Source organism: Melospiza georgiana, chromosome 4 (assembly GCF_028018845.1).
Source record: "Melospiza georgiana isolate bMelGeo1 chromosome 4, bMelGeo1.pri, whole genome shotgun sequence".
In the NCBI taxonomy this organism is placed as follows: domain Eukaryota; kingdom Metazoa; phylum Chordata; class Aves; order Passeriformes; family Passerellidae; genus Melospiza; species Melospiza georgiana.
The window spans coordinates 54,993,918-55,066,006 of NC_080433.1; the positions used below are offsets into that span (position 1 = coordinate 54,993,918).

The 72,089-nt window shown below is 40.0% G+C and overlaps 2 protein-coding genes across 5 annotated transcripts; both read right to left on the reverse strand.

Moving 5' to 3' along the window:
• Positions 1-12,735: 12,735 nt before the first annotated feature.
• On the reverse strand, positions 12,736-17,278 carry GPR85 (G protein-coupled receptor 85). 3 transcript variants are annotated; one of them, XM_058023168.1, is made up of 2 exons: positions 17,206-17,278; positions 12,736-15,368 (listed from the first exon to the last, which is right to left on the reverse strand). In XM_058023168.1, the coding sequence occupies exon 2, from the start codon at positions 15,191-15,193 to the stop codon at positions 14,081-14,083; it is 1,113 nt and encodes a 370-aa protein (XP_057879151.1). In that variant the 5' UTR covers positions 15,194-15,368; positions 17,206-17,278; the 3' UTR covers positions 12,736-14,080. The 3 variants fall into 3 exon arrangements, with proteins under 3 accessions (XP_057879151.1, XP_057879149.1, XP_057879150.1); XM_058023166.1 differs by lacking the exon at positions 17,206-17,278 and adding an exon at positions 16,996-17,138; XM_058023167.1 differs by lacking the exon at positions 17,206-17,278 and adding an exon at positions 16,499-16,586.
• An 18,182-nt stretch (positions 17,279-35,460) lies between these two features.
• On the reverse strand, positions 35,461-38,797 carry SMIM30 (small integral membrane protein 30). 2 transcript variants are annotated; one of them, XM_058023114.1, is made up of 2 exons: positions 38,723-38,797; positions 35,461-37,942 (listed from the first exon to the last, which is right to left on the reverse strand). In XM_058023114.1, exon 2 carries the CDS (start codon positions 37,869-37,871, stop codon positions 37,686-37,688), a length of 186 nt encoding a protein of 61 aa, XP_057879097.1. In that variant the 5' UTR covers positions 37,872-37,942; positions 38,723-38,797; the 3' UTR covers positions 35,461-37,685. The 2 variants fall into 2 exon arrangements, with proteins under 2 accessions (XP_057879097.1, XP_057879098.1); XM_058023115.1 differs by lacking the exon at positions 38,723-38,797 and adding an exon at positions 38,172-38,340.
• Positions 38,798-72,089: the final 33,292 nt, after the last annotated feature.

The window sequence follows — 72,089 nt, forward strand, 5'->3', positions numbered from 1 at the left end:
ATGAGCAAACCCTCTCTCTGAGAGCTCCAGAGGGCAGTGTTGTGCTGAAAGCATCGGTTCTCTTGGCTCTGCCTGGATATTTTTTGGGAACCAGGAGGCTGAATGTTATTTAGTGAATGTTATTTACAGACTTGCTTGAATGGCTTAAGTCTCAATTCACAATTGCCTTGGATATACACACTTCATGGCTGGGGTCCTTGCAACAAACAAATTAGCTGAATTTGTGAACATACTATGATCTTCAAGGTTTTCCAAATGCTGTTAGATTAAATCAATTTAAAAAACAGAGGTAAAAATTAATATTAATTTCCCTCCTTGCATCACACTGCAAGGAAAGGAGGAAAGAAGGCATCCCCATGAGGGTGCAAGGCAATGCTGTTCCCCATCTCCCTCAGGAGCTCGGCAAAAGAGCAGTTTCCAGTTCCAGTTTAGGCCTCTCAGGAGCACACTGCAGTGAGAAAGCCTGCAGGGGAAGCATCAAACCACACACCTCCTTCGAGTATGAGTACGGCCTCTCACACCTCCTCTCTCACTTCTGCCTCAATGAGGTGTACACCAGAATTGCTACAGGCCTGGAACAAACAGGATCACCAGGTACAAGTGCCACCGCCCTCCAGACTCCTTGAAAATTTTCAGACTGCATTTTTTCTCATTTTTCAAGCATGTTTCACACGGACACTTAGTCTGTGTCTTAACTGACTGTGATGCACAGAATGGCTACTAACAAAGGGTTGCACCCAGCAGCCTTTCAAACCGCCTCACTCTCCCACTCGGATCCACATGTCTACCTCTCCAAGCATTTCTGCTACTCCATGTCCCTTTATCCCTGTGTCTCTTGTCATCTGTCACATCACCTCTCTTTTCTGACCACCCACACTGCTCCAGGTTCTCTGCCTCTGACACTCTAATTCCTGCCACCCCTATGTCCTCCTCTTTCAGATTAAAGTCCAATGTCCACCACCTTTCTCCTGCTGCAGTTCTTCCCTTTGCCCTCCTTGCAGGGACCATTCTTTCTTTGGTCCTCAGAGAGAACACTTGCTGCTTAGGGTGCTGCTTGGGTCAGAGGCCTGAGCAATAACAACAAAGCTAGGAGAATTCTAACCCATCAACCACTTGGTTAAGGACATCCTACGCCACCCCAGCTCTCAAGTATAGAAGCACTTGTTTACCCCCTCAGGCTGTAGAAATCACCTTGTGAGCTGTGTGTGGCTTACAGCCATAGCTTGAACAGTTTGGATGCAAGCCTGCATTCAGGAGGACACTCTCAAGAGCTGGCACACCACACCACCTTCCCCAAGCATGCCCTTCAAGCAGCAGCAATTGGACAGGCATAACCCCCATAGCACGGCCTGAGCCCACCAGACATCCCAGAATACCAGCCTGTTTGGGTGCTTTGCAGACAATATGTATAGGAAGGTACTATGGGATGGTGATTGGGAGCTGAAATGGGAACCTGTGACGAGGGGCATGGAACATAGAACAGGTTGCTCTTGAGCCTCTGTGCCACTGAACATTGAAGATAGACAAAAGATGGGTGCTGCAAATCTTTACAGATTTAAGTAGTCCTGGCAGGGTAAATCACTGGGAGTAAACCACATGACATATGGGGCATGAACTCTGTCTTCCCACAGTGAGACACCTGGCAGCAAGCATGGGGGCATCATGCAGAGAGAGCTCAGGATGTGAATTAGTTTTTTGTTGAATTTCTGTTGAATAGGGACAAATATGATTCAGTTCTTCAGTTGCTGTCCTCCAGAATATGCTGTCTTAAGGCTGTATCTAATGGAAAAGGAGGAAGGATAAAATAAAGAGTTGGCAATACTTGGGCAGGTCAAGTGCTGATAAGACAGTTGCCATAGAAATACTTCCACCCTGTATCTCCAGTAGCAAAATGTTCCAAGTCTGCTTTTATATTCTTTGTGTTGGATGCTGGCAGAAGTCTCTGCCCTGTGATGCTACTAAATAGTATTTGGATTTTAAGGATCTACTAGGAGGAGTCACATGCACCACACAGGTGACATGGGAGCCCTGTGGTTATCTACAATAGCCTCATTGACATGAACAGCAATTGACAAGGTGCTTGGAACTGCTCACAAGTGAAGCAGGTTTTCACCATCCTCATGAGACTGAGAAATATATCACTCTTTAGGGCTGCTCATACAGCAGAAGAAGGCTTTGCTATTAGCTCTGTCAATAAACATATCTCGGGATTTGTGACTTGAAGACAGTGATGCTCCATGCCGAGAAAAGGGAGTGCAAAAGAAAATGTTGCCATCTGTTTGTGTAGAAGTTTAAATTCATGCACCAGATCTCCTGCACTGTGAAAGATGAGTCTTCTCTTTTTCTTACAGTCTTGAGAGTTGAGGCAGTGTTCATATAGCAAGACCTGAAAATAGACTGAAAGGGTGTTCACCATCAAGCCTCAGCCTCTGATTCAGATGCCTACATTGAAAGCCCCCAGAAATCACAGAATCTCTCTCCAAAAATATCAATCATCCTGCTGAAGTTGCCCTGACACTCAAGGGAAGCTGGGTTGCTCGTGTGAACCCTCAAGGTTTCCAAAATCAAACCAAATCTCCACAGTGCTACTCTTTCCACAGGGTCATTATGGGTCACCCAGGTTTGGCAGGTGTGGGTTCTAACCTTCTATTGGTATGATACAATTTCAAATACAAAGGTTTTAAAATGACATTGCAAAAATTCACCTGAATGATGACAACATTGCTGCCTGACAGAGGTAAATTAAAAAAAACCTCAGGTATCAATACTTGTTTTTATTTACAATAGTTTGTGGTAACCCAGATATAGAATTGCCTAGACAACTGTGACTTAATCATGTGCAACTGCCAGCTTGCATTTTTGCAGGCACATCTACCCTGACAAAGGTTTTTAATATTTAAAATCATGCAGATTATCTATTCAGCCCTCAGAAAACTCATTGTGATTAATTCAGTATCTCAGTTTCAGGCACTTCAACTTCTGACACCTTTCTTCAGGCTACAGAGAGCTTTATTAATTGTACCAAAAATCCTGTGCAAATATTTTTAAAATATTATTTAGTACTCAGTTAATTTTTTTATATGAGTATGTTACCATCTATCAATGTTGTCACTAGTCTCTAGATCTCAGAAGAGTTCTTTTACTCTGCTTTTAAAACACAATTTTATTCTAAAAGTCTCTGTTTATGCACATTTATCAGTCATGTCTACTCAGAAATGCTTATATCATATCTGAGGTCAGGAATTCAGCTGCATTTAAATTATATGCCAGATGGATGGGCAATGCATACATTTCAGTCCTTTGACAGCTTAATGAACATATCTCTTGGCAAGATGAGGTTATCTGAACGTCCCAAATCATCTATCACATTTGTCTCCAAACTTTTGGGTTGTAGTCTACAGTCAGCAATGAAAGTTGACCCTCACACTGTCTCATTGGCTTTAACTGAAAAAAACAATTATTTGCTTCCTAGTGCAGCATCTTACCATGGCCTTGTCAAGTAAATGGGGTAAATCCTGATTTATAATGAATTTCAGAAACTTAGAAACTTTATGTAACTAAATCTCTCACCCTTCAAGTAAGTTATTTTGTTAGTCATCTATCTTAACTGGCAAACTATGCAGAAAAAAAAAAGGGTTTTAGCACATATTTTCAAGCTGATGACTAATCTGGTTACCTCATTTTTGAAAGGCTACCTGCAAGTACTATTTGCTCTAAAAGAGTGGTCAGGAAACAGACCTTTAAAGAATATTTTCAGTTTCTCAGGAAGGAAAAGTCTGAGACATGCAAGTTGAAATTTCTTACAGAACACCGAAAGTTGGTAAAACAAGTCAAATAGGACATTTCTGATCAATTTCACCACTTATACACCAACAACAATAAAAGAATCTTTACTTAAGGGTGCTGCATTCCCTTGAGAATGGATTCACTAGTGTCTTAAACTGGAGGCCCAGAATGTCGTTGAGTTTCTTAAAATTAGTGGATAGTTGAAAAGTTGGTTTATAGGAATCACCCAAGGTCACATATGCACTGATTTTAGTGACAAAGCTACAACGAGAACCTGGAAGTCACTGGCTTTCATCCTAATGGTCACTTCACCAAACCAAGACACCCCCATTATGGGAAACAATGATAATAAAACACAGCAGTGCTCTCAAATTGCACCAAAACCGCACTTTCACGGTTCTGAAAAGCTATCATTCAGTCTGAAAGTTAACAAAATTGCTGGACCAACATGCTCTAAATGTATAGTGTCACAAAGAACATAGTTTTTCTTAGTAGAGTAATATTGCAAAAGGAGCAAGAGAAAGAATATGGAAAGAAAGCATAAAATCCCGTTAAAATGTTAAAAAGGAAACAATACTAAGTAATGGAAACTATTCAGTCATTCTTCAAGTTCCCACTGAACTCAGGTGTAATACCAGCTGCAAGACATTGAGAACACTGAGATGAAAGTTCATAGAATCATAGAATAGCTGGGAATTGGAAGGGACTCTTTGAAGGTCATCTAGTCCAAACCTTCAGCTATGAGGGGTGAGTTGTCCAGACCTCAAAAGGGTTGGAATCCCTTGGTATCCCTTCCCTTCCTTTTGGCATGGGTTAGCACAACACCCTTGATAAGCAGAGCCTCTCACAGCCAGCCTGTTCCTGCCTGGTGACCCTCACTGCTGGCCCTTGCCATCCTCCTGGCAAGGCAGCTGCTCAGGGCTTCTTTGTGCCTCCCCTCCCCCGACTGACATCATTCCCATCTCTTGTTGTTGTCATCCTCTCCACCTTTCCCAGAGTCCTCCATCTTCTGGGATGTCAATCCACATCTTCCCACGCTACTCCAGGGACATTCATCCAAATTTGTTCTTTCTGCCAGCTTCCTGTCAGCTATTCTCACCCCCCATCACCCTTTCCAGTAACTAGCTCTGACTCTCAACACATCCTTTATGGTTTATCACCTTCTTCTGTCCTCTCTCTGCTCACCTAACCATTCTGACATCATGCAGTCTCTTCCTTAATTTTTAAAGAAAAAGAAAGAGAATGGTGCTCTCTACCCCCTTATTTTGGTAACCACTCAGCCATTTTATTCTACCTCTCCCTTTTAAGCTCACAGACTGCAATCACTACCTGGAGTCAATGTTCTTTGCTTCCACCAACTGTTTTCATTGAACCCTACTTTCAACATGACCTCTAATTACCTCTTTCTAACTAATGCTGTGAATCAGCAGTCATTTGTAGTCTCTTCTTCAGCTTCAATGTGACTTCATTCTGCTCTTCTTGGCCTATCATCTTTTTCTCTTTATCAAAAGATTCCAATCTGCTCATGTTGACAGACTACCACTGACAATTATCACTGACAATTACATTTTCAGGGAGCAGCCTTTGTACTTTCTCCCAAGCTGCTCTTCTCTTCTGAGAATCCACCCCCTTGTTGTTTTTCAATTCTTTTGAAACTTTACTTTTCAATCATCTCTCTTGCTCTTGAAAAAGAAAAAGAAACAGAAAAAGAAAAAGAAACAGGAAAAGAAAAAGGAAAAGGAAAAGAAAAAGGAAAAGAAAGCAGGAATATGCTAAGATTGCCTTGCTCATCATATTTACCAACACTGCCTCAAAACAAACTTAACAGCACTGCCTCATCATTTCTTCAAATCCCACTTGTCTATATCCTTCTTGTGTTATCTTTTAATTATTTACTTTCAGACAGAGGCTGCTTTTTCACAGAACCTAAGATAAAGGGGTAATTTCCTATAAAGAGGCGATCAAGCACCATGGTTATATAAATACAAATTACAACAGGACTTAACATTTCAGAGTAAGAGCAGAGTATGAAGACCTTGATATAAAGAAAACAGGACTACAAAGCTTAAGAACGTGAACTGGGCCTTAAAAACTCATTTCTCAGACATGCTGGCCATACATGAGTGTAATATATACATCAATTCTGTGGCATACCTCCATTGTCTTTAGAAATAGAGGTTTATACATAGAATCCTTTCTCCTCTGTTAGCTACAGACATTTTATCACTAATTTCAGTATGGTCAAGGGTTTTCCATCTGAATCTCATCATACACATATTTTAAATATTTGCAAAGGAAAAGGCAGGTAGAATATATATAACAATAAAATTTTGTAGTTATAGTCAGTGACTAGAAATTATCTTTACAGCTTGCTTTCTAATTCTGTATTAGGTTTGAATGCTAAGTTTGACAATACCCAGGTTCCAAAGCCAATATTTAAAGGATCACATGCATGACTAAAGAAAACATTGCTTTTTTTTTTGGTGGCAGCTAGTTTCACATGGTCTCTTCTGAAATTTAAGTGAATAAATTATTCATCAGCCAGCACTTGTCCTTAGATGGCATAACTTAGATGTCAAAACCACCCAAAACATCCACATTTGCCAAACCTGTCTTGCATGAAATGGAATGAAGGTGTTTACATAAGAAAAATGCCAAAGCTGAAAATTAACCCTTTCAGGGCTTTAGTATAATCAAATATTGCAGTAATTATTATCATATCAAATGTTTATTAACTGATAAAAAAGGATCATAATACTCCCACTGAAAGTGTTTTTACCAGTTGGACTGGTGGTCTTCCTGGTTTGGGGGGAACAATTGGCTTTTTTGTGATACTGCCTTTCAGTTAGTATGCCAAGAAGAAAATTCCACACAAAGTTTTAATACAAAACATACAAATTTGATTTGCTTCTTCTGATACAAAAGAAACTACTCACAGAAAACACTGGCAGAAAAGTTTCAAAAACCAAATCATCCATCTGGAGCAGATGTCTAGGCTGATGAGCTTAGTGCCTGTTAGTACCATGCAAGGTGGCTGGTGGAGAACCAGGCTATAATGTGCACCGATTCCAGTCCATCCCTATCTAAAATAGGTGGACATAAGGACTCAGCTGCAGCATTACACCCCACCTACTGCAGATGCCCCTACCACTACTTAGAACTTAGAAGGAGGTTTGCAAATTAGGCCAAAAGCATTATTTACAACTACTAACATGGGAAGTTATTACTAAATGCCCCTCGCCTTTGTTGCATCTGATTTTAAACTCACTTATCATACTCAAGTGTGATATCTCATGCCCTTCCAGGACTTGAGCTGTCCCTACTTGGTATCAAGTATAGTACATTGTTTTGGAGAGCCTGGGAAATATATCTGTGTGCATATAGGCTCCCTCTGAAAGATTGCTTTTGCATATACACTATGACAGAGATTACATTTACAGTCCTGCTGTGTCATGCTTGCACTGAGAACTAGTCTAGTAAAAAACATAAATATTGATATAAATTACCAAGATCTTGTAGTCTTTATTGAGATGAGTTTCCACAAAACAGAGATGGAAAATTTTCCTAGACTAGGGATTGTAGGAATCGAGCCAAACTTACAAGGATTAGGTTTTGAATGGTAAGATACTTTCTCTTTTTGTTTTTTTTGCTTTATGCCCATCTTGCTACAGCTATGACTGAATGTGTTAATCAAAATTCTATAGAACTGCACTCATTTGTGTGTGTGTTTACTTTTAATTTACATAATTATCTTACAAAAGGAGCATTTCTCCTTTGTGCTAGATGTCTTACGATGTAATTTAAAGCCACAGTTACCAAAATATCCTATTCCAGCAGTCCCATCACTATCGGTTCTATAGCCCAGTCATTACCATAAATTATTTTACAGGACCTAAATATACATTTCCAGTCTCATGATGTCCAGACAGTCCTTCAGTCAAAGAAATTAAATGTTCCCTGTGATGAGTCCTAAGAATCTGCATTTTGGCACAAACAGGAGAAATATCCAAAACTAAAAAGGCCTTCACAGAAAAATCAGGAAACAACTATAGAATGCCTTAACTTAAAAAATAGGATTTGAGTGTTTGAAACACAGGAAATGCTTATGGAAATGAGCAAGAACAAACAGTGATACATATCAGCATAATCAGTGCAAAGCTACAAATACATTGTACTATTAGATATGTATTTTAAAGAACATACAGACTTGATTAAGCATAACATCAAAAGTTCAGCTGGTAATAGGTGGGATGGAATAGAGCAACTCAGATAGCATGCATTTTCAAAACAAACAATCAAAACCCAAACAAAGTCAAGAATGAAACAGGTCTTCTCAGTCACCTCTGAGGGGGCCAAGGGGGCACAAAATCCCAAGCAGCTTACAACAAGCATTTCTCTCTTGGCCTCTGGTTATTCTGTGACTTCTGTTTTGAGGAGACAAGCAGCTATCACCAGTCTGTAGCCTATGAATATTGTCTAGGAATTTCTGACCTCAGTGCTCAGAGTATGTGCAACCACAGTCCTGTTTAAACCCAGCACAGAGTGGTTTGCAGGCCTGGGGTGGGCCAGTCCCACAGAAGATGGTCTCGCTATGGGACACCAAACAGCAGGATTTTAAACAGTTCCTAAACAGGGATGAACACTTTTTGCATCCTTCCACCTTCTGCCTAGACTAGTCATTGAATATCTGTGCCACCCTTTTATACTATCTCGAGAACCTGACTCACCAAGACTATTGTAGGGCAAAATTCACCAATATTGGTGAAGGCAAGACTCACAAAGATTATTGGTGAGAGCAAAACTTCCTATTTCTAGCAATTTCTTCAATTTGTATAAGGATGTGAGCATGCCTGAACTGGAGGGTTATAGAATGAAAATAAACACACATCTTTAACCAGACTGCTCTTTAACAAAGGTGAAGTAGAATTCTTGTGAAGTAGCACAGCATAGTTTTGAATAATCTCTGGAGACAGTAATATGCCAACCATTTGGAGAAGCTCTGTACCTAATGCAGAGTTTGAGGTTGATATCAGATAACTTCTGGTTTTATATCTCTTGTGCTTATTACATACAAAGCAAAGTAAAAACCTGTGATACAAAGAAGTCTCTCATTGGCCTGCAAAAGCCAACTCAGTATCTAAAGACATTGTTCTTTAAGTACATAAATCAGTAAGTACAGAAAATGTAAATAATTATTTTGTTACCTAAATTTTATAAAACATATTGATTACTGTAATTCCTTCATTTCAAATGTCTGAAGATTGTTGTTACTTATTTCCTTTCTAGACTCCTAAAAATCTAACTCATTTACTGTGACACTCCTCCGATCATCATATAGTTATATAATTACACAGTTCAACTGAACAAAAACACCACTGAAACTGTTTACTATTTCTAATGAGCAATTTTTAAAGTTCCTCTTCTTTTTCCACACTGGATAGTTAAAAGGCTTTATCCCTTTCAACGGATAGCTTCATCATACCTTTTTCTAAAAGAAAAACATAAACTATTTTCAGCCCACTCACACAAAGTCTTGGTGTATAATATCAAACTCTTTGATTTGTTGCATATGCATTGCAAAATGTCATCTTGTCCTTTTTCTAATGGCCACGGCCAGAGTACACTTATGATCATGGCTGATTTAAGTCACTGATTTCTTCACACTCAAAATCACTGAAGTATACAAAAGCAGAGTTCTATTGAATTTTAATTTTGAAGAGCAGTATCTCAGACTGAGCCTTCTTTTTTCTCTGAAAAGTCAATCAGATTAGTAGTGTGCACTCATGGAGCTCTCAATGAATATAAACTAGAAGGAAGTTGCCTATGTGCTATGCAGAATTGTACAGGCAACTCTCAGTTGTATGTGGGTGTGTAACCCAGGTTGCAGATTAGCAGTGCTGTGCTAAAACAAAGCAGAAAAAAAAGGAAAAACACCCACCATTCTTCTTTGGATTTCTGATCTCACTTTTACTTGAGTTTAACTCCATTCCTTGAGAAATGTAATACACATAGGAAGTTCTTATCTAATGTAGACATGCTTTGTATTACCTGGGTGTTAGCTTTATGTGGGTTAGTCTATTCCATTGCTAGTTTCAATAATTAAGAACTGACTCTGCAACTATGCAGGAGCCCAGCAGCCTACAGGTTTATTAAACATTTGCTAAAAACCAAGTACTTGCCAAAATATCTCCCTAACTCACCACAAAAATCATCAGAGTTCCCTTTAATATTATTTTTTTAAACCCATGAGTGATAAAAACCTGCTGCATTACTGGATTCCTATTAATATAAATAAAATTTTGAGATGCTTGAAAGTCAAAGCAAAAGCAAAACAAGTGAACAAACACAATGCACTTAAAAGCAGACAGACAGAATGGACTCCTCTGCCTCCAAGGTGTAGAGACTGACAAAAAGTCATTTTATAATAAGACTTTTTAGCTGTATCAAAAACCTTGACTTAATTGGCTAACTGTACATTTTATTCATTTAGAGGGTAATTAACACCGATTATGCTTTTAAAATACAATGTGCTCTTGGGCAACGCAACAAAAACAGTGGTTTCCTTGTGAAAAATTTGTGAGAGGGAAAATTGTTTCCTGCTGCCCCCTCCCCAGTCTCATTTTTGTTTGCATAACACAAACAGCATCTCCTTCATGAGCAAAGCCAGAGGACGGAGGTAGCCAGCGTGCCAGCCAAGGGCCCTGAGAGCCACAGAGGCAGCTGGAAGGAGCTGGCAGCGCCTCTCCATCCTCAGGGGGGGACCCAGACACTGGCACACCCTGGGAAGCTGCTGCAGGAGCTTTTCTCCTGGGCAGGAGGGGCTGAGGCACTTCCCAAGGAGCAGGAGAAACACAAAACCCAGCCTAGGAAACATTTGATCCTGTAGAGGGATCATGAAGAGGCTGCCAAAGGGCCATGGGGCAACAGAGGGCAGGAAAGGAACAGGAGTAGAAAGCCTTTCTTTCAGGGAATCTGGTTTTTTTTTTCCTCTCTCATTAGAAAATTTAAACTTTTGACTTAACATTACCCATGAACATTATAGATCAATGCAGATATAAAATGTTGTGATATTCTTTGCTATTCTGAAAAGAAAGGACTAATCTACCAGCCCTGTATTCTAGCTTTGGCAATAGCTTAACTCCTGTACTAAAATGAAAGCAAAAGGCTCCTCATACTGTGACACAACAGTGAACTGAATTGGAATGAACCTTCTTGCTCCTTTGAATTTATACCTTAATACATTAGTTTTGATATGCTGACTAGGATCAAAATGACACTCATGGCAAAAAGTGCAAGCACTGCTTTAATTCATGTAAACATTCAGTTCTTTGAGGAACCTTTCTAAACTACTTGACATCCTGTATCAGTGTGTAATCATCCTGTACCCACTGAATAATACCATTGCATAAAATGCTACTTTATATGTTGGATTTTAATTTCACTGAACATCCCCTTGTCCTTTCAACACTGGAGAAAAATAAAACTAAATACTTCTGTCACAAGATTTCTTACTGGCACAATTCTTTAAAATCCACTTAATAAAAACTACCTGCCCTTTCTCAGGTAGCAATACAGTATTGTCATATAGCCAAAGGAATTATATTCATATCAAAAGAAAAACATTTATCAAAATATTTGCTTTCAGATTTGTTTACTGTTTATTATTTTAATTTACATCAGTTGCTCCTTGCAAAACTTCCAGGGAAATAATTTAAATTTTCTTTTCTTTCCCACTGCATAGTAAATACAGCCTTCTTAGTATTTCAGAAGTATAGTACTATAGAAATGTTAGGGCCTGCTTCTGCTCCAAATGAAGTTAATGGGAAAACACCAACTAACTTTATTAAGAGTTAGGTCAGGTCCCAGATTTGCAGCTTTTGAAATTTTATAGTTGAAAATTTTCTGGCTAATCATCAGAACTGACTACTTCTACAACTACATACTATTTACAACTTTATTTATATGTACTTCTTTATTACAATATGTAATATCAATGTTCCTTGTAAAGGTTACTATTTTAAAGAAATTAGACTGAAGTTATTGCCAATCAACCTTTTAATAAACTTAAGTGGGATGACTTTCAGAATTTTTCTCAACATATGATTCAGTTTTTATTCACTCCTTCTATCTTTGACAATTGCTTAACTACCTTAATTTCAAAGCCTTTTCCAGTGTAATAAAAACGTCCTTTTGGTAGAAGTTTATTGGTCCCATTTCAAATTACGTTCTGAAACATTCCTACTGATGAGGACTCGTTGTTTTAGCATTTTTTCTGTTTCAACACAGTATATAAAGCCATGCCTCTCACCAATCAACCTCAGTATAAAAGTGTAAGTGAGGTCAAACAGATCGCTCACCAAATCTTTGATCAAGTTGTCTGATCACATACAGACACAACTGTCTGAATTGTTGCATATGTTATATAATGTTATCACACAAATTTAAGCTTTTCCATTATTGACTGCTACTTGTGTATGCATACGTGAACTTGCTGGTCATAAAACTGCAACAAAGGATAAGATATACCAATACTGAATTCAGACCTCTAGTCTTGTCTCTCCCAAAATTAAGAAAAATCTGTGTTCTTTATGACTGATCAACTCATGGTTTTGTGCTTCAGTTATACACATTTTCCAAAATTAAACTGTGAAGTTAATGTCAAATACTGTGTTGTAACTTTAAATATAACTGACATATTAGAACAGATAGATGGGTAATTATGATAAACTACACAATAGTGCTACTGCAGATAATATAATTTATCAATCCTGTGGTCCCCATCATTCATGCATTTACAGTTTGGGAATACAGTGACTGCAAAGGATAATAATTTATAATGGCTACATTCTCAGTACTTCATGCTAGCTCACTAGACAAAATAAAAAAGGTTAATTGTATAACTGGAAAAATGTAAAATTTTATTCCAAGAAAATTAACAAGCTACACAGGTAAATTTTGGCAAATGCAACTTTATATTGAAATCCACACATCTGTATCTTAAAGAAGGAAAGACTCACAGACTCTAATGTATTTCTAAAATACTAAGAAATCATAGTATATGCTTTCACAAGTTAAAACTTAAATAATTTAAAACAACCAATACACCAAAATGTGCAGAAAATATAAACAAGACTGTGCCTTCAGTAGAATAAATGCTTCACAAATTGTGCAAGATATCATACTAAGGCTGCGGTCTCCCCATGACAGCTGTCTTAAAATATAAACATACATCAACTGCCTGTGTTTCTCAGAACAAACTAGAAAGGGCGGCACACCTAGAAAAAAATCATATAATCCCAGTGATGTGCATATTGATTTTGGGAACCATTGGAGTAAAAAGGAAAAAAGAGGACTAAGTGATCTTTCATGCACTCCCAAATGACTGGCCAGAGTTATTGATTCAATTTTCCTTGCTTATTTGCTTCAATGCTAAACAAAATGGAAGATACTAGATAACCCTTTAAGGCAACATGTGTTTATTCTGTATAATTATAACTGTTCACTTATGACTGGATATTATCATTAACGTTGCCTAACAGACTGATATCTAGCTTTTTAAAAAATATAAATAAGAGTCTATTAAACTTTATACCAAATCAGCAAAAAACACAGAATACAGTTAAATGTTAGTAATTTCACTGTTAAGGAAAATGGTAATTAGAAAGAGTAATATATTTGGAGAAAAAAAAATTAAAGTCAAAATCTGAACAAAAATACTGCTTTGGAATGCTCCCCAAAACTTACTCACAAGGCAAACAGATTTGTAAGTGTGATAATCCAATAATGCATGGCACATCTTTAATCAGTTACAGTACTTGAGTCCCCAGTTTTCAGTCTTTGCAAAATAATAATTGTATGAAATGTTTTAAAGGTCTTCAGATGTCTAAAATTAGTTTTATCAACACATTAACCTCATATCAACTTAATTTATTAAGATGTCCAATGCTAATCTTTTTGATGTTCTTATTTTATGTAGTGATATACACAGCATTTAGCACTGATACTTAGCACCTGCTACTTTCATAATCTAGATTTCAACCACATAAAGGAATTCAGGGCAGTAGTTCAGTCCTTTGTTCTTAATTACAAACCTTCAGCAGTGGTCAGCAGGAACATGTTTAGGTTTAAAACAGGATTAGAGGTGAGCTATTGCAGAGACTGCAGAATGTTGCCCAAATCCTTACAGCTGCTGACGTCCCATTCTTGATTTTCTCCTCAAGACATGGCTACAGGCCACAATTGCTTAGCAGAGAATGGTAGTGTTTCACAAGGCTAAAGATTTACAGATGCTCCCTCATATAACACAGTAAGGTTCCCTTGGTAACCTGGATTTTCTGCAGTAAAGAAGGGTTGTGCTGAAACAGCGCCTCAGCTCCCTGTTGGAGAAAATGCAGACAAAAGGATTGATTCCAGCTTGGGCAAAACTCATCCAGACAGCGGCCGTTAGAAATCCCCCAGGTACTACAGGCCCTCTCGCAAAAACTCTCCAGTAGCAGGCTACCAAATAGGGACCCCACAAGGTCAGAAAGAGGAATGTCATGATGTAGAACATTCTGCTGATTCTCTTCTCCATTTTGAATTCGTCTAAAACCAGCAGCCTCCTCCTGCCCGTGGTGTTGGCGTTCTGCCTGATTCCCAGCAAGGTTGGAGGCGTGGGACCCCTTCCGAATCCAGCCAGCCAATTCGCAGCCGCCTGACCGCTCGCTCCGGGACCATGGAAAGTCCAGTTCTGGCTCACTGCTGCAACAAACTGGACTGGCTTCATTTTCCTGCGATCGTGAACAAAAAATATCAGCTTGAGGTAGACAAGCTGTGTGGCTAGGAGGATAAGGGCAAGAAGAAGCATAAATCCCAATGAATCATTAGCCCTGAAGGAACGATGCTGGAAAGTGCATTGGTCTTCCTCCCTAATGAACGAGTAGGTGCCCACATCTAGAACTGGGGGGAAAGCCATGGCTACAGAGAGAGTCCACACCATACAGATAACAGCCAGACAAGTCCAGAAGGTCAGTCTCTTCGTATAAAAACGGTGGTGGGCAATAGCTAAGTATCTCGTGACGCTTATGCAGAATAACATGAAAGCGGTGTGAAAGCAGGACAAAACCCCCAAAAAGGCAATCACTTTGCAAGTTAGAGTCCCATAAGTCCACGTAGAGCCATTTTTTACCGAGGTGAAAACAAAAGGGAAACAAATTGCAGATCTGAGGATATCTGAGCAGCAAAGATCCAACAGGAAGTAGTAAGGAGCTCTATGCAAGGTCTTATCTTTGACTAGCAAAATGGAGATCAGAAGGTTACCCACCACACTGACTCCTATTATGAAACCCAGTGAAGTCAGTTTCAGAAAAGCTGTTAAAGGAGACAGATTTTGCAAAATGTTGTCAGCTGCATGGCTGTAGTTCGCCATAGATGGATGGATGATATGTATATTGCCTCAGTCAAGTCTCATGATCTATATTTAAGAACAAGGAAAAAATAGATCCATACATCTTACTGAAAATGTAATCCACAAACAGAACTGATCTTGTGTCTAGTCATACAGTACATCCTCTTCTTTCTGATTTGTCATGCCATCAAAATATCTGAAAAAAAATCGAGCTATCAGTTCTTAAGTTAACACAAAATGATGTCAGAAAGTGCTAGCAAAGATGTTAATTTATGGAGAACCGAATGAAGTTGTAAATTTGAGTACTATTGTTTGTTTTTAAAAAAACACGAGGCTTTTTTTTTTTTTTTACTGACTATTTAGTATAATTGATTATTGGCAGATTTGTTACAGTTTCATGACTGACCAGTGCCCCTTATATTTGGTAGCACATATAATTTCACAGTTAAAGCCTCAGAGATTTTATGAATCAAAAGATTCCCAGTTTGCAAGCCCAAGAGTTAATCACTGACATCTTTTTTAAAGAATCCCCAAAGACTGCTGATATTTTGACATTACCTACATTTATTTTATGGCTACAGTATTTGTCAATGTTTTAAGAGGCAACTGCTGCGTTGATATGGATCACACCCAAAGAAACCCTGCAGAATTTATGTTTTTTAACCCAAGTCACCAAAGCACATTAATCACACAGTGTTAGTTTATGCATTTTGTAAGAGAAACAGTATTCACTACCCCCCTCCCTTCCTGCTATAAACAATAATTTTATCGTTTAGCCTTTTCGATAAACAGGTATCTAGACAGTCGATAGCAGTATGCTTTAGGGTGTCGTCCCCCCCGGCCTCCCCCCCTTCCCCCGTGCTTTAATGCAAATCGTTAAAGCCTCGACATAATTCATAATAAGCGACGGTCAGTGTAAATACTGAGCAAAACCAGGCAGCACAGCCCAGATACAATGCCCACCCTTTCGGGAGAGCTGGTTTTGGTTATGCTTAAATAAACATAAAAATTGTTGGTTTTTTTTATTTTTGGTTGTTTTCCTTTTTTTGCTAATTAGGGCTCCATGATTCCCATTAATCCTCCCAGTGAATCGTACCGGAATACATTTTATGCAATAAAATATAATAAAGAGCTGTCTGTTGCTGCTTTTAATTTTTTTTTTTCGGTTTTGTTTTGTTTTTCTTTTTTCTCCCTCCAGAGCCAGGCACAGGAGCCACAGCGGGCATGATCAGGCTCCTTCGCTATTCACACGAAGTGTTTCCTATGCCACCTCGGGCGTACAAAGGATATTCCCACTGAATCCCAGCAAAATCCTTCCATTCTTACCGTCCACAAAAGAGCCTGATTGCTGCTGTGTAAACAGAGGCTGATCAGATCATGGCATCGTTTTAGAGCCATGAAACCAGGCTCCCCCTCCCCCTCCCGGCAGCCCGCCGCTCCCCTGCTCGGCGGAGCTGTCCCCGCGGCGGCCGGCCCAGCCTCCGCACCCACGGGGCCCGCGCGCCCCGGCCCCGCCGCGCACGGCTCGCCCGCTCGGCGCCCTCACCGCCGCCGCTCGCACCCCGGGCCGCTCCCCGCGCCCGGCCGTGCCGCGCTGGGCTGGCTGCGCCGCCGCTGCCTGGCATCAGCCGCATCTGACGGAGCCGTGCGAGAGCCCCCCGCGGCGGGGAGCTGGGGAGAGCGGAAGAGGCATTGTCTGTCTGGGAGGGCTTCCATCATGCCCCTTCTTTGGAAACCAGCCCCGCAGCGCCGAGCGGGAGAGCCCTCTCAGCACGCACCTGCAGCCGCGGCAGCCTCGGCGCCCCCAGCCCCTCTCCTCCTACCTGTTGGTGCCGGAGATCCCCACATGCCAGAGCTGCTCCTTCCCGCGGACCGGGGGCTGCTTTACCCTGGCGGTCTTTTCTATTCTCCTCTACCGTCATTCATTCTTCTTTCTCTCAATCCTTTTCCTTTCTCCCTTTTATTTTTTTTTCAATTTCCTTTTTTTTTTTTTTTTTTTTTTTTTTTTTTTTTTTTTTTTTTTGCCTCGGTACCTTGGCTGAGGATCCAGTCAGCGGCTCGGGCGGCGCATGCTCGCCGCGCCTCCCCCCTGCGCGCCGAGCCCCGTCCTCCCCTGTCGCAGCGCCACAATCTCTCCCTGTAACGCAGCGGCGGCGGCCGCCTCAATGAGGGCACGGCAGGCTCGGCGGCGGCAGCTGCTGCTGTCTCAGAGAGGGCACGGCAACCTCGGCGGCAGCAGCAGCGTCCTCAGTGGTGCGCAGGCAGCCCCGGCGGCAGCAGCCTCCTCAGTGCGGGGAAGGCAGCATCCTCAGCGACGGGAAGGCAGCCTCCTTGGCAGCACGCTCCCATCGCGATGTATAGCCCAGCTGGATTTATTGGCGAGCCCGGGCGAGCCAGTGAGGAAAGGGAGGGGAAGGAATTAGGTCCTGCGCTCCTTGTTTATGCCTTTGGGCTCCCCCTCCCGCCCCATTCGCTTACGACGGGGGTCTGGAAGCGCTGCGCGTCGCAGCCTGTCAGGAGAGGCGCCGGGCGGTTTCTTCAGCTGCCGCTGCTCGATCCTCCCGCTCGTGGCTCCTTTTCCTTCCTCCCGATTCCCACCCGGTGAATTCCTTCTTCCTGACCCCCGAGCCAGCGCCTTAACGAGCGCCGTTGTTGGCGGAGGGCGCATTCGCCGCGGGGCCGTGAGGACGCCGCACCTTTCCCCGGCAGCCCGCGGAGCGGCTCCCGCCGCGCAGCCCGAAGCCGGCGCAGAGCCGTCAGCGCGCTCGCTGCGTGGCGGCGGCGATGAGCCCGGCGGCGATGAGCCCGCCGTCAGCCCGTTCCGCCCGCGGCAGGGCCCGCCGTGCCCCTCGGCGCGCAGGGCGGCAGCGGCGGCCGCCGCGGAGGAGCGCCGCCCGAGCCGGCGGCCGGCGGGGATCGATCCCGAGCTGTCCCGATGATGTCATGCGGGCCGGTGGGCCGGGGCGGCGGCGCCGGGAGGCGGCGGGCTGCAGCCGGGGCCTCCCGCCGGCCCCCGCACCCGCGGCGCTGACCCGCGCTGGGGCCGCCGTGGCAGAACCGGGAGGCAGCGGGAAGGACTGGGGGACCCCTCCGCCCTCCCGCCTCTCCGGTTTGTGTGCAAGTTTATCCGGGAGAAGTGGGAACGTGAAAGCCGTGCCCCAAGAGTAATTCGCTTTGGCTGCAAGGCAGTTGAGGAACAGCTTGTTTTGGGTCGAGAGATTTGGATCCCGAGGAACTTCTTCGCTGGGAGCTTCCGTTCAAGCCAGAATAAATCCTTCTGTGGGACAGATTTATAGGGTTGATTCATAATGTGTGTCACATCCGTGAGACCGTTAGTAGACTACAGGCATTTTTTAAGGCTGTTGTCAGGTTTGGGTTCTTTTTTTTGACACTCGGTAAAAGGCATTGGAATTGGTTGCCAAACCACAAAATTAGCTTCAGTAGCAGGCTGACCAAGCCTAGAGGTCTCCAGCCACTGGAAACTACGTGTATTTAAAACCAACATCACTCTACTTCAACCATGTGACTTGCTTCAGATAAAATTTATTCTTAGGCAGAAAACTGACACAAAGCTCAGGTGCCACACAATTTTTAATTTTCTCTGCAAACATACTTATGAGGACATGATGGTGCTCATCTTTGGGGTGGCAGGGGTTAGCTTCACTTTTAAAAACTGGGTGGTTGTTAAAGCTACTACTTCAAGTTGCACTTCTCATGTTGCAAACACCTAAGCTGTGCAGACTCTCCTCCTTTCTCTGTTGTTAAATACAGGTACCCACAGTGACATGAACAATAACCTTTGAGGTCATTCTTAAAGGAAGTAGCTTTAATGGTCTCTCTAATATAGAGCTCTCCAAATGCCATGCATGGAAATGAAACATTTGCAATGCAAGATTAGGAAGATTTATAATACTTAGTACTGAATGACTATGGTCATGGTCAGGGCCTGTTCTTACACTCTGGTATGTGTAAGAGTGATGATTTTTTGTTAGGAGTAAACAAGGCAACAGAATCATCATAATAAAATAGATCCAGTGACGCAGGTTTTAACTTTTTTTCTCTCTGGGCTTTCTTTTAGAGATGTTACGAGATTATGTTGGTATATAACATTTTAAAACTTGCTCTCCTTTTAGACCTGTAACAAACTGCTTAGAAGTAACCTGTGAACTTCAGAATTCATTCACTGTTCAACCACCAGTTCAGCATAAACCCATTTGTCGTCACAGGTGTAACCTGAGAACAAGTGTTCTAATTTTGTTCAACAAAATGTAGACATCTAGATTGAAGTGCCACATGACACAGTTAGTTTCCTATCATAGAAATCACTGAGAAAGATATGCATTAGGGAGCAGATTATCTCATTCTGAGTCACAAACTCAAAGTCCATCACATGGGTTGAACTCCATTCTGTTTGTTGTCAGGGTAGAGTCAGTCAAGAGAAGCCTTTGTTGCAAAGTAAGAGGGTGGAGTGACATGATGCTCCAGAAAGCAAGAGCAGTTGGAACATAGCGAGAAGAGATATGTAAGGACAGGTAATGAGGTCTGTGCTAACAAGTTCTTCAAAACAGCTGGACTAGAAATATGAAAGGTTCATTAAAAAAAAAGCGTGAGGCAGCCAAAGTTGCATAGTGAGATTAGGGGCAGCCAAGAAGAATTTCTTGGGGTTTTGGCACAAGGAAGGATCCTGAGTCTTGAATAGTGTCCACCAAACAATATAAGGGGGGTAACACTAAGGGCAACACAAAGGAGACTTCAAAACACAGAGGACCTGTGGTTCCAAACAAGCATATCAGAAGTAATGATTACTCGTAAGGAAATAAATAGCTTTCCTTGACATTTTTTCTTTTCATACTTATGTACTGCTGTGCCCCATGGAGGAAGGGTAGAAGGAGAATGGAAGTGAAGTACAAGCACAAGAGGGTTCATGTACCTTGTTAAAGTTAACAGCAGACTGACTAGAACTTTCACTAGAAAATGAGAGAGGCAAGACAATTTCACTGATTTTCTGATTTAGATCAAAGATGAGAACCATCTACAGGTTTGGAAAACTCTGCTATAAAGTTCTTGAGAGTTATGGTACAGAGCTCTTTCATTTTCTCCTGTTTGAGTTATGTAAGTATCAAAGCTAAGAAAATAAGTGGTGAAATACTCAGCTTTGTTGGTGGTGACTGTTGGTGGATTCTGTATTCCAAGTCTTTAGGGTTTTTTTCCAAATTAGATACTATTCAAGAATGACCAAGGAACATTGTTCAGTGAATTGGATCCACTAAGTCCATTTTCAGATCAAGATCATCTTTTTGGAGACTCCTACTTTGATATTCTCAGTCCTTGGGATCATCTGCAGGTCTGGACAGTTCTCTCTTGTGAGGGGATGGTTGAGTGCACGTGGACAAGGAGCCAGGAACTTGAGTGCAGACATGGGACACAGTTAAATGCTATTGAAGAGGAATTTGTTGGTGTGTAAGCAGCATTTGGGGAAGTTGCCATCTATTTCTTTTGAGGATATGTGCCTTGAAATTCACAGTTGTGAACCGGGTGAGGATGCTGTGTAATTCCCATGGTTTTGAACCCTTTCCTCAGAATGGGAGAGGGTTTTGAGAAGTCTGACACTGAGAAATCTCACTAATGGAGTCTGAGGTAGAGATTGGGTTAGAAGAAAGGCTAATGATTACTCTTGAAAAGATGTGTTGAGATATTGTCCTCATTAAGGTCATTAACGTCTCTCAATTATTTCAGTGTAATGAGGATTTCAGCACGGGGCCAGAAGTTGTCAGTAGCAAAAACATTTCAGTAATTAATGTGTTTACTGACTGTCTTGAAATCTGTATATATGCAATATCAACCTGTTCTGCATAATGTGAACTTAAGCACTGTAGGATTTTCCAATATTTCTACAACACAGGAGAAATAATCTACAAGGTGTGCCTACCCCTGTGCAGAGGCCAGCACAAGATTTATGTATTGCTTGAGAAACTGTGATAGATGCTACTAAAGTGCATCCTTTTCAAAGGGCTCAAGCAATTTTTTCAAGGGAACTTTCTTGCCCGTGCAGTAGATTTGTGCAACTTTGGAGCAGTGTTTAAGTAGGACTTACATAATACAGAGACCTGTGTAGGACCCCTGCACAATAGAGAATGTCACCTGCAATATATTTGGTTCTTATCCTTAGTGAAGTGTTTTCAGAGTAAAGACATTTGTTGGCAGTGTCTGGCTCCTGGGCTGGCTCTCAACACAAACATAAATTTCACCGCACACTGAAAATCTCTTTAGTGGTCTCTGTGTCCCTGATGCATGTTTTCATCTACAACAAAATTGCATTCATGTGACTATAACGATTCTTATGGATAATAGTTATATTTTTAATGTTAGCGTTTATCCTCTGATGTTTTATAAATATTTCTCAAAAACATTTAATTCAGTATTTTAAAAAATGTTTCATAGTTGCCTTTGAAAATTAATTTGGTTCTTACAAGTAGATCTATGCTGCACTTTAACACACGTTTAAATACAAAAAATCTTATCTGCCAACATCTGAAAAATGCTTTGTCCTGCAAAGAAAAAACTGCTCTGCATTACTCTGATAGGAGTGAGGCACCTATGTACTTCTGAAAATCCCTTTAGATACTTACCTGTTTCCTCAGGCTTCTAAATACCTTTCACCAGTTTGTTCACTAGGGCTGCATTTGAAAGATTGGACACATCTTTTGCATTTAGGTTTTGTAGATAAGCTGATACATCAGTGTTGCAGTGTTAAGTTCAGTTATTGTGCAGTTTAGGTAGCGTGGACATGGAATTACTTGACTTTGCTTGCATATCAGGTAGTTAAAAGTGCAAATGAACTTAACTGTGGCCATGGGTAATTAGCAGTGTTAAATTGCACTGCTAATTAGTTGTGTCTGCAAAAAGATAAGATACATTTTTAAAATGCTGGACTTCAGAAATGGTGATTTTACATATATGATTAGAGGGAAAAAGAGAATGTTAGTGAGTCAAAGAAAGGTTCATCTGTTGTCTCTGTTGTTTGTGCACCATAATGTATTGTCCTGTGCTGAAGAATTACATGCTTGTTTTCTTGGCCAAGGATGAGTGATAACAAGTGACTTAAAAAAGATAAAGCCAGTCACATCCACAGTGATGCAGATCAATGATGGAGTTCCATAAAAGGTAAAAAAGGAACTTCACAATGTCTGAAGAAGTAGTTTCAAGATGATTATGTTTGTTGCAATAGTATTTTTGAACAGTTGAGAATACTCAAGAGTATTTTTCTAATACTTTCATCTAGGATCTCTCCATGCAAATATAGAAATCATGTAATATTCAAAATGTAATCTTTATGCAATTTGTTTAGTTCAAGTTTTGGATTGTTTGGCGAGATTTTTTTGATAGTGAAGGTAGGCATTATCTTATGTCTCTGTATAACAAGTCTTTTAATGTGAATTATTCTGAACTTGCAGTTTTGTTAGTGGGAAGCACTGAAATTCTTATTCCATCAACAGCTTTTAGTTAATATGGGCAGCACTGTAAAGATGCCTCAGTAACAGTGCCTACAGCAGGACCCTCAGCTGCAGACCTCAGGAAGACTATCTTTACCTGCACACCTAGTGCATGGAGAAATAACTTCTTGCCAGAGCATCAAGAGGATGTGAACCAAACTTAGTAAAGTTCCTGCTATATCCAGTCTCTCTACTCTCTGTCTATGTCAGAAAACTTGTTGGTGTTTTGATAATTGAATGTGGAACAGGAGGGAGAATACTTTCTTCTTTCTCTATACAAAAAATAAAATACCATTCCTTACAAATCTTGTAGATGGGATTTGTTGAAGCATATGCATACACACACAGAATGGTCTTACAGAAATAGTGATTCATTTATTTAATGTATTTTCATCTGCTGTTTAATTAATCCAATTAATTGTAGATATTTTAGTATAATCTACAATAAAATATGTCTTTCAACCACTGTAAATACATTCCTTCACTATTTGTTTTTCTCTGCATGACATACGGTGATGTGAATACATCACAGTGGTACAATCCAACAACCAAAATATTTGAAAGCAGCTGAGCACATTTGGAATTCATGACTAAATCACCATGGGTGAAAAACATGGTGATTTTTGCGTGAGACTTATCTAACAAATAACATGAAAACAATCTGGTGAAAAACAGGTGGAAAGTATTCCAGAATTTAGAAGTTGAGTTGGGAGCACTGACCCAGGGCCATGCTGATGATGTTTTGTTTCTGATGCCCAGCTAAGCAACCTTGGCCTCTTCAGTGACTGTTCCCCTACCTCACCATATGGCACTGTATCAATGATTTTTGGGTAGAAGAGGAGCATGCCATACAAGAAAAGGTTTCCTGTCAATGCAAGCCAGCACCCCAGAACAACTAACATGGAAAGCTCTGTTAGTTTACTACAGTGTTACAGTGATTTTAGAAGTGTTGTCTGCTAGCTCTAGAAAGCTTGTAGATTTTCTTTTTTAAACAAAGTATTTGGTTTGTGTTTTCTGTGCACCTCACCCCTTCTCAGATATTATGTTTTATAGTCCTTTTGTCTCTGCGATTTTAATATATGATTTTCAGTAAAATGCTTTCCCACAGCTATACAACACTTCTGGTTTACCTTGCTAAATGGAAATTCAGGTCTTGAAATCAGCTAACCCTGCTGAAGCACAGAGCAGCTCTGCAGTGTCATGGTCATTAACAGTGCCAATCACAGCATTCAGGAGCACATTTTTCCTATCACCATTATAGGCACCAGTGTGCCTATAATGCACACTGTGGAGCAAAATGAATGGGGTTAGTGACATTACAGAACAGAATGCTTGCCTTGAGAGACAAACTTGAAAATGCTTGAGAGACAGAGGAAAGATGACTTCTTCCAGCTGACCTGTGTCCAACATTTTTATGCATCCAATATAAAGCACAGAGAGACTCATGTGAGATGCACATAACTTTACCTGTTATGTAAACCTACTCTATCCCAAGCTCTTTCATAATTTTCCAGCATATATGGAAATGTGTGGAATATTCTTTGGCTGGGGTGACTGCTGTCTTAGCAGGTTTTTCTCCCATCCCTTTTAGTGCTGTTGGTTCACTAGAGGTTATTAGCATGTAGTTGGGGCCTAATGAAAGGAGTGATTATGGTTCATTATTTTTTATACACCTTCTGTCATAAAGCTATGTAATGCCTAAGTGAATTTACACATATTTCTTCCCTTCCTGCTCTTTAAAATCTGAAGGCTGATTTTAGTGAAGTCTGATACATGAGCAGAGAGGTCTTAGAGGCTGGTGAGGTTCCTATAAATTTTGTGAATGTAAGTGTTGGCTGCTTGTCCTAGAGTTTACCTTTTCCCTTGGCTGGCCTCCAGGTTCAGAGTGGCCACACCTCCCTAGGGACCCTGGTCTGTAACTGAGGCTTCAGTACACAGTGATTCATCTCCTGCCCAAAAGTGGCCGTGGCCTGGAGTTCTAGTCCCTTTCTTGTTTGGAGTCTTGGTGACCAGGCTTGGCTACGCTCAGCTGTGCAGCTGAACAGGACCCTGGGTATGTCCCTGTGGTTTCTGCACCCGGGGCAGAAGGGCAGGTGGCAGAGGCCATGCTGGCTCTGTGACAGGCTGCACATCCTATTGCTCAGCATCAAACTGATCCACAGCCACACTGCTGAGCTCCTCTTGCCTCAGTCACCGCACCATTTCTTCCTGTGCTCATGGAGTTATTTGCATGACTATTATCAGTGCAGAGGGATATGTGTCAAATCAATCATTTCTGTAGAGCTGAGATGCGTAAATACTTCCATTTTCTGCTGTCTTTAAGGTAGGTTAGAGGTGAACCATGGACAGTATGTTGTAGGATTACAGAGGCTATTTGACAATAGAATTTTCTATTTCTAGCAATATACTGAGGGGGGATTTAAAAATAATAGGATAAAATAGGATAACTGTCACTGACATATTTCAAAGCTGTCTTTTAGGCTGTGCTTAGGGACAAAAATTAACAGTGTCACTGTAAGAAATATTTACTTTTTGCTGATATGACCAGTTCACATCTAGGCATTAGCCTTCCTACAAATCTTTTGTTCAAGTTTTAAGATAACATATATGGTGTACACTTTCTATATTTATGTATAGATATGATATATATGTGTATTATATAGTATTGTGTAATGACTCTGGATGCTCTGTAAAGAAAATATAAATTGTTTTAAAAGGTATACTGCTGAGTGTTAATTGCTTTGAATGCACAAGATTGCAACAATGGAGAGTCAAATCTGCAATGTCTGAGGTGGAGGATAAACATTGGTTTTGCAAGCAGCTACCATGAATATATGTTGTACTACCAAGCTTTAGGTCTTATGATCTAGAAAGTAAAAATAGTTTTGCATATTCATGTCAAATCAACTGTTAACTGTTCACTGCAAATAATTTGATATCTAGAACCTTATGCCATGGTCCTGTTTTGTCAGTTTTTTGGATATTAAGCATGAAATAGTCTCAATTATATGTAGAATAAGGAGAAATAATTTTAAGTTTGTATACTTGTGAGGATGCAGGGAACAGTCTCTCAGTAAAGGTAGGTCATCTTTTTAAGAAACACAACAGTTTGAATTCTGCAGATACTACCAGAACAGTACTGTGAGGGCATGGTAGAAGGAACTGCATGAATGCATCTCTGATGTAACTCTAAAACTGTAAATATTCATTTACTACTGCATTGCCTGTTTCATGGAGGTGTGAAAGAATTAGTGTTTTATCTGAAATGTCACCTGCAAAACTAGTCAAGCCTAACTGTAGCAAATGGCAGTATCTTTTGCTAAATTGGACCAGTATTTGCATGTGGTCAGGCAATGTTTGAGTGTGGTATTTAAAGAAAAGAGTGAAATAGTGAGCAAAATGAGGATGTTTCACTGTACTAGATAAGACAGTTTGCTGGCAGTAGAAATTCATGGGATCTTGTCCCAGCTGCATAGATAGTTTAGTGCTGGTTTTGCTTTGTTTTCTCATTGATTATATAATGTCAGGCTCTGGAGCTGAGACCAGGACCTAAATCTTGCCCTAAGGGGCAGGTATCCTAAGCAGCAAACATGGAAGTCAGTCTCTTTTGCCTGCATCCCACTGTGCCTCTCTCATTGCTTTTGCATTTTAATAGCTGGAGAATCCAGGATAAACAGGAGACCATACTTTCCAGGACTGCACTGTCTAGTACTTCAGAGAACTTTTTTTGAAGCTGGGAGACTGGGCTTGAATTCTGGATTTTCAGTTTTTTTCAATGTCAGTAAGTACTAGGTACAAAAAAAGCTGGATTTCCCCCAGCACTGGGGCATTCACTACTGCTGCTGTACCCGGCCTGAACACAGCACTCGGGTCAGACTCTGCTAGGGACATTGCTGGCAGCAACACTCGTAGGTTATGCTCTGTGTCACTTCTGGACCTCTGGGATTCTGCACTGCACATCTTGGTCAGTTCTGCATGTGAAAGGAAAGCTTGCATCCTAAAGTCTAAAGGGCAAATGTCAATTGAAAAGTTAGCACTGATAAGTCTTTCTGTTGCTGCAGTGAGGGATTGCTGGGTCCTTCTGTGAGGGATTTTGCTGAAGTCATGTTTTAGATAATTAAACTACCTCTTGACCTCTTAGAGTTCCTCACTGCATAATTTTATTGTCTCCCTGTACTTATTTGTTCTCCATTATTAAAACAAAACATGGAAATAAGAGATCCAAATAATATGAATCTGTTTTTCCTAATCTGAGATATGTATGTGGACAAAAAAGTGCTCTTTTAATGAGTCAACACACCAGCTCCTCTCAGTACAGTACCAGCAGTAGCCAAGTAAAACATACCTGTTGTGTAATTCTGTGCTTCACTGTAAATTTGGTATTAATGTAATGCTTCAAAACCTATCAGAACATTTAGTTGAAGTACTGTATCTCTCAATTATAATATCTCTATTATTATAATATCTCTTCATAGATATGCATGCATAACAAAACTGTGGTAATTTGAAGAGTTTATGTAAAACTTATGAATTCTTTATGAATTTACGTCCTCAAGATATACCTGTTTCAATCTGCATGCTCTATATTGATGAAAAGAAAGTTCTTTCTTTTTTCCTGGCCTTTATAGGGCACTGAATTTTCGAAGGACACTGCCATAAGGCCAACCATGGAACATAATGAAATGTTGGCAAGCTGAAATCAGATGGAAGACCTTCAGACATAAAGAGCTGGAAATTGCTCAGAATGATTTATATTCCCATATAGGTTAGTTACCAAAACATGGATCAGTCTTGGGAAGAGAAGCAAAAGTTAAAAAAGGGAAGGTAACTTAATAGCCATTCTGGAGTAAGACATGAGAAATCAGAAGAAAAACTTGGAGCAGGAATGTAAGTTATTTTCTGCTGTCACAGCCAGACAGAGACAGTTGAAAACATAAAACTAGTGGGATTGCAAGGCTAGATTCAAATTAATTTTTGAGCAATTTAGGCAAACCTAGTTAGACAACAAATGAACATGGGATAACCTTCGGTGGATGTAGTGAGAAGTTGGAGAGAGCGAAAGTAAAGATCTTAATTATGAAACTTTCAGACTTCTGGTATACTTGGCAATCTCAAAATACAATTATGAACAGACTTAAACCAAAACTATTTTAAGGTGAGGTAGGTTTGCAATCCTTAAACTCTTTAACCTTTACTTAAAAATCTGTAAATTGAGGGTATGGTTGTTCAAGTATGGCTCCTAGTGAACAGATACATTTTCAAAACAGAAAGCAAAATGCTTCTTTTTAATGTAAAAAGCCTACATGTTAATTCATGCCTGGGGGCTTCTGAAATTGAAAAATACAAGAAGAGTAAGAGGATGAATAATTGCTTGTACTAAGGATATGTTGCGACTTTAACGTTGAACTTCCAAGTGCTAAAATGAAGAAAGAGATCCAAGTCTAATAGACTTTGACTCAGCATTATGGTTTAAGGCTTAGGTATGCTGTGATGTGAAAATCGTGCATTATATGGCAGTTTTGAGAAAGGATTTCTTAAGCCTCTCTACCAGGGCATGGTGAAAGATTTGTTCTGGTCTGTTCTGTGTTAGCATCCTAGAAGGAACTTTTGGAACCAGTGTAGTTTATGGGTTTGTATGGCTTTGGTAGTAAGTTTAAAGAAACATATATACTTATAGTACTTTTTACAAATGTCCCAGTTTCATAAAAGCTACATCTTTCTCTGCCTTTGAAATAAGACCAGAAATAGTTCCTGTGAGCAGGTGACAGGGATTAGCTGTTTAAAAAATGAAAAACACATTTTTTCACTCCTAAGGTTTATTTACTTAGAATATATTTATTGTGAAACCAGGTTGTAGATTTTGAAGCAGAAGACAAAACTAAAGTGGGGATGCAACACAGATAATAAAAAAACCAAAAACCCAGTGCTGTAAGAGAACATTGAATTCTCACTGACCAAATTGCTTAACTACTACTGCATGAAAGAGTACATTTAAGGTATGTCTGTCAGTGCTTCTGCCCTGTTTCTAGGACATTTATTTCCCAAAGCCTGTATTTTGCAGTGAATTGGGCATCTTTCATTGTCCTGAGTTACAACAGTTGACATTATGATATATTAAGGCAGCAGACTGGCAATTATTATGTACAGTCAATTTCAGATTATTTTGGTAGTGTACATAAAGTGATCACATGCTTTAAATTCACTGCTGGAAGGTCAGCATCCCGTTGGAAGTAGAAGGGATTTTAATTATTAATTTCCATTAAATCTATTGGGAGTTGAGCAGAGAAATCTCCGGCAAAACTCAGGAAATTTCAGATTTCTAGTCCTTTACATTTCTATCTATAGCTATAATAATTTCCTTGCTGGCCCTTCTGAAATTGAGAGCATGTAATCCTTTTTACTGGAATTTTAGTGTTACTTTTGGACAGGAAAAGAAAATCTATGAAGTTCTTATTTAATACAGAGAACCTCATGTAGACTAGGTGAAAGGAGCTCCTAAGGAACAGTTTGCCGCAAACACAGATTGCTTTTATTTCTGAAATAGTAAGAACAACAAGGCAGCAAGGTAAGCAGATGTACATCAGTCATGTATGGCACACATACATTAAAAGTGAGCAAACAGGCACTTTATATTAGTATGGTGTCCCTGAGAGGGTGTTGACTTGATTTTCCTTTGCCTTTCTTCATAAATCTTGGGGGGGGGGGCAAAACAGTAGAGTCTAAGTTGGATACACAAGTTCTAAAGTGTATTTGTGGAATAAGAGTGGGGAGAATAATTTTTTTCCTAATATTTATTAAGATGTAGGTCAAATAATTTACTGGTAGCAGACTGGGAGAAAAAAAAAAGACAGAATCTATTTTAAGAACCAATTAGATTTTCACATAAATGGAAATCAAGAATAATTCTACTGCATTACACAGAAGTATAAGGGCTGGCGCAAGGTCAGAATGAAGCCTCTTGTGTTTTCTGTTCAAAATGAATTTAAATCAGGATGACTGCACTGATTTCAGCAACTTCAGGCTGTTTTTAAACCAGATAAAAATTTGGCATTCAGTTATCACAATAAATAATTCAGCTAATATTTTTCTAAGAAAAGAGATGTAGATGGAGACTAATGTGGCTGCAGTTCCCAATGAGCACCATCTGGTGCAAAGTGCACTACTGGTCAAATGCAGGGGCCCCTCCATCCCATCAAGGTATCTACTGCATCCAAACCTGTATTTTGTATTTGACCTTGTCCTAAACTCCCACTGATGCCAATGGGAACTCCATGTGCAACAAGGTCTTTTATTCTGGCTGTCAAATCTTAATATTTTCAAAATGTTGACTTGGGCAGGAGTTGACATAATTCACATTTGGGGCTTTACACTGAAGCAGTTGAATTCCATTTGGAGTACAGTACTAGCCCCATAAACCCATCTCTAAAACTCCCACTCCGAAAAGAGGATTAGTGTACATGTGTTGCATTTTCTCCCTTTTTTCCATAACCTTTTAATGCCTCAGGGATTGAGTTTCACTAGACACAGTGGGAGAATCCTGGTACATCTGGTTTCCCTGTGGTCTTACATGATGACTGAACAGCCTCACAGCTTTTGCAGTCAGGTTCCCCATGGGCTCACACTGTGATTAGATTTGTTCACCACAAATATATCCTTGTTTGCAATGAAGAAACGAATGAATTGAGCTTCTGTTTATGCCTCCCATTTACAACTAGGATTTCATAGAATCACACAGTAAATTAGGTTGGAAAGGACCTCTGGAGGTCACCTTGTACATTCCTTGGCTCAGACTCCTCCCAAAGATGATTTCTGTTTTCCCTTTTTTTTTGGATAGACAATTTGGAATATCCTTTCATCTGACAGTGTCCTCTACTTTTCTACTTCTCCTAGATGTATTCACCTCAGCCCACATGGATGCTGTATTTTAAAGGGTTATATACTGGGTTTTTGTACCAAGAATATTAAATTTTGAAATGCGAAATCTTGCTTAGAAGGTTAAAGATCTATCAGGCACACAGCTATTCCTGAAAGTTTAAACAAATAGCTCATCACCTATTTGGCTTTCTTCACAGTAGGAGATGAATCTATGGAGCAAGAGGGCGGCAGTGGCCTGGGCATGCATTTGGCACCCAGGGAGACACAGCTGCCTGTCACTTCCTAGGCAGGATTTGAGGTTAGCCAGCATCCTGTGCATCAGGACATCCTGCTGCCATAGCCCTGGCATGGGGGATGGTTGTGGCAAAGTTGTGTGGGATTCAGAAGGTGTATGGTCACCCCTTCAGAAGAACTTGAATTCAATTTAAGACAATAAATTTTTTTGAGCTGACTTCATTGAGACTTGCCATAATTATAGAGCCATAATTATTACAAATAATATGCACTTGTTCTCTGAAAAACACTATTTTATTTTTAATATAAAATATAGTTTTGTGATTTATGGGTTTTTTCTGCAATACTGTATTGTATTCTGCAAATATCATAGGATGAAAGATGTCTGTGTGACATTTAGTGCTGAATAGTGGTTTGTTATTGGCTACTGCTCCATATATACAATCAACATCCTTAATTTTATTTTTTTTATTATTACTTTTTATGAAAAAAAAAACCTTCTCTTTTTTCAGTAGATATATACCACTTTATAGATTATATACTGTCTGCAAATACTGGATTACACTTTTGGAATTTGATCACAAATGGCGTTTCTGAAAAGATCACAGTTCTGAAAAGCTTAAATGTTCCTTGCTTTCCACTCAGATGCTGAAATAAATACATGCTGTTGAGGAAGAATGAGTCAATATGACTTCTGCTGATCTTCCAGGTCATTTGAGAAGATAAAAAATAAAATGTAAAAGTGATACCATGGGACCTAAGAACAATCGTTAGGTTAAAGACTGAGAAATAAGTGCAGGGATTGAGCATGTAATTTCCATAACCATATCAGTTCAGAAATGTGTTGGAAAAAATGTCCTTGAAAAGTTCTAGAATTAAAGACATTCTCATTTCACAGGTAACTCATGAAATGGAAAGTGAACAGATTTTGATAAAGCGACCATTTTTTCACCTTAATTCGCTGACATTAAAATCAGTCATGTTTTAGGATGGTTGCTTTTCTGTGAGAGGGTAGGGAATGACACGGAATTATTTATTATTAGCGCTATCACAGTGTGTACAATCAGCTGCACAAACAGAAGAACGGAAAAACAGAGGAAAAAGACAGACGCTTCTCTTCTAAGTTTTACAGAACTGTGTTCCTCTGCAGTGTTTTAGCTCTGTTCAGGAAAAGAAGGTAATTTTCATGCTTTTATACTGGCCAAGTGGAGCATAGCAGTATGAAGATGTATGTAAAATTTTAGTGCTTTGAATGAAGGGCACCTGAGAAAGCTGCCAGTACTGTTGGTTCCAGTTGAAATTTCTGAGACAATGACTAGTGAGGAGGAACACAGCCAATACAGGAAGACTGAAGCAGAACACAAACTTTAACCCAGCCCAGCAGCAACATCTATTTTTCTGCATCAGTGTGCTTGTGGACACAATTCTCTCTTTCCTGCCTCTAATGTTTGCAGCTCCTAGGTCTAAAGGAGGGCACTCTGCTTTCAGGCCTCCACATATGCTGTGTAATCAGCAAATTTGCAGATGGCACCAAGCTGTGTCATGCAGATGACCCACCAGAGGAAGGGGTGCCTTCCAGAGGGACCTCAACAGACTCGAGTGGTGGTCCCATGTGAACCTCATCTCATGAAGTTCAACAAGGCCAAGTGCAAGGTCCTGCGCCTGTTCAGGGCAATCCCAGACACACCTACAGGCTGAGTGGAGAGGTGATTGAGAGCAGCCCTGCAGAGAAAGACTTGGGGAGTGATGGCTGATAAAAAACTCTACGTGAGCCAGCAGTGTGCACTCGCAGCCCACAAAACCATTTGTGTCCTGGGCTGTATCAAGAGGAGTGTGGCCAGCAGGTGAAGGAGGTGATTCTCCTGTTCTACTCTGCTCTTGTGAGACCCTACCTGGACTACCAGGTACAGTCCTGGTGCTCCCAACAGAAGAAGGGCATGGAACTCTTGGACCAAGTCCAGAAGAGGGCCATGAAGCTCATGACTGGAGCACTTCCCCTAAAAGACAGACTGAGAAAGTTGGGGATGTTCAGCCTGGAGAAGAGAAGGTTGCACAGATACCTCATAGCAACCTTCCAATATCTGAGGGGGGCCTAAATGGAAGCCAGAGATGGACACTTCATCAGGAACTGTAGTGACAGGACAGTGAGTAATGGGTACAAACTGAAAGAGGGGGAATTTAGGTTAGATATTAGGAAGAAATGGTAATTGTGATGGTGATGAGACACTGAAACAGATTGCCCAGGGAGGGTGTGGATGCTCCAGCCCTGGCAGTGTTCAAGGCCAGGTTGGATAAGGCCTTGAGCAGCCTGGTTTGGTGGGAGGTGGCCCTGCCCATATGGCAGGGACTGTTGGGACGAGATGGTGTTTAAGGGCCATTCCATCCCCTTAGCACTCTATGATTCTATGATTATATGGGTCTCTTTGCTTAGCATACTAAAGGGAAATTTGGTTTTATCTTTTTCATGAAAATCTCTGGTTTGATCTGATCAGATGAATAATTCAGAAACAAAGGGCTCTGCTGAATGTCTAGTATGCCTGTACCTCAATGTGACAGAGCTTCCCACACATTTTCAAGTTCCATTACAGAGAAACTGAGCTGAGGAAACAGTACAAGGTTTGGAAATATTTTGAATGCCTATATAATTTTATATAATAATTTTATATAATTTTATATAATAATTTTATTGTTCTTTTAATTTTAGTTCAAAGAAAGATGTACTTTTATGTTATTTACCATATCATGCCTGGTATGTAAATTCAGGTTGCTTGCTGGAAAACTTTTTTTCCAAATGTAGCAGTTGGTGTTACTGTGTATTCATGTGGACTAAAAATCTTTGTAATTTAAAAACTGATTACGTTCCTTAAGAACTGAACATTTAGCAATGTAGTCACTGTCTAATGTATTAAAAACTTGTCACTTGAAAGGTCTGAACATTGATTTTGGCAGGAATTAAAATAGTTTGGGTCCTGTGCATCAGTAGTCACATCAGATCTTGCCCAATATGTTGCACTGCATTTGGTTCTGAATTAGTAGTCTCACTTTTTTCATCTGGTGAACAACAGATACTTCCTGTTGACTTCAGATCATTTACTGTTTGTTCAAGTGTAAATTGGGAGGACACCAGATTCAAGCTCTCCTTTCCACTACTCCTAACAATCTCATGATTACACTAAACCTTTCATCAGATACAGAAATGCATGGAAAGGTTACTTCTGTAGCATAATAATTAGTGCATTTACCATTTAGTGTAAATCGGTTCATCCATTTAGCAATGTTTATCTTGCTATAAACAGTGAACTCCCCCTCTCACACAGGTTATGTAAAGAGCACCATGCAAAGAGGAACCAGGGCTTCAGACTGTGTCTAACTGTGTCTAGTCAGTACACAAGAGCCTGGGCTAGTCCAGGGACAGCTTCCATGGAAAGGCATAGTGGCTGAGAACCACAAGCACAACACACTCCAGAAAACTCTGTGAGTATCCTGGAGATGCCAGCTGCTTCCTGTGACTCCATCGTGAGACAGTGATTCTCCTTCTCCTTTGCTCCAAGGATACAATTGGGATGCAAGTATTAATACCTCTAAACATATAAAGATCCTCAAATGCAAGATGTCATACAACTGCCAGGCCTCACAACAGCATTAAATCAGCAGCAGCAGCAGCAGCAGGATTTATCTGAGTAGGAGAAAGAGGTTTACCAGCATTGACACACCTAGAGAAGGAAGTGCATTAGGAACTGTGTGAACCCTTTGTACTGCAGCCCCAGGTACTGCTGCTCACAGCAGGATGGTAAGGCCTAGCTGGTGGGCAGCACTTGAAGGTATGTCACAAGTGAAGGCCTTCTGTCCATTCACAGAGACTGTACATGGACTGTAAAATGTTTTAGGATGGCAGTGTTTTAGCTACACTATTGTTAAAGCACATGGAAATTATAGCAGTCAAAAGCTACTCTTTCTTGTCCTGCAGGTTTTTTTAATCAGAGTAGGTTGTGTTTGTTAAGAGGTGAACATTGTCAGGCTGCTTCTACTTTCTGCTCTGAAAACAGCTACTAATAGCACTAGCTTAGTGCACAAAGTGAACTGATTTGTGCAGTAGCTGAAATCCTGAAAGAGCTAGAATCCAATTTTCACAAAATGCTGGGATAAAACTAGCTCTTTAAAAAACTTAAAATAACTAAAGCAATAGAACATAATATTTCATTAAAAAAAAAACCAAACAAAAAAACCCACCCCAAAAACAAACCAACAGAAAATGGTCTTTTATACCCTAGTGTCTCCAGCAAGAAAACTGACATAAATAGCTTTTCTGATATCAAGGCAACTGCCTACAATATGTTGAAAACTCATAACCAAAAGGAAAAACAAATACTTCAAGTTTTCCATGTACCAGACAAACAGGATTCTTTGCAACTACAAGCTGATTGTGTCAAACTAAGGGGACCAGCTCCTTGAAGTGCTTTAAAGTAACAGTTACTGAAATGGGATAAACAAGTAGTAAGACCATGAGAAGTACATCACTGCACAAATGTTAATTGAAATCATACCTTACAATACTTTCATTCATAAAGTAATCTAATGTAAGCAAAAGTAGGTATCAAAATAATAGTCAGCAGAAGGAATTCCAACAGTTACAGTCACTTGTGTCATCTCAATTTTCCTTTTCATAGGAATTACTCCATCAAGCTGTTTTGACAAATCATACATCAAAGTTTATTAAGACAGAGGAAAAACAGGGGTATCTGATTTTACACTCAAGTAATTAACAAATGCAAGTCTTTAACAATAAAGCTCCTATCAGAACCCAGGAAACAAAGCCATTATGCTGTGCAAACACCTTTCAGCGAAGTACAAACAGCTTTGGGCAAATAATACAATGTCTCATATCCCTATTGCCTGAGGATAATTAACTCTGTTACAATTTTGTTCTCCTGCAGTGAAAAACTGTAGCCCAATTCTGTGAAACTATTGCCATGGATGTTTTCTAAGGTAGAGATAAAGGAGTCCGTGAAAATCTGCTTGTGTTAAAATGTATTCTATTGAAAGAGCAATACCTAATATTTTACTGAAAAAATGGCAGTATTTTTTAACTTTGGGAGCTCTAAAGTGAATTGAGTAGCAATTTTGTGGGGGGTTTTATTGGTTATTTTAGGTTTTTTTGGTTTTTCTTTTTCTTTTTGTTTAGCTAAGCTAGAACATCAAAGATCACACTTCAATCTGTGCTTGCACCCACCCAGTTGAATTATCACGAACAGGATCATTTACTGCTGCTAAGCAGCTTTCAAAGGTGATACTTCTGTCTGAAGGTCCTCTTAGGGCTGTACATTTCATTTCTACATAGTAATTGTGCCTTCTGTCCCTTTCTTCCAAAAATGGCATGCAGAAATCATGACCTGGAGAACATGATCTGCCACCCAATTACTTACATAAGACCTGCCCATAGCCATTGCTTTGTGCTCTACTGAACAGAGGCACAGAGGACGTGGAAGAATACAAAAATCAAAACACATAACTCTGAAAGATAAAAGCCAAGATTTCTAGCAGAGAGTGGCAGTGTCCACAGCACAAGATCAGAAGGAAATTCTTTGAGCTGTGGAGAGCTCAACCTCCTGTGCTCCTTATTCTGCTGCTGCTACAGAGTGTGCTCTTGGCTCAAGCTGGAACACCCCAACAAGTCAGAGAGACTTGTGTCAGACATTCTTGGCTGAGCCATTTCACCTTTGGTACTTACAGAAACAGACACATTACTGTCTTTCAACCATACACCACATAATCTGACTGAACATGAATAATTAAGACTATTTACACCTCCCATTTTGCACCAGGATTTTTTACTTTGGTTTTGGTCCTAATCTTTTGTGGAAGTCATATGTATCAGTTAGAGAAGCCTAAATGTTTAGCTAGCAACATAGGTTTGTCACAAGGAATCCACAAGAACAATTGACTAATTGATTAAACCCAGAATTTTATCAAGTTCTTTCTACATTGTAAAAGAAACATGTGCACAATGGACTTGTTAGAGTTCTAATAACCTTCTAATGCAGAAATACACAGAATTCCTCATCAAAATAGTTAAGTCTTCAGTTTTGCAGAAAAAAGTGCAAACACCAAATGAACTAAGCCTTAAACCTGGTTTGCCTAGAAAAAAGCTGAGTACAAAAATAAACAAGAGACAAAGCCCATATTCCTAATCTGATTTACATAGCCTTACATGTACTTTTCTGTGAAATACATGTTAAGTAAAAATGGTGATCTCATTCTTAGGTGTATCTTCTTGATAATAAGAATACAGGCTACAGGAGTGGCATATTCTAAAATAAAAATACTCCAAAAATATTCTAAAAGGAAAAAAAAAAAAGCCTTTCATGTTTCCTTAGTTCTCTTAAGTCTCATCCATGTGACAGCAGAAGTGAGCTGTTAGGTGTTAACTGTCATTACAGAGAACGTGAGCGTGAGCACACAAGCTAGAGCAGTCTGCTCGCTAGCTAGCTGGTTAGGACAAATTTCAAAACTCTTGTCATCTTGACTGGAAGATTAATAGCTGCTTCCTCCTGATTTAATATTGAAACCAAAATTATGGAACTTGTTGAGGGCCTCCCTCACATGCTAAATTTATAAACTCTTACTGTGAGCCTCTCTGTAGTTTTACTTCCCCATTCAAACAGTTTTTACCCTTCTCTAAGGCAATAGTTAATCATAATTTAAAATTATCTTTTTGTAATGAGAACAGATCATACAAATCCTTTTTACTAGTACAGCCTTGTACCATCTTCACTCTGTTGTATTGAACAGTAAGAGGGGTTTGCAGAAACATTTACTACATTTTTTTGGAAAGTTTTCCAGAACCAAATCTCAGTCACACCCAACCCCAAGCTGTGTTCAGAAATTCACTTCATCTGAGCATTTTCTTGAAGTCACTGCTGCCCATTCCTTCTCCTTGCATACAAGCCAAGGCAGGCGCAGAACCCGACCACACTGACAGCGAGGCCGAGCAGGAAGGCAATGGTATCTCCTGTGTCCAGGGCTTCCACTACGGGCAGCACCAGCAGCAGCGACACGAGGACCAGCAAAAGTCTGGAGGTGTTCTCGGTTGAAGGCATGCTGACAAGCAGCTGACCCCAAGGGGAAGTTAAATGAAGAAAGTGGTGGACAGCAGGTACTTCACTGGTATCTACAAGGAAAACAAAAGGAATGTTACATGATTTTTCTTCCATCTCCCCTGGATTTGTCTTGCCAATAGCCAACTGATTGATGCATTACAGGTATCTGTGTGGCGCTCATGAAATTTAGGTTTTATCTTCCCAATTACCCAAGTAAATTACTTATTATCATGAGACAGCCACAGTGGATTTGCTATCTTGTTATGTAACTCTGTGGAAACTAATCTTTTGAAGACTTACCGAGAGGTAAAGTCAGAACAGGCTCTCCTGCCGGCAGCTACCAGGGCCTGCTTACCCGGTGCGTTGCTACGCGGGCCTGTTCCACCAGGTGTATAGGGCCTGATGGCTGCTGCCCATCACTCCCCCACACTTCCTAACACCGGCCATCCTCGGGATCCATGAGCATGGCCCGACTGCGGTACACTGGGGAAGCCGTGAATTTAACCTCCGGGGCAGTGGCACCGCGCTCACCCTCACAGCGGGACAAACGTCCGTCGTGGTTGTACAACTTGGAGAGGCGCTCCCAAGGAGTGCGCCGGGACCGGCCCGGACCGCCCTCTCCGCAACAGCTCTTCCCGCGGGGATGGCTCGTTCGCGGGGTGCACAGGACAAAAACCCGCGGCGGGACACCCGAATAAGCGGCTGCCCCGCTCGCACTCCGGCGGAGCCAGTGCCGGACCCCGCCAGCCCCGGGGCGCCCGCGGTTCCCGTCCCGCCGCCGCGGGGCTGGGGGGCGGCCGCTCCCTGGGCAGCCCCCGGCAGGCCCTGCCCGCACGGTGCCCCTCAGTCACCTCCAGCCGCCGGCTCCGGCCTGGGGCCGTCCCCGCTCCGCGCCGCCCGCGGGGCGCTCAGCAGCAGAAGGCGCCGGCCCGCGCCGCCCCGCCGCGCTGCCACTGCCCGGCCGCGGCCATGACAGGAAGGGGCGGTGGCGCGGCCGGGGGCGGGCGTGACCCGGCCGGGCCATCTCCGCTCCGCTCCGCTCCCGCTGCGGCTCCCGCCCGCTGCGCCCGCCGCGATTCCCGGGGGCGGCTCGGGGGCACAGCCGCCCCCAGCAGCCCGGGCGGCCCCAGGCCCCGCCGGTGGCCCCGGGAGCGGTGCTCGCCAGGCCGGCCTGGGCCTGGAGGGATGCGGCGGGGCCCGAGAGCCCCGGCCGGGGGTGCTGCTCCCCAGGGCGGCTCCCTGCCGGAGCCCCGGAGTGCCCGAGGTGCGATAAACGGGACCGAGAGAATGTCAGCAGAGAGCAGCGGCCAGCTGCCCTCACTGCGGCTCCATTGAACTGGAAGGATAGAAACACACCGATTTGGGTTGTCTGATCCTTTTCCTGCAAATAAATGAGGAGAAGAAGTCGCCATGAGTTTGCATCATTTCAGATTTAGGCCCTTGTGATAACAGTCCTAGTATGTGCCATCATAACCAATTCCTACTCTGAGGAAAGCAGTTGAAGCAGCTTTATATGGTAGAGAGCAGCCTGTGCCCTTGTAAAACAAACAAACAAAAAACCTAAGGGAAGTGTTGAGAGGTAATTAAGTGAGAGCACTCCCCAAGATCTTAGCTTGTCCCAGTTTTTATCTTATTTATCCTTTGGATAAGGCTGCTTGTAGAAATTGCATATTAGGCTTTTTTGTTGCACTAGGTAGTTCCTAAGCAGAGCCCAGTCTTATTTTTCAGTGGCAAAGGTTTGTGCCTAAGTTTAGATAAAAGACCAGTGAGCAATTATTATAAGTTCCTAGTGTGTCTCTTTGGAGTGCAGAGAAATAACCCAAAGAAACTGTGCTACATTAATGTCAAAATCAGTATAGAATTTGTAATTCATTATGACAAGCCTTAACTCATGACTGAGAACTCATGTCCTCACAATGTTCCCTATGACTTCTGTAAAAAAAGCAACTTTTATAAACACTTCTCTTTAGCAAAACAGTTTCTTTAAAGAGAAATGGAGATCCAGATAGGGCATTCAACTTACATACAGCTTTGCCTCTGCCTTATAAAATTTCACTGTAATTGCTTTTGAGCAGCCATTCCTCATGGCTATAGGAACTTCACACATCTGAGGTGGGATGTTACTATTATGCCAATGATAATTCCTTTATTAATGCTCTTCTTTTCCTTATCAGTCAGGATCCATCAATTGTCATAAACGATAAATTTCCAGGGATAAAAACATCTTTTTGCTCCTTTATTCTAAGTACCATGAAAGCATCATCTTTCTGAGCAGCAGTGCCTAGACTCTGATAATGCAAATAATAATGAATATCAGTATAACTCATAACCATCCTTTTTATTAATTAAATGCCTATTTCACAGTTTTCCAGTTCTTAAATACTTGATTCTTCATGTTCAGTTCTGAAGGCATTTTCTCAATAAGCTGATGCCCAATAAACTCATGGGAGAAAAATCTGGAAATTTCTGGGAATATTATAGCATGGAGAGGAGTAAGACCATGGTGCCTAGCCCATTCCCTAATCAGTCACAGATAAATCATAACCCCTAAAGAACCTGAAGGATGCAATTGAAGTGGAGGATGTGTCATGTCAATCACTGCTGTCACCCCAGAAGAGTGGGCCTTGGAGTCCTGGCCCTCTTAGTTCCTTGCTTAGTCTATTTGCTGCATCCTGCACTGTTGACAAGTGAATATTACACTGTTCTGCAATGTCAAAAAATGTTGAATTCATCCCTCTAAATTCCGGTGCTGTATTTATTGTCGCCACCACTTACCAACTAAAATTTTCAGTAGTTGTCATTTAGTCCCACGAAACACTCACAGAGGGATTGAGCAATGGCTTTCAAGTCTACCTTTTGTAACTAGAAATGTCAGTACCTAAAAGCTGTGGCATTTTTGGAGCTAACTATTTTGAAAGTGAGGAGTGCAAAATCCAAGAGAAAGACTGGGCTTAGCACACTCCTCTTAGTATCTCAAGAACTGAACACATTCACAGGCATGAAATGACGCAAAGTACAGCATGCATGTAGAAAATATTGATTGTAACATATATCATTTATTAGTAACATGGAAGTGCCATTGAGAGCTAGAAAACAGTGCCATTTGGTGATACCTCTTTGGCCTATTACCTCTTTCAATGCCATTGCATTTTGTAGCTTTGGCTTCAGAAACAGTGCTTCTTTGGAAAGAAGCCAACAAAATCCAAACAGTCAAGGAGGCTCTGTTGGTTTTTGTGCTGTCGGAATAGCAGAGAAATGTGTATTCAGCTTCAAGCTCTGCCATCAACTTCCTACATCACCTCAGGCAAATCTTCCTTTTGACCTATCACTGCTTTGATTGCTTTGCTCAAGCTATTATGTAACTAATATTCAGAGGAAAGTCAGAGAATTCCCAGAGCTGACAAGCTAAAGCTTTGTAAATTTTGAGCACAAGGCTAAGGAGGTAGCTATATTGTGAGACTGAAAATTGAAAATAAAGTGTACTTTCTGGAGCGGAAAAAGTTATAATCAGCTACACCCTGAAGGGGGTATTTGTAGGGTTTTTGGGTTGGTTTTTTTCTTCCTCCTTTTTGGTTCATCTAGTTTTTTGAGAGACATTTGTTTATTGCATGACCACGCTGACCTGATGCCATACTTTCACTCCACAAGCCCCACATGGCCAGTGGCTCCCTGCCCCACCAGCAGGCTTGGGGGAGAGAATCAGAAGGGTAAAAGCCAGAAAACTCATGGGTTGAGATACAGACAATTTAATAGGGAACGCAAAAGCTGCACTCCCAGACAAAGCGAAACAAGGAGATAATTCACTGCTTCCCATGGGCAGGCAGGTGTTCAGCCATCCCCAGGAGAGGAGGAGCCCTTCACACATAACACTTACTTGGTGCACTGGGTTTGCATGGCCAAGCTTTGGTAGCAGGGGGGCTACAGGGATGGCCTCTGTGGGAAGCTGCTAGAGGGAGTGATAGAGTGGCTTGGGGGGGCATCTGACACCCAGCCAAGCTCAACCCACTGCACTTAGCCAGAAAAATGCCATCCCTCTAACCTGTCATCTTCCTCCTTCTCCCTCCCCTTTACGAACTGAGCATGATGTCATATGGTCTGGAATGTCCCCTCGGTCAGTTGGGGTCACCTGCTCTGGCTGTGTCACCTCCCAAGCTCCCATGGACCCTGAGCCCCCTTGCCAGTGTGGCAGTATGAAAAGCAGAGGAGGCCTTGGCTCTGTGTAAGCCCTGCTCAGAAACAACAAACACATCCCTACATTATCAGCACTGTGTAAAGCACAAATCCAAAACACAGCCCCATACCAGCCACTATGAAGAAAATTAACTCTACCCAGGCTGAAATGAGCATGTCTGAGAAGCTTCCTGAATAATTTTTGGACATCAGTTCCACTGCTGTAATGAAAAAGGCTAACTCTGGTTATAGATAAGATGCTGACTATGGGGTGGTGATTATCACTTCTGCATGCACATGTCCACCCTTGAGCTACTTTTCTCTGATGATACTTAATCTGACATTTTAGCTGACTATCACTATGTCCTCATCTTTTCACTTCAGTCATAGATCTACATCCAGTTTTTCTATTTAAAAAAACATTACTTTCTTCATTTGGACTTCACAGTGTCTTTCTCCTTCTTTGAACAAATAGGCTCTACTGCAACCACCTCATTTTCTTCTACAGAAAAATACAGAGTTTAAATACAGAATTAATTACTTCTATCATTAACCTTTTCCATATTTACTTCTTGGTCTGCTGTCACAGAGATGTTGATTTCATTGTTTCCCTTACTTACTCTCTTATTATCCCTTCCCCTCCTATCCTGTGTGTCTACTTCATCCTGCCTTTTTTCCTTTCTATTTCTCCAAGTCCTTAAGTTTCCTCTCAAATAAAGGTAGATAGTCACAAATCATCCCTGTCATAAAAACACCCACTAGAGTCCCTTCCTATCATTTAATCTGTTTTATTCCTGTCATCTCTAACCTCTCCAAACATGCTGTTCAGAACTTCTCTAATCCTACATCTCCTTCATTATGGCTCAATCCTTCCTCCATCAGCTGGATATCACATGGATATCTCCACTTCCCAACTTAGACATAAAGGCCTGTGTTTCATCATTGGCTCTGACTGATGGACTGCTTTAGAAACTCTCATTCCTCTTCCCAAATCCAGCAAACACTTAAAAAAAAAAACCAGTGCACTTCCAAAAAAAAGTCCTTTCCCATTTCCTCTTTTGTTTTTTGAATCTTTAGTGCTGGCTCCTCTTTCTTCTGCTGCTGGGGATGTGCTAGGCTTCCATCTGTGGTTTTTTCAGTTTTTGACTGTCTAGAGATTGTGCCCTGGATGCTCCTATTGACAAATAGTTTTGAATATCATCCATGACTCATGTTTTCATCTTCTCTGTCTTTTTATTCCCACTCAATTGTGTTGAAGTTTTAATGCATGTAGCACAGGCCTGCTAACAGTTCTCTCTGCCTGTGTGGCTTAGTCATGTCCTGTCTCTTCTTGTGACCCCTGCAGCTTTGTTTATTCAAAGTGCTGCTGCAAAGGGGCGTCTCTCTGGTTTCTCATTTTTCCTGTGTTCCTTCTCTTTTTAACCCTCTGGTGTTGCATTTCTTCTTTTGCTGAACCAAAGACAATTTTCTTCTCAGTCCTAGAAGATCTTTGCAGCATAAGCTTCCTTCATACTGGCTTAACCTATTATCATTGTCAGGAGGTTAACTTCTCCTTTTCTTTGTCACCCTGGCAGACTCCTTCTCATCCCTTCAAGAAGGAAAAGTTGCTTCTTTCTGAGAGCACAGAAAGGCTTACAGAAAGAATGGTGCTGTTTTTTGATTGAAAATTCTTTCCTTTGGGGTCACGTACTTCCTGCTGTCCTTTATACAGACATGAAAAAAAAGGATTAAAAAGCCCAGTGATTCCTTTTCCCTCAGTCCTTTAGCCTGGCAGGGGATCTCCTCTGCCTGCTGGAATCTCTTTGAGCTCTCTTGCCAGCACTTGAGAGATGTCTCTGTGCAGCGCTGGCTGGAGCAGAGAGACATGCAGGCAGCTGCCAGCACTGCAATATAAAAAGCTCTGGAGTTGGTGCTGGCAGGAGGCAGGAGCAGCCAGACTGCAGGAGTGAGTGCAGAGCATGCCAGCCAGAGTTAAACACCCATTGATTGACTTCCCCACTGAACTCCTCAGGGCAATGTGAGAGCTACTCATCAATAGTGGCAAATCTGGGGATTCCCTGTGATTGTTATGAACACTCTCATGCTTTTTGTGGATTGTAAGAAGCAAATTTCTTGGGCTTTTGTAGAAGCATAACAAAAGTAGAGGCCGACAATGGCAAGAGTGATGCATCCAAACTACCTCCAGCCTTGAGAAAGTAAAGTCTGAATCTAGTCTTCCTGATTTCAGTGTTTCTACTCTTGTAAGCTATTGGGATAGCTTACAAGAGTAATTCATTCTTCAAGAGTGCTTGCACAAGCAGTTTGAATATTTTATATTGTTTGCCTGTTTCTTTTTGAGAAAAATGTATGTTACAATATTAGCCAGGAAAATGTATACAGCAGAAGCAGTTCATCTTCAGAGGGCCTGGTGATGACAACTTTGTTAGTATGGAATGGTAAATAAAAAGAAGATACTATTTAACATAAGAGAGGTTGAATAAGAGTTAAAGGGGGAGTAGCAGCTGTCATCTACATCATGTTGTTTTCTATAGTACATCTTTTTTTTTTCCAAGCTATGCTGTCAGACGCTTTCTTGACTTCTGTGCATATGGTTGTTCTAAGTAGAAGTTTCTTGAAAAATAAATTGATTTTAACATCATAAACTTGTGTAATCATATGTTTCAAATCTGGATCTAATCAACATTTGGATACCTGTTTAGAGGAAAATATCCACAGTGATGGTTTCCCCCCCCCCATCTTTAGGTATTATTAGAAATAAAGTTTACCTTCTTATGGAGTTTGAGCCATCTAAATCTAAGCATGTTATAAATGAAAAAACTGACATTATACAAATTGTCCCTCATATTTGCATGCTAAAATATATTTTATTCAAGATTAGTGCCCCAAGAAATGTTCGCTGAAATTAGAAGGTGGTTTGGGAAAAAAAGAAATTGCAGTTAGGCTGAAGGTGGTGTATCTTTGTCAGATGAAGGGACAAAATTCAGGAGGAGCTGTGCTACATGCCAAAATTCCTTACCTAGGGAAGGAGAATCACAGAACTGCTGACTGTGAAAGGCATCTCTGGAGATCATTTAGTCCAACCACCTGGTTTTGAATAGCTCCAGGGATGGATACTCTACACCCTCTCTGTGTAACCTGCTGGTGTTTCGTCTGCTGTCATGGTGAAGAAGTTTTTTTCATATGTTTAAATGGAGTTTTCTTTATTTTGGTTTGAACCCATTATCTCTTATCCTGTCACTGGACATCACTGAAAAGACCCTGGCTCTCTCTTCTTTAAGCCCCCTTGGGTATGTATACTCACTGCTGCATATATGTGTATGCATTGCTAATAACCTGCCTGCCTTCTCCAAGCTAGTGCATCCCTCTAATTTCAGTTTCTCCTCACATGCCAGATGCTTCAGACCCTTAGTCTCCTTCCTGGCCCTTTTCTGGACTCATTCCAGTTGTATCCATGTTACTCTGTACTGGAGAGAAGAGGACTGGGCCCAGCAGTCCAGCTGTGTCTCGAAGTGCTGAGTGGCAGGATCACCTCCCTGTAACTGCTGGCAATGCTTTTCCTAGCACACCTGAGCATGCTGTTGGCAAAAGCAATGTCCCTACTATGTTGCTATGCTCTATAAATTCTACACTGGTCTGAGGAGTGGAGAGGTTTGCGAGGAATTTATACACCCCTTGGCGACTCTTAAAGTAACCACACATTAAATACTCTGTGGTTCTGGGTCACTAGTTGTAACATGCTTTTATGTAGTTCTTGCAATGGGTCTTTAAAAATGCAGCTCACTATTTCTGGTCATCAGCTCAGCACTTCTTCTAAACAATCTTTTAAGACTGACTCTTATCTTTCAGAACCCTTTTGTCATGGTCCACTGTGAAGAACCTGGTCAGGGACCAGGCTGCTCAACTGTTTTGCATGAAGAGTGAACAGTCCTGATACACAGATTTTTATGGAATTATATCCAAGGCAAGAAGTTATTAAATTTATACACAGAATTAAAAGTTAACAAAGCCCAAAGAAGAAAAATGGGAAAGAATAGAAATATCTGAGACATATAATATGAAACTATAACTACTCTTTAAAGAAAGAAGTCATAAGTGCATATTACTCTTTTGGAAACTAATTAAAATATGGACCTTCACCTTGGATGTTTTTATTTAAGGTTTCTTGAATTCTCTACCTAAAATATTGTCTTATTGTCTGATACTGGAGTTTTCCCATTGCCTTCAGTATGCCAATGAATCCACCTGTATCTAAAAACAAGTAATTGTTCTTCCCAATATTACCAAAATTTCATTAATTTTGTGATGCATGTGCAGCAGTCCAATGGTAGTGGTAAGCCCATCAGAAAACCTATAAATAATTTCATCAAAAGTAATTTGTCCTAGGAGCTACATAAAATTGTTTGCTAAATGCTGAAGTTTTGCTGTTGCAAGCTAATAAGTTCTATTTTCTTTGTGGAATGTATTTCCTATATCTTTATCACAGAAGGTCCTATAAATACTTTGTAGAATGCAAAGTCTGGGTTATTTAACTGCCAGTCAAAAGGGAAGTGGCATCACTCATGAGAGGCACATTGAATGAACCAACTATCTGCTTTCAATAGCCTGCTCCTTTTTCATTAGTAAAACAGTTTGAGTTTCATTGTTGAACTACATACACAGCTATGCTTTCAAAAAACACCATGATTCAGAAAAATATAATTGTGTAATGCCTTTATGTTTCACAAGTTACACAAACTTTTAAGGGAAAATTTATTTAGCTTCTATTACCAGTCTGAAAATTCATGCCATAAGAAATACCACTGGGGATGTGTAAACTGAGAAATAAAGTTCTAAACACATGTAATTAAAACGGATAAATCTCACCTTAATTACTTCAGTGACCATGGTGATAAAACCCTAAGACCTGTGAAATATGGAAGCTATATAGATGTGTATGTTTGTAATAATATACATAAAAATAATATGATAATAATGATAGCCAGATTAGTATTAAAGCACTCAATCCAAACTCACTAGCCAAAGTAATAAAATTTTTTTTTTATAGATTTAGTACAGTTTGGGTGTTGTTTAAATATTAGCTTTCCTGTATGGATTTTGTGGTGTGTTATGAAGAACAGCGGACAATTATCCCCAGCTAACATCTGAGATATCAAGACATGGAAAGATGAAATTAATTATGGAATTCTTGCAGAAGTTCAACAGCAAAGTCAGGGAAGGATCCTGTGCCTTCTTTTTTTCTCCCCACTTCTGTTCCCATTGTAGCTGGTGGCCACTTCCACAGATTTATGTGGAAACAGAAAAGGAAAATACTTTTGTGAAAATGCACCATCTCTGTCAGGTTGTATGAAATTTCCTGCCAAAACCACAGTGCCCATGAATGTCTGAGGAAATGTCTTTTGCCATTACAGAGTTCAATCTTTTCTGTGCTGACTGGCCTTATGATCCAGTGGAGATTCAAAGATCACAAGGATGTGATGGAAGCTGTAAAAATATATATAATATAGATATATACTTCTATCACTATTTCAGAATTTATTTGTACCATCCTTAATTGCAAAACATTTGATTTTACTAATTCTCAAATTCAAATGGGATCAAGGCTACTTCACTTAGAGGAATATTTGCTGTTTTGTGTAACTCTAGAGCAGTCCTAGGGAAAATTACACATTTTATGCATTAAGGATGTGTTACTTCTCTTCAGAAGTGTCCAGAAATATGGTCTGCAAAGATTTCATCTGTGGCTGCAAACTCATCAGTATCAGCAGGACAAGACTCAAACTTTGTCACTTCTTAGACAAAATATGCAATACCATGAAAATATAAATGTATGGAATACATACAGAAAATTGTGTTTAAATGCATATGAACATATTTATGTGTATGTTTGTGCATAAATACATGTATTGTCTTGAAGTGTTTGGGATGTTTAACTTCTCTCTTAGTCTGAGCAGTATGAGAGTCTGCACATTTTGGCTGACATCCCATGAAGCTCTTCATCAGTCACATGCCACCCAATGCATGTACATGGAGCACAGAGTCAACGAAATGAGTCAGCTGTTTAAATTCACTCACGTGCTTGATTGCTCACAGTGTCAGGAGCAGCACATTTAGGACCTTGCCAGATCAAGCCCTGAATGTGTATCCCAGCAAACAGAGAAGGCACTAAATCCCTTTGACTAGTATCCTGCTATTTTATAATACTTTTCCAGGTGTTAAGGTTGGATTTTCAGTGTATAGGAGCTGAGCTTTATGCCTCAGTGTTATGTACCATTGCATACCTGCAAACAGAGGCCTTTCAGACAAACTTTGTGATTACATGCAAACATGTAGAAAAGGCAGCCACAATAAAGACCATTTGAAAATAGGTTCTATTATGTAATGCTTCCTGAGGATGTAGAGAGTTAACTCCTAAAAAAAGGAATGACAGAAGATTACTGAATTTGAAACCAATTTTGTCTGAGCATCTACATTCTAATGCTTTTGACTAAATGATAAACCTATGATAAACTAAATGATTGCCTATTTGTTGTTATTGCAGAATATCTTGAAAATATTTAATAGGTGATGTTAATTGCTTATATTCATAGTGTCTGGGGTCTTCTTTTTTCTGTATCTGTCATCTTCTGGAAGTGTCAAGCACTGAGTGATTCAAAATTTATTCTGACTCTTTTATGATTTCCAGTCCAATTTGAGATAAGTCACACTTTCTCTTCCTAGCTTGTAGTAATGTAGCCTCTTATTTATCCATGATTGCAGGAAATTGGAAAGCCTATATCCATTAGGCTGTGTGTTTTGGAACACAATAGCTGTATGAGGATTGGTTTAGACATTGCTTTCATTAAGAATATTGTCCTTTTGTTTCCTGCTTATTTTATTATTTTCAATGCATGAGAAAAGATTTATGCAGATGGTGGGGAGGCCATAAAGAAGAAGATTGTATGGGTCACAGAGAGAGATGATAGGAGCATGGACTGATATTTTAACAGGAGGTATAGAGTGAAAATGTTTGATTTTGATTTAGAAAGAAAGCTGTGTCAAGGCCAATTGACATGGAAGTGCTGGTGGAATGTATCGATGGATAGAAGATTGTGCTGGAGCTGCAGATAGTGGTTGTATTCTTCATACTATGGGAAAGAAAACAGAAGATTTGTTTTGGTGAGTGTTCAGATGTGAAGCCATATGGGTGTCATCTAAATTTATTGCTGTAAAGCAATAATTTCTGGTCAGTTCTGTAACTTTAATTGCAACTCGAACAGGCACCTTGTGCTTTGATGCTGAGTCTCGCTGGGCAAGTCTCACAAAACTAGGATTATATTGGAGAACAGAAGAGAGAGGCTAAGAGTTAACTTTTTGTTTATTTCTTTGTTTGCTTTCTTCAGGAGAAACCTGATGGTGATCATTTAACTGTAGCAGAGTAATTGTCAGCTGAGTGTGGCTGAAAGAAGAATAGTGGTCCAGGCAGGATTTGAATTAGTATACACATGAAAGGCTGTATAACACCCCAGCAGCCACTGAAAAAAATCCTCATTCTTAGTTTCACTGCTCTTACAGTTTTCTACAGCGAAAGGTCAATGACTGTTACTGAAAGTTTTCTGCATTGTAGTCCTTCAGATTGCACAGGAACACTTTTTTCTCTGTGCTTGCTCTAAAAACTCAAGAGCAAGTCATTGTGACAATAATATATTTGTAGAATATTATAGTGTGCAAAAATGTCTCTTTGGAAGATGAGGAAAGTTGCCTGGACTATTTAATAATCCTGTAGTGTTTGGCTTTATTTATAATGTCTCTGTGGAGTGTCAATTTTCATGCTGTCTGCATGAAGGATGAATGATAAGCCCTTAATGTCAGTTTGTGGTAGGAAACGTATTACTAGTTGTTAGCATTGTAAACCCCAGTGAGTGACTAATAGAGAGATTAGTCTCCAGTGCTTTGTGTGCAGCTGGAGTTAATGTGTTGAAGAATTTAAACACAAATTCTTTTCCTCCATTTAACTGATACTAGAAAAGTAACTTATATAAAAGTAAATTGAATGTACTTATTACTAGTTTTCTTTCTAACAGGTTTTTTAGGCACCTGCTCTGAGTTTAGGCTAATTCTGAAGTAGAATAAATGGTCTTGATTTCTTTGGTTCACTTCCTCCAGTTGACATTTCCAAGCTGATAAGATGCAGCAAGTCATACTTCTCTGAAGAAGCAGTATTACAGAAAAGCATATTATCTAGCCTTTGGATGCAATAGGCCTTATGATGAGATGAGTAATGAGAGGATAAATGTTGTATAATCCTCCCTGTGATCATATAAGGAAATTTGGCATAGCACCTTTTTTTTTGCTATATGCTTACTCTTTCTATGAGTTACTGAACTGAAGTCAGTGTTGCTTTCAGTGTTTCAGTTGTGACATCAGATGATGAGTAACTGAATCTGAATTAAAGTATTGGTGGCTGTATCAATTTAGCAGTCGAAATTTATTGATGAAAAAGCAGTAGACAATTCACATTATCTTACCCTGAAAGCCCTGTAGTCATAACCCTGGCAATTATAGGTCTAATTCATCAAGAGGACTTATTTCCTGAGTGTATCTCCATGTGATACCACTGTCATCAATCTCTTAACCGGTGTCTATAATCTTGCCACCAGGCATGTGCAGAACCATCTGTTAGTTGACACTGCTACATGGTTAACAAGCTTCCTGTTGATTGTTCAAGAGATAACTGGCAGTTCCAAGAAAGGGATCCTCAGTGTGGCTGTAGGGATCTCTCTCCACTGTGGAAGTGCAGCCCCAGACTGTGGCTGAGCTAAAGGTGCTGATCAGCTGGATGTAGCATTCACCACAGCCCTGTGGAAGTGCAGCCCCAGACTGTGGCTGAGCTCAAGGTGCTGATCAGATGGATGTAGCATTCACCACAGCCCAAGAACCAGGTGCATAAATGCCAGTGTGCATACACAATAGTGTGCTGTGGGAGCAGCCCAACAGGTTCAGCTTCAAATCTTTACTTGGGCCCCATTCAAAGTAGGAGCTCAAACTTGCATGTTTGACAAAAGGCAGGAGTGTCCTGGCTGCCAAGCTGCTCTGCCTCTTAGGAAGGCAAAGCATCCTTAAATATAGAAAGATGTACAATTGAGTGTTTCAGTCAAAAATGAGTGGGTTAATTCAGAGGGGTTAGCTGCTTTGCTTGCACCCAAACTTTTTCCTCTGGAATCAAGTTTTGCATAGCTTCTGAGGATCTCATAGAGCAGGTCTCTGGCCTCTCCTCACCCCCTGAAGCACAGGGACAAGGCTATGTCAGCATGGCATTATGCATCAGGGTGACCTGGCACGAGTAGCAGGGGGCTTGGATGTCTGGGTATCAGGTTGCAGGCATGACCAAGAATGTCTCAGAGCTGGGCACTGTTGAAGAAACATGTATTATCCTCTGCTTGTGGCTGTGCAGTGCTGGGGATCCTGCCAGGGGTCAGGCTTAGCCCATGTTTGATTCAGTAGGCAGTGTGGAGCTTCAAGGGCTCTACTGTGATGCTCACAGACATTCTGCCTGGGAAGCTCAGTCTCTGAAGGCAGTATTGTCCAGTGTCATTTTTTCCTCTTCCTGCTGATGATTAGTATTAAAAATAGCAGTAATATGTCATGCCATTATAAATAAATTAAGATACCACCAAACAAATACTATGCTGACCATGTTTTATTTAATCTTTGAGTTGCTCTTGGATGAACAAGTCTGTGGTCTCTTAGCATAACTGCTTTTGAGGTTGGCAGGTTTAGATACCCATTTATGCCATGACCAGTTTGATGTTATTAGTCCCTATCTGTGGCCCTTTCTGGCACATTTCATAGTACTTCCTTTTCCCCAGTCTCCTAAACACTTTTTTCCGTCTCTCATATTTTTTGAGAAAAATCTTGCATAAGCCTTGGGTCAATCTCCTGAAAAACATATGCTGGTGATTAGTTTCTTATCCCAGAGATGAACTGTCTTCTTTTCAGGAGGTTGTGGCAGCTCCTACAGTACTGATAGGTCTTTTTAAAACCCAATTTTGTCTTTTTCTCATCCTGCAGTAACTCTGACATTGTTTTCTTACTGTGCAGGGGTTTTGTTTTTGTTTAGCAAAGTGTCAGGGGCTGTCAGCAGATGATTCATTGATATAATTTTGTGATTGTATTATCTGTGAAAGGAATTATAAAGAACCATGAAGACTGATATGAGTGCATGGTGAATGGAAATGCAGAAGCACCAGAAAGAACAACAGAAAACTGGCATGTATTGATGACACATGTACCAGCAGGTCTTCAGGATCTATGTACAGCTTCTCTGGATCAGGACTCAGTATCTGGCATCCCTATTATTCTGTATCACCCAAAACAGAAATACCAACCACCTCGTTGCTGGTTTATTGTTTTAACATGTTTTGTTCTGTATTGAGAATTAACATGGACTCAATGTCCTATAGGTAGTCACATATATAGTTTTAAAATGCCTAAAATGTCCTTTGAGCTATAAGCCCATTGTCAGACACTGCTGTCAGATATAGCATGTCTGGCAAAAGCAGATTTGACAGCAAAAAATTCTCACTGAATTGCACTTGTAGGTATTGTAGGGAAATGTAATAGGAATACCTAATTTTTGCCAATCAGTAAAAAAGCTTGGAAAATCTGAACTAGTTAGATATCACGGCAGTAACTTCAGCCCTTCATTTTAATGATTTTGTGGTAACAGGTCTTCATCAAGTGTCCCTCTGGATAAGTTTGTGGTGTATTTACTGTCATTGTACACGCAGGCGGATGAATCTTTTCATTAGCTTGTGCAAATTCTCAAACTTTTTATTGATACCACCATGTCATATACATTATGTGGTGTTTTTGTAATTGCACTTTCAGCTTACCACTACAGACATCTAGAAAAGGAACATTAGTGGTTCTTGCAAGAAACTCTTGTGAATCTTTTCTGTTGGAGCAGGCACAGTGGTAGTTTTAGATTACTATGAAATACCCTAGCATTCTGTAATATTTACTTAATTCATTCCAAAACACAGAATGAAAATTTGCTTTTGTTTAGCAGTTTAAACCGTTTTTGCATCTTCCCTCAGGTGAAAACGCCCTTTATGCAGGGTCCATCATAAAATAAAAATTGTATTTTCTACTGAAAAGTCTTAGGTGCCCATCTCCAAGCCAACATCTTCCCAAATGCCTAACACTTGTCCAACAAGACTTGACACTTGCTGGCCATTAGCTAGACTTTCTAAGGCCATTAGCTAGACTTTCAGAGTTGTAAATGCCTCAGAATAAATATTTGATAGATACATTGGATAAATTTGATAAAATATGAGTCCTATTTCTTTGATATTATAAACTGTAGGTAGAGGTGATGCAAAATTGTGTGGCCTGATTTTATCACTGCTGGTAGTCAAAAGGTTATGCACTGTCTATGCACTTGAGCATAAAATAACCAGAGTGATCAATGGTTGCTCACTCCTTCTCTCTCAGTATGGTTATAACAGGAGAGGAGTGCTTGGGTGCTTCCTGTGTTTCAGAGCACTTTTCCAGCACTGTACCCAAGCCTGGCAAATGCAGCTTTGCTACATCATGTGTTATAACCTTCCATCATGTCTACCTGAAATAACTCCCGAGTCAGTGATTAATGTGCAGACTCTCCTTTCCTGGTCAGGCATGAATAAATGAAGCTCCCATGACCACTGAAGAGAATGAATAGTCAGTCATGCATGTTAAGATCCCTGGACTGTATAAATTTCTGTTAGAACAGAGAAAAAGCTTACCAACCCTGTCCCAGCTGTGCTGCAGAAGAAGGCAGCATCTGGCCAGTGATGTGTTCTGTCACAGGTGGTCAAGCAAACAGCTGTATTAAACACCAGCTGTGAAGTATCATAGTGCTAAAAGCTTGCCATGCTTCCTATACCATGTCCGCTCTCTGCCTGCACTTTGGTCCCTTAGTACAGTGGGCTGTGAACATAAAAAAAAGCTTTGAGTAGCACATCAAAGCTCCCTCACAAAGAATCTGGGCCTTAAAAGACCCAATCTCTGCCCCAGAACTAGCAATAGGTCTCACTTTATTTTAATTTTTTTTTGTTAGGACTTTGACATCTCAGATGATTGACCCTGAGCTGGACCTGGTAATGGGTGGGGATCTACACTCTGTTCAGTCTGCTTGTGGCTTTAGGTCAGCTCTGGGAGAGGCAAAGAGAATCTTTTCCTAAGAACGTGGGAGTGAGGATCAAACACTTGGTAAAGAATAGCAAGGGCTGTGCACCCAGATGAACCCAGTGGTCCTGGACCCGTGTCACAAGTTCCAAGTCCTAGTTCTCATACAGCCCCACTGCATCATGCTGCTCATGCTTTGAGCATGCTCACCTTTGCTCTTGCTGCTGAGGAAGACCTGTCAGATATTGTGCAGAATGGTCAAGAAGGTAAACTTAGAGACAAAAAAGAAATTGTTGAGACAGGATGTAAAATCTTAAAGGAAAAAAACAAGAAGTTTGGTCAAGAGTTAGCCTAGGAATCAGAGTAATTGAGTTATGTCATCATTGTTATCAGTCCCAATGGAGCTGGTGGGGCACAGCAGCTCTGCAACACCTGGGACCCCTTCCAGTCAGCTGCAGAGAATGAGCCCTCCCCACCTGCAAAGACTTTGGGTTGGTAAGCATACTAATGCCTAATAGCTACTCATTATATATAACTACTTGCAAAGATAGCGCCAAACTGAAGGTGTCCAGATAAACTGCCCTCAAAACAGATTGTGATAGCCCGGAGCATGAAACTGGAGGTTAAGAAAATGATTGTGTAAAAATTATGATATACAGCTGTAAATTTTCTAGGCATCAAGCTATGGAGAAGCAGGAAGACTTAGTGTGTGATTGTGTCTGGAGGAGAACTGAAGAGGAGATGCCAGCAGTTTGCCACCATGGCCAGTAGTGGAGGTAGCAAGGAGTCGTACCAAAAGTCCCCTTATGTTAGAGAACATGTTCAGCAGGATGGGCTCCTGGCATGCTGAAACTGTGCTCTTGAAAGATCCCTCTCTGTTCTCATTATTGCACTGCACCACTTTCCTCTAAGAGCACATTTCTTGTTAATATTAATAATGTGCAGTAAAATACTATTTATTGGTTTCACAGCAGAAAAACAGTGAAAGGTCCTACTAAGAGGCCCCGACTTGTTTCAGGCAAAATGATGGCAACTGCAGGAGGTCTCTAAAGCATATAGAAAGAAGTAGGCATTTAAACAGTTTGCAAAGTTCTAAGAAAGGGGAATTCACATTCATGGAGAATGTACCTCATGTCTTCTTCACTCATCATAGTGATCACCCATCAAGGCTGACGGAATTTCTCTGTACTTACTACAGATGTTTTCTCTGAGGCTTTCATACTTATTAAATCTTTTCTTAATCTTGCATGTTTCCTAACCCCAAAATTCATTCCAGTGCTCATTTACTTACTTCTTGTGGAACTTAATAGCTTACATCCAGAGGCTCTCCTGTGGGAGATGTGCATAGCTGTCTTTCAATTGGTTCTTCTTGGTGTTTAGCAGAATTAAGCAGTACCTGAGTGGACAAAAATGTAATTCTCATGTCCTACTACGTTTCTGAATTCAACAGCTACTAATAATTGATGCTGCTAGGTATTTAAGAGCCTTGCATTGATATCCCTGGTTATTGACTATTACATAAACTTCAGTAAATCATTTTTGTCAATTTACAAGCACAAATCTGTTTTTATCTTCTTTGATCTGAAATCTTGTTATTCTTGCCACTTTTTTCAAGTCTCCTGTCATTTCAGATGATTGAATAAGGAGTTGACACCTTTTTACTTTTTGTGGTAAATGCAAAGGTATTTCTTTACATTGCACTGAGTTTCTTCTTCAAGCTCATATATTAAAAAAAAATTATCTTGATTGCTTGCTCTTTTAAATTCAGATATTCAATTTAATTCATTTATATTGTCCTTAATTTTCAGATTTCCCAGATTTGCTGTTCTTATGTGTTGCCAACACATCAGATACATAAAATTTCTTGAAATTTCAGAAATTCTTCCGGCAGAAATAGTTCTGCGAAGGTTTTGACACAGAAAAGAACTCTTGAAAGCAGTAATTTGCAGTTTGTTCATCAAAAATTCAAATAAGAAAATAGGAGACTTTTAACTGTGATTTCTTTCCCTAGGATTTTAAGCCATGTGACCCATGTTTCCATAATTCATGATCTTTGAAAATAACTGCTTTCCTTGCCCACAAGATCTAACAGCTTCATGGACTTTGACCATACTTTTCCATTTTCTTTCTTCATACTGGTGGATTTCTACTTCCTTTGTGTTCACTACTGAGTGCAGAATTAGAAAAAGACCTTGACTGCAGTACCGTAATAATATCACTGTATTATGAATGAGAAAATAATTTACTTGCTTTTCAGGGATAATGATGATCTCATTTGACTTTTAAAGTAGTAAAGCTTACCTACAATGCAGATACAGTGCTAACAGATCTAGTTATTAGTTTTCCAAATAACGTGAACTTCTAGGTACCCCAAGAGTCTTCTAAGGATTGCAGTTAATTGCTTCTTGTCAACAATAGGATTTTCAGTGTATATCCACAGAAGTGCATTTCAGAGTAATAATGAGTTAATTTATTATGAATTTCCTAAATTCTAAGTTGGATTAGATGATATAATTTAGTGCCAGGAAGGAACTTCTCTTTTTAAAATAAATAAATAAAAGAAATTTCTTTTTAAGCAAAAATTATGCATTTAATATAAGAAGGAGGCCAATTATAGCATATGATAAATCCTTATCCTGACTAAAAATTAAACCAAAGGTTCATTTTGATTGTTACACAAGACTAGTTTTTTATCTGATCAAAAAGAATCATAAGCTAGCATGTTTGTGTTGTGTTACCTTAAAACTAGGGGGTGCCTTTGTTTTAGTGGGTACTCATCAAGATGAATTTATTAACACACTCGTTTACTAGTTATTCTCTCAGATATAAGAACACGTTTTCATGTTGTTATAATTCATCGGAAGATACCGTGGGCAAAAGAATGAATTATTAGTAAATAGCAGTCCTTTAAAACACAGTGAGATATTACCAAGAGAGTACAGGGACAGGAAAGATATACAGATTTATCAGCAGAGGGAAAGAAGCTGTAGCATCCCTCCCAGCATCACCCAGGGGTTCTGAGTTTTTTTTCCCATGACGGAATTCACAGCCCAGCCCCTCAATTCACACTGCTTCTAATCTGAACTTGATTTCAGATTCAAGTATGTAGTTAAATACACGTAATTGTAGTCTGTAAAATGTTTAGACTTCTTTAGATGAGCTTTATGACATATAAATTAAAGGCAGTTGAAATATTGGGTGCATTTGGATGTATTCCACCAATATCAAAATTAAAATCTTCACATCAGCTTGAGTCATTAAATTGTCTTGCTTTTCAGATTGGTGAATGACTCCTAGAAAGGATATTGGCATGCCAGTCATGAAACTCAAATCATATTCTTTGTCACTGTTTTTTTTTCCATCCCTATGGCAAGTTTTTGTGCCTCAGCTTCTTCTCCCATTTCTTACTGAGGCAGTTGATGATCTCTTTGGGACAGGAATTGCTCTTGACTACATGATAGTAGAGCATCCTAAGGGACAGACCTGACACTGGGAGGATCAGGTGAACTAGTCATGTCCAAAAGAGGTGCAATATGAATCTCAGTGACCATTGGTCATGGTCACTGCTATTGAGGATACACGTGTTCTGCAGGCATCCACAATAATTTTCTTTACACTTCTTCCTTGGTAAACACAAGAAGACAGTTTTGACAACTTACTTAGCTGCAAGCTTATCCTAAGCTCACTTGCAAAAAGTTGTTTGGCTGCTTTTACTTGGAATATCATTACCATCTGTATTTGTATGTCTATCTGTGTGTATAGACATTGTAATGATGTATGTGTATTTAAAGAAATATATGTGTACTTAAAGATGGATTGTACTTATGAAATGGTACTCTAAGACACCATTTGATGGATTTATTTTCTTCCTTGGTATGGAAATGTTTTATACCAAGAAAATGACAATTTATATATTTGTATCTCATTCTGTTATTAAAAAAAAAGGAGTGACCAAATAACATTATATATAGCATATTCTGCATGTTTAGCAGAAATGTGATCCTTTTCAGTTTAGAGACAAGGACTTGCAGAGTTCAGATTTCCTAACATCTGTGCTTCTATAAAACATTTCAGAGATCTAGTGCTTGTCTTTCTTTTCTCTATGCCTCACTGTACCAAAATGATATTATGTCCAATTGCAGGCTTACTTCACTGCAGTCCACATCACAGTAGCAGATGTCAGTGTCTAATACTGACTGTAGCTTTAATTGATGACAATGCTCAATGTAGAAGTACATTTTAGGGCACTGAAGATGGACCAGGGATTCATATTCTTCAGGGGACTGATTAATTTTAAACGTATTTCTTTCCTTGTGCCTATATTTAGTATAAGAACAAATCATTTTCATATAATTTTCTGTTCTGGTTACAATATTAAGGATGTCAAGGGAATGGATAAATGGATAAATGTTCTGCTATTTTCTCTTTATTATTATAATTTTTCTCACAAGATTGAGAAAAAAAGGGAGAATATAATGAGAATAAAAATGCACAGTATTGAAGCATTAAAATTTGGTGATAATTCATTCCTGAGACAGGCTACAGCAAGTACAGAATGCAGTGTAAGATATATTAATTTTTCTGACAAAATCTGTAGGAGTAGGAAATGGTATAAAGGTAATTTATACTGCTCTTGCAGTCATCCTCAGGTGCAGTCTCATGCCCTCTTAGAAATGGCCATTGTGGCAACATAGCTGTGGATATTTTATTTGACAGTATTCATCAGTTCAGGTTTATTTCCATGGTATGGAAGCAATACTGGGGTTTGTGCATAGGTCATTAATTTCACTTTAAGAATATGAATATCAGGGTTTTTTTATCAGACTGTTTAAAAGAGATTTTCAAAGGAAAAGGTCAATTTCTAGATGTTGACATTGATACAGGAATTTTTTACACGGTTATCTAGCAGGTTTTGAATTTTTCCTTTGTGAGTTTAGTTCTGAAATACTGTATTATTTACATAATTGAGAATAGTTGTGGTTCAATTTAGAACTCTGCTCTTCAACTTAATCCCACTGTACCTACCAAAATGTGGAATAATAGAGAACATTTTTCCCTAGTAATTCTGGCATGAGATTTATGGGCTTGAAATATGTAGCTTGAGATTATATGTCCGAACAAAATTTAGCAATAGTAAACACTTAAATAAAATACTATTAGAGCACAGAGCATTATCTCTTTCCCTTAATTGCTTCAGCTGAATTTAATATGCTTCTACTGAGAAATTGTATCAAGAACTTTACTGTGTGGTGATTAACCAATAAATAGTTTGTAATACACTTTAGCTCTAGACAATATTTTCCCTTCATGAGAAATCTCAATCACTCTGCCAGAAAGGTTTAGTCACTAGAAATGCTGTAATTGTCCATGTGGATGAAAAATGACTATGTGCTAGGCCATAGTTTGTGTGATGTTGGTGATTTGAAGGGGTTTTTTGTTAATAGGCAAACACACACACAGATCCTGAACTAAGAATGAAGGGGTAGCTGAGCATTCTGTGGGGCAGAGTATCAAGGAGCTGGAACAAAGAAAGCTATCTTTAGTGTGCATCAAACAGCCAAAGCCTACCTCAGAGTAGCAGAGAAATGGAGATTATATTATCTCCCAAATGGTTGTCATGAGACTAACTTGAAAGAAATCTAAATCTAGTAATCTGTCACCCTGAAGGAGCCGTGTAGTAAGGTATTTAAAGAAGCTAAGATTAGAGTAGCTTCATTTGCAATTTAAATTTCCTACAGACTATTTTTTGAAAGCACACACAAGGGTCCTAGGTTGTGAATTGTTGTTCAGTGGGGGGTTATATTTGAATTGTACTAAGGTAGTATTTTTCAAACTTGTTTTTGCCTATGCCTGGCTTTCCCCTGCATTTGTAAGGAAAAGTTCAAAGCTGTGTACCCAACCACCACCACATGCCATGGTCTGGTTTCTGCTGACTGCTCTGGGATGGTGAGGCTGCCTTCGGCACTCCTGGCTGATTCCACCAGCAGTTCTCACTCTGGAGTGGGTCTGGAGACAGCAACCAGACTAGAACAAATTTATATATTACACCTGTGTTAAACAAATTAAACACAAGTCATGTGAAAGGGCTGGCACTGAGCTAGATCTTCCTTCCTTGGTTAATTTCCTAGGAAGGGTCCTGTTCTTAGTTTGCAGGTCTCCTGCATACTGCTGATGCCTTTTTATGGTCTTAAAAAAATTGAGAGTCAGACACAGTTAAGGGATAAGGGGTTTTTACTTTGGTGTTTTAATAAGGATCCTTATTGGTACACCACTTCTTCAAGGTGGGATGTGCCACAGTGCACATGTAAGATATATTGCGTATATAATTTATAGACCTTACAAATTAGGATATATAATAAAGATATTCCAATTGGAGGCCTGGATGAATGATGTGGTATTCCTGCATTTGAGGAATTTCTTCCTGGATGGGCCAAATTTTTAGTTTATGGGATAGGTTCTAGAGAGAACCTTGGTTTCCCAAGATAGCGTAGGGTCTGCTGGCCTCTTGCTATGAGGCCTTTGGGATGTTTGGTCTCTCAGCCTAAAAAAATACTAGAGTTATGCTAAATTAATAGACTTAAGGAATTACAAGTGTGCATGTTAAGAATATTGAGGATATATAAGAGGTATATAAAAGAAAAGGCAAAAAATCATCTTGGCATCACTGCAGAGGAAGCCAAGAGGTTTGATTCAGGAGTTTGGATTCCAAGTCATTTAAAAAAACAGTGCAGGACTCTGGACTCATGAACTTAAAATTTTTGGGGGGAAGTTGGATCCCCTAATGGACTTCTGGGTGCTTTGATGGCTGGATATTGTTTGGGCACAGTGAACACTAAATGATAATTTTTGATTCTTGTAGAAGTTAGGAGGGCAGTTTTGGGCTTGTTTAGGAGATCTCACTAGTTGTGAGAGTACCTTGGGAGGCAGTCCTGAAGGGCAAAGGAGTCCAGGAAGGCTGGGCATTCTTCCAGAATAAAATCTTCAAGACACAGGAGCAGACTCTCCCCATGTGCTGAAAGATGAGCTGGCAGGGAAGAAGTCACCATCCCTGAAGGTATTTAAAAGACATGCAGATGTGGTACTTCAGGATGGAGTTTAGAGGAGGATTTAGCAGGGCTGGTTAAGAGTTGGCCTCAATGATCTTAGAGGTCTTTCCCAGCCTTAAAAATTCTATGATTCTATAACATGCCAGGCAGCATTTACAAGATAAGTGGCTAGAATTTAGAATCACAAATTCCATTCTCTTCACTGCCTTGCTAGGATAACTTGAAGGTTTATGTTAGTGAAAATCCCAAACTGATTGATCAAATTTGTTTTTTCTGGTTAGGTCTTGGCTCCTCTCTGCTGGGTATGTTGCAAACCAATGTACTTTATCTCTGTCCTACCACAGGCTTTTCTGCTCCCATTCTGGGCTGTGATAAATCCATCCCGGTTCTTCAACCCATGAGAAGTGCCCCAAGGCCTTGCTGCTCTAGCTGGTAGTATTACATAGATATGGTGTTTTTCCTTGGTATGGATAGTTCAAGAAATGAGGATTGTCTTTGAACATAATCTCACAAAAGTACCACATATTCAGTACTATCCCATGGGAATTATGAGCCTGCATGGTATGAGCGGCATCAAGTAGGAAACATGATTGAAGGGAATTGTTTCAACCACCATTATTTGAACAAATGGGGATTTTTTTAAGTAAGTAAAAAAGATATGTGGGTGCTACCAGTCTAAGAGGTTTATTTCCTATTTCACCTCACTGCGTTGAGATGTTTGAATGGTCCAATACTGCTCAGTCACTGCAAAAATACACCTCATTCTCACCGTGAAGGCTGCCTCTGGGCTATTCTGATTCTGGCAACACCACCAAGTTTTTGGGTATGCTGTGACAGTCCCTGTATCCCCTGTGCTGTTTTTGCTTCTGTACCATGAAGTGATATTTATGCCTAGGTAGTATGCAAAATATATACCTACAAGCCCTTAAAATAGCTTTAGATAATTAACTGGTAATGTTTGGTCACTGTTTTTTATGTAGTCCACATATTATTGTTCTTTACAGCCAATGTATTCTTTCATCTACAACACCAAAGAGTCAGACATGTTCAGTAACCAAAAGTGGAGCACAGGTGGTACAGCAAACTTGAAGTATGTAAGAGATCACACCAAGGATATCTCAGGACAAACAGTTGCCTCGGGAGCCAGAGGAAAACATCACAAACAACAACCAAGTGAGGCGAGGACATGCAGCAGGGCAGGATATTTATCCCCCAATTATGGCAACATCCTGTTTACTTTGGTATCTAGAAACCCATGCTGAACTAGAATGAATTTCTTTTGCAAGAGAGAATATGTTTGTGTTAAGAATAAATGATCATTTCTTTTTAACAGCACACCAATTCTGATGCCAGCATGAGGACAAAGGAGATTGAATTTATTTAGCTTCTCTCAGGTTAACAGGTCATATGCTGCAACAGGCTAGACTTAAGGTTTCAAATGACAGTGTCTTCTACAGAGTGAGCAACAATGTCAAAACTTCTTCCAGTCAGCTCCTGACAGAGAGGAAGGAACTAATGGTTGAGAGAAAATGTTAGTCATTAGATCTTCAAATTTGTGGCCCTTCATTAGATCTTCAAATTTATTGCTAGAGATTAGATACTCTTAAAAGAAATATTTTTAATTTAAAAACTTCTCTAAAAGTCTAATAACAAGAAAGTATTATAAGGAAAATTCATATAATGCTGATCATATTGTTAATAATAATGGAAATTTTTCTGTTGGTCTTCATGAAAGTGGGCTAAAGTATCATAGAATCTCTGCTGAGGAATTGCCAGTGAAGTGCATTTATTTTTCTGGAGACCTGTCAAAACCTAACATGGCAGTATGTTCCTTCTACATGAGATGAAACAGCTACACTGCCAGTAAGAATATGTCAACATGGTAAATTTTCACCTCTCTGGAAGTGGGCAGCTCGATGATTGCAGCCAGACTGTGACACCAAGGAACATTGCTGTCGACTCTACTACCTCAGATCTGAAAGGAAACACAAAGGTATGTCAGTCTGAATAATCTTTCCCCCTCTGAAAGACAAATTGCGTGTCTAAGGTATCACTGCACACTAAATAGCTGTGTGGTGGTGAGATGCTTTTATCTGTGTTCTAATTTAATTCTGGTAAAACAAATGCACAAAATGAGTAATTTGGATTTGCATTTCCTGTATATTTCCTTGTTAGAAGATTTGCGGGTGGGTCTCTCTTGCATAAGCCGCTGCAGAGACATTTCCCAATGCTAACCATCAAATCATCAAATGTTAAGGGTTTGGAAGGATTATCTAGTCCTGATTTCCACTGTCATGGACAGGGGCATCTTCCACTAGACCAGGTTGCTCAAGGCCTTATGCAGCCTGTCTTTCTGCTATGGCTATCTGCAAGGGCAGCAGTGCTTCTTTTGCCTGTCTATTAGCAGGTCTGGAGGGGTGCTCTGAGCATGTTTTCCGTACTGCTACTCTTATTTTTAAGCTACCTAAAGTACAGTTTTCTCCTAAGAAGAAATGCTTCTTGGAGGATATTAGAAATGACATTTTCCATGCTATTTTTCAAAGAATATGGTAGAAATTATATATTAATGTAATATTTTGTACTTCTGTAGAAGTCTGCATTTGCTATGCTCAACAATAAAACTATTTTCTAATGTAGGGTTTCAGACAAGTAGATAAGCACAAATCTAGGCCTGATTCTTCTCTGTCTTGTGTTGGCTTTGCCTTTGTAAAAATGTTAGTTTTGCTAAAGAAAAAGGGCCTTCTTTTCCTGCCTGGAGAAGAAACTGACTTCCCTGGATCCCTGCTTGTGTTCATCACATCATAGCAGGAAGGGCTGGAGGGTGCAGCATGGGCAGAACAGGCTGGTGACAGAAATTGTCAGGGCCAAGTCCCTGTGTGAAGGAAGGAGATGTGTAAAACTTTTCCTGGGTTTTCCAGGCAGTAGTGGTCCTTACATCAGTGCCTTGCTGAGCAGGAATATAGACACATGCAGAGAGCAAAGCTGTACAGGCACATTTTTCTTCAGTCATAATAAATACTGTATGTTGGAGATATGGCTAGGTAAGAGCAATCTGAAGATGATCATGAAGACTGTGTATAAGAGGCCCCCACAAACTCCCTGCTCTTGTTCTCCACATACCATCTCTGGGAACATTTACTGTGGTTCTGGTTGTGTACTATCTTATGGTGGGGACAGACATAGGATGCAGAAGTATCAGGAAAGTTTCTTGCTTTAAAAAAAATGCAAAGACAAGATTGTTTCCCTCCTGACCTGATGTGGTTTGAGGTATCATGCTGCCCTTTAACTTCTTAAATGATGCAGTAAGATGATAAATATTTTATTTCCTTCTGAAATGTTTTTATGAGAGAGAAAAAAATTTTCTCTTAGTTCACACAGGACAGCGAATATTTGAGAATTCTGGCATAGTTGTTTGCACCTGTATGCAACATTGGCTTTGCTCAGGAGCAAAATAGTTTGGATTCACATACTATGTGATACAAGAGCTGCTGCATGTCAAAGAGGCTGAAGCTTGGCTCAGATATGGCACTAGAAGAAGCAGTTACAGCAGCAAGACACACAAAGAGCATTTTGCTGGACATACTTGGCATATCTGGCATGGACATACTTGTAGGCAACCACATGTTGAATGTCCCGCCAAAAAAGTCACAAGTTGCAGATGTTCTAGGAAAAGCCAATACATCTGCACTTGTTACTCAGGTGACACACACACATTCTATCTGCAGATCATAAGAGTGACAATCTGCTCCCAGAAATATGTTTTGGTGGCAGAAGTTGAGGCTGACCATGGCCAGGAGCCACCTCATTCTTTAACAGGAGTGTTATACCCACTGAAGGGATCCCAGATCCTCAGTACCAATTTTCTCAATGGAACAGCTTGATTTCCTCCCACTGTGCTTGTAATAGCTTAAGACTGAGTACAAGAAATAGATTTCATTTCAACAATCACAATATTACAGTGATCTTCTTTCAGTCTCGTTCATTGCTGCTGTTCAATTCAGAACACATAAAGAGGCAATAATAGGGCTATTTTTTCAGAGTAATTTACAGCTGCTGAAGGTGTGTGCCTCAGCTGTGCAGCTCTGACATAGATACCACTACTGGTGTGCTCTGTTAGAAGCTGAAAAAGTTTTGAAATTTGTTTCCTTGTACTACCATGAATCTTCAGGAACTGTGTCTATTTCAAACCAGATAGATATATCTCTTGAACTTAGTAGAATTTTCTGCATTTCCTTTGTTGTTCCTCAGTCTCTGAAGTTTGTAGACATATGCTTTTGAATGCTCATATTTACCCCGTGTTTTAGTATTTGTTTGAGAGCTTCCCCATTGTACTTCTCATGTTTCATGTTGTCAGGTAAATCAAATAGCCACTACCTGGTTCTTGCTTCTTGCTTAAGCTTTTCTTATTAAGCTCAATCAGTCACAAATACAAGCAAGATGTTGCTTCTCTGCATAATATCATCAGTACACTTAAATAAGTTACTATACAAGCTATGTCAGGTTTTCTGAATTTTCTAGTGGCTAGTCATTATCTGGCAATAAAACCAGAAAAAAAATCACAACCCTCCTAGTATATTTCTTGCATTTATTTTTTTTCCCTGCAGGATGATAACTGTTGATATATGGTTTGTATACTCTTATCTGAAAGAAATGCTCAGTATTCAAAAGACACAGGCATTTTGTTTCAAGGCTGTGGGTGTCTTTGTCTGGGCTTCTTAGTATAGGATCTCCATTAAAAACTATACTCTTCACAGTTCAGCTCAGTGCTCTTTTGTCCAATAGTTAATTTGAAAGCTGGTGACCTAATTTTTTTGTATCTTCTTCCTTAGCATTTTCTCTCTAAGACAGAGACATCTTTTACTTTTGGTAAGCTCAAATGTCTATAGCCATAAAGAGGTCATCCTTCAACTGGTGACATTTCTTTTGTTGCCTGGTAAGCATTTGCTGATTTTTGCCTACCTCCTCACACTGAAGGAATTGATTTCAAAGGCCTAATTGCCTGCTTATCATCTATTAAAATTTAATATTTTCTTTTTTTTTAATGCAGAATTCAAGGCATTATTTTTACCATTGTCACATTTAGAAAGGTAAAACAGGAAAGGAATCATGCAGTTAAGCATGAAAATAGTGTCTGCAATTTCCTCACAAGTATATTCCTATACTTTGTGTCATATTTTGAATGTTTCTGTAGAACTTAATCTGCTCTTGTGCAAGTGTTGATTGATTACTACTAGAACAGGGCTTTTGGCAAGAAGTGAGGTTAATGTTGGCAAGTTGCTTGATAATTACTAGAGTGTGAAAACCAACACAAATGCATGCATTATGCAAAGAGCTCAGTCTCAAACCACATGTATGTGTTTCTCTTGGAACTGATTATATAAGTCAGTTACACTATTTAATGGGAAAAATAAAATTAGAATTGGTAATATTTAATGCTGAAATATCTAAAAGTGTTGAAATTAATTTCAAAATAATGTAACCACTATGTGTAGGAGGTCTTCATCTGCTACATTTGTTGCTAAGATGCCTCCTATTCCTTTCCTTTTTCTTTAATGGTTCTAATATGGTACTTTTTGGGAGAGCTTCCTTTTGGATTTTTATGACTTTGGTGATTTAACTATAATTCTGGTCCAAGCATTTCAGTGAAACAAACCATTTACAATTTGGTGAAGGTTTTTAATTAAGAAAGATTAAATTAATTTACAATTAAAAGTGGGAAAATTTTCATCTTGAAATAGAAGGAGTAATTTCTTGATAAAATATCAAGGAAACTACAATGAAAATAAGATTAAACTATTTAAGTATAGGACAGTGTGTACTGTTGTATTGGTATCTGCAAAAAAAAACCAGAATAGGACACTGGTATCCAGGAGAAGTTCTAATCTTGGATTACCATTTTACTGAGAATGACATCTGGAGAAGAAAATTCACTGTTTGATGTTGATTCTTTCTCCAAATCCATTGTAGCTGCATCTCACTTGACAACACTTCTGTTTTGTCCGTGAGGCATAACTCCCTACGTAAGGACTGTGCCATCCTCTGGTTTCCTCCATCTTCCTCTGACCTGGGCCTTCTGTTTCTCTTCAACTCACCAGTGCCAAAATGATGCATCAGTTTGATTCTGCCATCAGTTACTCAAAAGTGAGGAAATGAGCTTCTAAAGAAGTTATTCGACAATTTCCAGACATTTTTCTTGAGATAAGAGAAAACATCTTTTTATAAATGTCTTTTTCTGTCCACTGGTCATTGGGAAAATAGCTCATACTGCGATGTCCAAATTTTTAAATACCTAAAATTATAGCAAATGAATCTTACCCATCATGTTTTAGATCAGAAGTACTAGTCTTGGAAGAGATGTACTGCTACAGATGGAGAATTGCTTGTTCCTAGTAAACAGACTTTTGGGGATCCAGATTCAGAATCTGACAGATAGTCTGTGATTAATGCACATTAACAGGAGTCATGCAGCAGTAGAATCACCAGGCTTCCTTTAAAATAGCCAATTGCCCACAGAAAATGCTTTTTTACTAAGCTTTACCTGGAATTTGTAGATATTCATAATTTAGCCATGAAAAAAGCTGTAAGAAATGTTTTCCCCGAAAAAAGCTCAACATACTAGTTTGAGACAAAGACACGTTTTTTCAGGTTATGTAGGAAAAAATTATGAATGCACTTTTTATTTTTAACTGTGGTATTTGACTGTATTGTGGGCTGCTCAGACGTTCTTGTCTGAATATCTTAAGGTCTGGAGATTTTCAAGGAAATCTAGGGCAGCATATGGATTTTAGAGCACTTAGAAAATTTGATCAAAAACAATAAGGTCATCGTGACATTTAATGTGATGGTGCTGTGAACCAGTGAAAACATCTATATTCATTCCTGAACAGTACACATAGGTCTTGTACTTTGAAAATTCAGTGGGTGCTTCTGCGCCTGCATGTGAGGATTTTGATTTGTATTTCCACCTTAATTTAGATTACTCAGGAGGTAATGTTCTCTTCAGAAATCCTTGTGTTCTCTTAAGAAAATTATGGCTATGGTTTGACCTTCTTTAAAAAGAAACAGAGTAATTGTCAAAAAGAGCATCAGCTAGCAAAGTTGCTGTAAAAACCACTGGGTGAGACTGGCTGTTTTAGGATTATTCAGTTCTTCAAATAAATGGAATAACTGAAGTATTTCCATTAGGATCTGAGCATCAAAGATCATTAAAACTATGAAGCCCTGGTTTATGTGGATAGGGTTATCTTTGTTAATCATGGATTCCCATCAAAATGAGCTGGGAAACAGTTAAATATTGAATGACATAGAGAATAATATAGTTATTTATGGAACCACATCAAACTTTCAGATACTATTGTACCACAAATATAGCTTGAGATTTTACATGTTTTGAGGTAATAAAGATATTTCTGTGGATAGATTGAGGCACAAGACAATGTGGCCAAGATGGAAAATAAAAAGGCTGTGTGGCTAAATTACTTATGTTTTCCCATTGGTTTTTCATGGGGATGTTGTCTTCAGAACTTAGCTCTCTACAAGAAATAACATTATGCATTGTATGCATTTGTTGTCTCTTCACCAAGCGCACAGTCAGGACATATCACATTATAACATCATAACATAGCCAGTCATAGACTCATAGAAAGGCTTGGATTGGAAGACACCTTACAAATCATCCAGTTCCAATCACCTTAATGTGGGCAGGAGCACCTTCCACTAGACTAGGTTGCTCAAAGCCCCATCCAGCCTGGCCTTAAACTCTTACTGGGATGAGACATCTATTGCTTCTCTGGGCAACCTGTCCCAGTGCCTCACTATCCTCACAGTAAAGAATTTCTTCCTAACAGCTAATTACTCTCTTTCAGTTTGAAGACATTGCCCCTTGTTCTGTAACTACAGGTTCTTGTAAAAAGTTCTTCTCCATCTTTCTTGTTATGTTCCCTTCAGGTACTGGAATGGATCCCCATATGAGGTTACCCCAAAGCCTTCTCTTTTCCAGGCTGAAAAATCCCAATTCTCCCAGCCTTTCCCCACTGGAGAGGTGCTCCAAGTGCTGTGGTGGACTCACTTGGACTTGTTCCAACAGATTGATGCTCTTCCTGGGATGGGCCCCAGATGCAGCACTCCAGGTGGGTCTCACCAGAGTAGAAAAGGGGCAGAATCCCCTCTCTTGACCAGCTGGCCACGCTCTCTTGGTGCAGCCCAGGCTGCAATTGGCTTTCTGGGCTGGGAGGGCACTCTGCCTGCTCAGTGCAGCCTCTCATGCACCCCAAGTCCTTCTTGGCAGGGCTGCTCTGCATCTGTTCATCCCCCAGCCTGTGGTGATACAGGGGTTCCCCTGACCAAGCTGCAGCACCTTGCCCTTGGTCCTGTTAAAACTCATGGCATTCCCACCAGCTCTCTTCTTGAGCTTGTCCAGGTCCCTCTGGATGGCATCCCATCCTTCAGGTGTGTCAACTGCACCTCTCAGCTTGGTGTCATCTGAAAATGTTCTGAAGGTGCACTCGTGCCCTTTGTCTGTGTCATTAATGAAGATATTAAATAACACTGGTCCCAGTGCTGACCCCTGAGGGACACCACTTGTCACTGATGGCCATTGGGACTCTGAGCCATTGACCAATGTCCTCTGGATTTGAAGTCCAAAAAACTTATTATTCATCTAACAGTCCACCCATCAAATCCATCTCTCTCCAGTTTAGAGAGGACATTGTGGGGGGCTGTGGCAAAAGCTTTACAAAAGCCCAGATAAATGACAGCTGGCATCCCTTCCCTTGTTCACTGGTGTAGTCACTCCATCATAGAAGCCAACTAGGTTGGTAAGGGAGGACTTGCTCTTGGAGAAACTGTGCTAGTGTCTTGAATCCCCTCTTTGTCCCTCATGTCCTTAACACAGCTTCTAGGAGGATCTGTTCCATGACTCTCCCAGGCACAGAGCGGAGGCTGACAGATGGAATGTTCTCAGGGTCCTTCATCCTACCCTTTTCAAGGTGGACACAATGCTTCTCCTTTTTCCAGTCACCTGAGACTTCACCTGACTGCCATGACTTTTCAAATATGACGGAGAGTAGCATGGCAACTACATCAGCCAATTCCCTCAGGACTCTGGGATGCATCTCAGAAGATCCTATAGACTTATGTACATTCAGGTTCTTCAGGGGGACATGGACCTGATATTTACTTACAGGGAGGGACTTTGCTTCCCCAGTCCCCATCCCACTGTCCATCCACTCCAGAAGCATGGGAAGAGAGGCTGTTATTGAAGACTGAGGCAAAAAAGTTGTTGAGTACCTCAGCTTTCTCATTATCCATTTTTATCAGCAATGCTCTGTGTGTTGGTGTAAAGGGGCCTCAGCTGGGCTGTTGGATGTGATGTCTTCCTAGATGGACACTCTTTAGGTAATTTGAAATATTTCCCTGGTGTTTTCTTGTTGGCTTCTGTTACCTCAGGAGTTCTTGATGTGTATATCAAAGAATGATGGAATTATTATAGTAAGACCATATATTTAGACTTGCATAAGTTCCCAAATTTATGCTGCTTTAATTCTCAGGCCATGCATAAGGTAAATTACATAGATTGACCATTTACTTCTAGGAGAGGATGATTTGACTTGCATGCAATATATGAGCATTGCTGATGTAAGTTTTGTAGTTGTTGTGTAAATGTGGTTTATGAAAGCAATGTTCAAGTCCAGACTGGTAACATAAAGCAGGCTTATATACTTGTGTTTATAATTAAATCTGTGAGCCACTTCATAGTCAGATGACAGTGTGCTGAAATGTAGAGAGCTACAAAATTATATATATATAAAATAATTCTTATATAAGTGGAAATTGCAAAATTATTAAGATCATCTAGATACTCTTTATATTTGTTTAAAGACAGAAAAACATGTTTACTTAGAGATGTATTCAGCTTTTGTGCTTACCATCCTGAAGTGCAAAATGCTCTTGATTGAGAATATTTTGTCACCCTTTTTATGAAGTCTTATGGAAACATTGCCCATTACATAACGATAAGCTAAGTGTGATTAGAAATTCTACAAACAAAACTGACAAAGGCCCAATTCTCTTTCAATTTTCTGAGTTTTAAGTCAGAAATTCAATTTCAATTTACAGAGAGACTCCTTTGACTTAATAGATTTGTTCTCATGCAGTTGAGGGCAAGACTGGAGCAGAAGGGCATACTGGGAAATTCATTCTCCTGCCTTCATACAAAAGAAGTTGATTCTGACATAATGTGATTCTTGCATAATAGATGATTGTCACTTATGTTGTAAAACCCATTATTGTGCCCTCCTCTGTATAAGGCTAGAACTGAGCCCAGTGTTTCTATTTTAAGCATTGAAATGCAGAGTCTAATTAGTGATGTATGTATGTATTATTCCTACACCAGAGTAATAACTCTTTCAGAAAACTTGCACTTGTGTAACACATGTTTATTTAGCCTTTTGTAGATGTATTATCTAACTATTGCTTTAATGGTTCAGGCCATGGATTATTAATTGAAACAGTAAAATAAGCAATCATCTTTGGTTGCCATAGCAAAGATACCCAAAATATAGTTGCTGAGGAAACCATACTGAGAATATGCACAATATATAACCTAATAATATTGATGTACAGCTTTAAGGGTACAAGAACATAAAATATACTTGTTCTCTTGTTGAGAGATTAAATATTGAATGTGATACATGTTTATTGATTTGTTTTTGAAAGTCTTCCTGTTACATGTAAAGACAGCTTACTTAACTATCTGTTAATCTTTAGATTTTGTCACGATTTAAAAAAAATCCTGCTTCATTACGAGAAGAAATAGACTTTGGAAAAAGATCATAAATTGATGAAAATTGAGCAAACA

What these genes read in the sequence shown, in the direction of transcription:
- GPR85 (XM_058023168.1), bottom strand. Translation starts at nt 15,193, where the DNA reads ATGGCGAACTACAGCCATGCAGCTGACAACATTTTGCAAAATCTGTCT.
- SMIM30 (XM_058023114.1), bottom strand. Translation starts at nt 37,871, where the DNA reads ATGCCTTCAACCGAGAACACCTCCAGACTTTTGCTGGTCCTCGTGTCG.